Source organism: Rhodamnia argentea, chromosome 9 (assembly GCF_020921035.1).
Source record: "Rhodamnia argentea isolate NSW1041297 chromosome 9, ASM2092103v1, whole genome shotgun sequence".
Taxonomy (NCBI): domain Eukaryota; kingdom Viridiplantae; phylum Streptophyta; class Magnoliopsida; order Myrtales; family Myrtaceae; genus Rhodamnia; species Rhodamnia argentea.
In genome coordinates this window covers 2573449-2642003 of record NC_063158.1, presented here as the reverse complement: position 1 = coordinate 2642003, position 68555 = coordinate 2573449, and the positions used below count along the sequence as shown (strand labels likewise).

General features: G+C 40.4%; 10 protein-coding genes across 12 annotated transcripts; 6 read left to right on the top strand and 4 right to left on the bottom strand.

The window, feature by feature from the left end:
- Positions 1-15382: 15382 nt before the first annotated feature.
- Positions 15383-19805, top strand: LOC115756114 (probable copper-transporting ATPase HMA5). Its single transcript, XM_030695797.2, has 6 exons — positions 15383-15568; positions 16100-17443; positions 17672-17926; positions 18247-18369; positions 18498-18977; positions 19105-19805. Exons 1-6 carry the CDS (start codon positions 15467-15469, stop codon positions 19510-19512), a joined length of 2712 nt encoding a protein of 903 aa, XP_030551657.1. The 5' UTR covers positions 15383-15466; the 3' UTR covers positions 19513-19805.
- Positions 19806-20967: 1162 nt separating this feature from the next.
- Positions 20968-25254, bottom strand: LOC115756112 (glutathione S-transferase T1). 2 transcript variants are annotated; one of them, XM_030695794.2, is made up of 7 exons: positions 25092-25253; positions 24885-24958; positions 23916-23976; positions 23064-23117; positions 22608-22687; positions 21897-22102; positions 20968-21333 (listed from the first exon to the last, which is right to left on the bottom strand). In XM_030695794.2, exons 1-7 carry the CDS (start codon positions 25154-25156, stop codon positions 21127-21129), a joined length of 747 nt encoding a protein of 248 aa, XP_030551654.2. In that variant the 5' UTR covers positions 25157-25253; the 3' UTR covers positions 20968-21126. The 2 variants fall into 2 exon arrangements, with proteins under 2 accessions (XP_030551654.2, XP_048141586.1); XM_048285629.1 differs by lacking the exon at positions 23064-23117 and having other exon boundaries at positions 25092-25254.
- A 5746-nt stretch (positions 25255-31000) lies between these two features.
- On the top strand, positions 31001-36072 carry LOC115756092 (FT-interacting protein 7). 2 transcript variants are annotated; one of them, XM_030695772.2, is made up of 3 exons: positions 31001-31053; positions 32078-32194; positions 32878-36072. In XM_030695772.2, the coding sequence occupies exon 3, from the start codon at positions 32896-32898 to the stop codon at positions 35917-35919; it is 3024 nt and encodes a 1007-aa protein (XP_030551632.1). In that variant the 5' UTR covers positions 31001-31053; positions 32078-32194; positions 32878-32895; the 3' UTR covers positions 35920-36072. The 2 variants fall into 2 exon arrangements, with proteins under 2 accessions (XP_030551632.1, XP_030551631.1); XM_030695771.2 differs by lacking the exon at positions 31001-31053 and adding an exon at positions 31064-31358.
- Positions 36073-37216: 1144 nt separating this feature from the next.
- LOC115756093 (probable xyloglucan galactosyltransferase GT20) lies at positions 37217-38974 on the top strand. The gene has a single exon (XM_030695773.2). It carries the CDS (start codon positions 37325-37327, stop codon positions 38957-38959), a length of 1635 nt encoding a protein of 544 aa, XP_030551633.2. The 5' UTR covers positions 37217-37324; the 3' UTR covers positions 38960-38974.
- Positions 38975-41754: 2780 nt separating this feature from the next.
- LOC115756095 (probable phospholipid hydroperoxide glutathione peroxidase) lies at positions 41755-44068 on the top strand. Its single transcript, XM_030695775.2, has 6 exons — positions 41755-42021; positions 42283-42359; positions 42613-42674; positions 43172-43290; positions 43563-43730; positions 43827-44068. The coding sequence occupies exons 1-6, from the start codon at positions 41974-41976 to the stop codon at positions 43857-43859; spliced, it is 507 nt and encodes a 168-aa protein (XP_030551635.2). The 5' UTR covers positions 41755-41973; the 3' UTR covers positions 43860-44068.
- A 1669-nt stretch (positions 44069-45737) lies between these two features.
- LOC115732494 (probable glutathione peroxidase 8) lies at positions 45738-48712 on the top strand. The gene is made up of 6 exons (XM_048285773.1): positions 45738-45879; positions 46443-46519; positions 46783-46844; positions 47717-47835; positions 48122-48289; positions 48447-48712. The coding sequence occupies exons 1-6, from the start codon at positions 45826-45828 to the stop codon at positions 48477-48479; spliced, it is 513 nt and encodes a 170-aa protein (XP_048141730.1). The 5' UTR covers positions 45738-45825; the 3' UTR covers positions 48480-48712.
- A 1476-nt stretch (positions 48713-50188) lies between these two features.
- On the bottom strand, positions 50189-50703 carry LOC115732493 (kiwellin-1-like). The gene is made up of 2 exons (XM_048285456.1): positions 50533-50703; positions 50189-50440 (listed from the first exon to the last, which is right to left on the bottom strand). The coding sequence occupies exons 1-2, from the start codon at positions 50701-50703 to the stop codon at positions 50189-50191; spliced, it is 423 nt and encodes a 140-aa protein (XP_048141413.1).
- Positions 50704-52212: 1509 nt separating this feature from the next.
- LOC115732686 (probable glutathione peroxidase 8) lies at positions 52213-55318 on the top strand. The gene is made up of 6 exons (XM_048285774.1): positions 52213-52374; positions 52944-53020; positions 53464-53525; positions 54362-54480; positions 54746-54913; positions 55074-55318. Exons 1-6 carry the CDS (start codon positions 52321-52323, stop codon positions 55104-55106), a joined length of 513 nt encoding a protein of 170 aa, XP_048141731.1. The 5' UTR covers positions 52213-52320; the 3' UTR covers positions 55107-55318.
- A 4586-nt stretch (positions 55319-59904) lies between these two features.
- LOC115732464 (kiwellin-1-like) lies at positions 59905-60765 on the bottom strand. The gene has a single exon (XM_030663106.2). It carries the CDS (start codon positions 60702-60704, stop codon positions 60141-60143), a length of 564 nt encoding a protein of 187 aa, XP_030518966.2. The 5' UTR covers positions 60705-60765; the 3' UTR covers positions 59905-60140.
- An 873-nt stretch (positions 60766-61638) lies between these two features.
- LOC115756094 (AT-hook motif nuclear-localized protein 5) lies at positions 61639-67707 on the bottom strand. Its single transcript, XM_030695774.2, has 5 exons — positions 66455-67707; positions 65782-65849; positions 64716-64847; positions 63228-63386; positions 61639-62109 (listed from the first exon to the last, which is right to left on the bottom strand). Exons 1-5 carry the CDS (start codon positions 66891-66893, stop codon positions 61882-61884), a joined length of 1026 nt encoding a protein of 341 aa, XP_030551634.2. The 5' UTR covers positions 66894-67707; the 3' UTR covers positions 61639-61881.
- Between the last annotated feature and the right edge of the window lie 848 nt (positions 67708-68555).

Sequence of the window (68555 nt, the reverse complement as noted above, 5' to 3'; positions counted from 1 at the left end):
CCAAACATACCGAGGACAACTGCTCAAGCATTTGCAGGACAATGAACACCCTATGATGAGCTGTGTGAAACTTTTAGCATTGAGAAAATGGAAAAGCTTTTATGCGACAATGAGATTTATCCATTGTGATCTGGAGGCGTCAAAATCTTACTACCAACTCTTTGATGTAGCGATCAGGTGTGTGGTTGAGAGTGTGTTATTTGGATGCCTATCGAGTCACATTTTCATCATCGATCAGCCAAGCTCCCATATAAGATATACATCAGTCTGATGCAAGAGAAACACTTGGTATCTTTCACCTTTCTAGACGCTGTCGTGCAGAAATAATATGCACGAAAATACCCTATACACAAGTTGGCAAAATGGCAAAATGTATCAAATTTTTGTTGGCTTCTCAAATGGGCCGCGAAGTTTGGCGAAAATGTAGACCTTTTGATAGCACTACTACTATTACATTTGCAAAGGAAGAATTGTATCCGCCATCTCTGATTTGATATCAATAAAACCCCCAAAATATTAGAAGTCAAGAGTGTAACAAACTAAAATTAGGAATTTCAGGTTAATGGATTATTAGGCTAATCAAATTAACTAACCTAACTCGGACTCTCTCAAGTCCTATCAAATCATAACTTTGGGCTTAAGAACACCACAAGTGCCATAAGTTGTGTACGGCGCTCACTTTAGTGCCAAAACTTTCAAATCGATCACTTTAGTGCTAAGTTTTTGTAACTTCAATCACTTAAGTGCCAACTTCTTTTAAAAACGATCACTTTAGTGCCAAAGCTGACGTGGCGGGCTGCAAAATCGACACGTGTTATTTTTTTATTAATATTCGAGATGACGTGGCGTGAATTTGACACCAAAGTGATCGTTTTAAAAATTGGCACTTAAGTGATCAGGTTACAAAAACTAAACGAAGTTACAAAAACTTAGCACTAAAGTGATCGATTTGAAAGTTTTGGCACTAAAATGAGCGCCGTACACAACTTATGGCACTTGGCGTGTACTTAAGCCCATAACTTTGGGTTCAATTATCATGCAAAGATTTTGTAACATGAAGAACTCTCAATTAACATGATCTTTCTGTAATGGCCTCTGCTAGATACCTAGTTATTTTTATACTTTTTGAGTCTGGTATATAGGATTTTGCTGCTCAGCATCACCCCACTATTGAAGCTGCTGTGAATTGAAATGGGGGCCAAAATTGAAATCGAAGTCGTTTTCCTTTTTCACTTGTTGGTCCTTTACTCCAACTTTTCATGAACCTTGGGGGAAATGTGTCTCTTGAACCCATGGGATGGAAAATAGCGGCATCTTTGTCCGTTAGACTATGTATACATCCATAGTCATTTCTTATCTATTGAGCTATGTTGTATGTATTATCTTTATAACATGGTGTGGAATCCTTGCGGAAGGGATTATTTTAAATGTTAGTCATTCTCCAACACTTGGTCCATGCTCTCCATATTGAGATACTGGGTGTTGAAGAATTCTTGTTGTTTTGTGCTTTATCTAGAAGTTACATTGCACTTTTGCTTACCTTAAAATTAACATCTAACATCAGGAATTTAGCTTGGGAAATTGCAAAAGAATATGCAAATTGACAGGTAATGTTGGCTAGTTCATCACTCTTTTCTTCTCATCATGTGTGAAGACAGGTTCTTAAACTCTTTCTCAAAGTGCTCGTCCATGGCATGCTCATATATACATTAATTTACAGTCTAGTGCTACATGCTGTGTAAAATCTGGCTTGCACTAATTAATGTACTCTGGTTGAACTTCTTTTGTAATGCCCGGAGCCCTTGTGATGTTAAATCGAGGCTTCATTAGAGTTTATTTTATTTACTTAGCCTTAAGGTTAATTTTTTGTTTGAAATATATTTTTTTTAAATGCCCTTAAATCAGCTAATTCTCCAAGCAAATTTTTTTTACTTGAATTTTGTTTAATTGGAGTTTATGTTACTGAAGAACAGGTCAACTCTCTCTCTCTCTCTCTCTCTCTATACCCATCTTAAAGGTTAAGGTTAAATGTCGTTATTCCAAACATCTTTCGAGAGAGAGAGAGGGGGAGGGAACTAATTCGAGAAGAAGACTGCTCTGGGGCTCTTACTCTCTTAGAGACCTTAATCTCTGTAAATCCTGATTAACCATTTAAGATTATACTATGTGGAGCCCAAATATCAAATTAAATATTCAACAAGCAAAGAAATTGACATACTTAAATTCAGAAAAAAAAAAAAAAAAAAGAACATGCAAACCATTATCACAACTAAAGTTTGTTCATCTCCTATGGTGTCTTTTTTTTTTAACCCGATCTCATTCCTCACGGTATACACTGAGCGGAGGGGAAACCATCTAAAATAGGAAACTTCTCTTTACCGTGGAAACAAAATAGGAAGTCTCTCTAATGTCTCTAATGTGCTAAATAGGAAGCTTGAATTAAGACAAGTCTACCGTGTAAGTATGTGTATATACATACTTACAGTGCATATTTTTGGTCCTCGTCGAGTCTTCTTGTGATAGTTTTGGTCCTCGTCGAGGTCAGCTGCTCTAGAGGTGAAGGCTAGAAGGGAAGGCGGAAAGTTGGCCAGGTATGTGTTGCTTGCTGTTGTATTATGTGTAGTTAATGCGAAACTTTTCATATATAAATAATGCATACTAAGCAAGTCTCCATGTGAGGAAGCTGTGAAACTAAGTAAGATGCGATTGCGTTGGTTCTTTTTCTCAATAGATAGCTTATTAAGATAATTAAGCGCATCCCTTCGGAGGTTTCAATAGGAGGTTTACCAATTTTGGATGGTGGAAAGAGGAGTAAATCAAATTTTGCCGACTTTGATCAATAACTTTGAGATTATTACTCCCTTCTAGGATGGTTGCTCAATTGCTGCATCGTTGTTGTCCAAGTGTGGATGAGTTTAGCCTCATGAGCAGGTCCGGCGGCTTGTGCCTTGTATACCCGATCGGGGTGATTCATCGTGATCCGGTGAGCTTAGTTGTGCACGTAAAAGTTATGGCTTTGATTTATGGCTTTGATTGTAGGAATCAAGAGATACTACAATAAGAATCATCGGCCGCGAAAAACCACAAGTACAGCTTGTTTGCATTGTGCATTCTATTCTTTTATTCTTTGATATTGTTTCCAAAAATCCATTGCGAGGTAAAAGATCCGAGTTTTCCCTAATTGATTTTTTTTCATCTAAAAAAAAATCACCAATTAACTATAGTCCTAAATCCTAGCTTCCATCCTCCAAAAATCATTGTTTATCAAAGAATGTAATCGTTTGGAGTCAATTTTGTGGCTACTCTCTATTGAAGATCAAGGAAAAGGATTGGAAAGAATCACTGCAAATAAGAAAATAAAAAAAGACAAAATAAAAACTTTTTGTTAAAAGAAAAGGACCAAGGCTATGAAACAAAAGAAGAACGTTTTAGGAGGAGGGATAGGTGGCATGAGTTGGGCTTGGCCAAGTTGGGTTTTCACGTGAAAGTCAAATCTGGTCTTGATTGGATTTTAGGCTTCCGTCGATCCAATCTTTAGTTGTCCAGAAAAAAATAAAGGTTAATACCACAAAGAAAAACTCTAAATATTACACATGTAGTAAATTTACCCCATCAAAAACCCAAACTCCACAAACTCTAAAATATTTACAAAACCCGTGATTGTGTTTATGAGTGAGTATGAATAAGAGAGAAGACCCATATTTATACAAAAACCCCTCCGATTACAACCATTGATCCATTTAACGGTTAAGATTGATGATAAGTGTCTAGAATAAAAGCATATTTTCTGTTTTACCCAACGAATCTTCTAGAGTGCCCTTGTATACGTTTCCTATATTGCCCTCAAAAAGGTTTTAGAGTACTCAAGAAAGGTCTTTAGAAGCTTCAAGGCTCACTCCATTATATTCGAAAGCATTTTGCCTTAAAACTTACGGTTTGTTATATATGTATGGCAAGCTTGGAAAGAAAATTCCTAGCTTATGTTATAAATTATTTGTCCTTACGTTGGACTTGCGTTTTGACTTAGTTCGGTGTCATATTATTAAAATTAGGACCTGGAGATCCTATTGAAAGATTTGAACCATGTCCCCGAGTTCAGGTTCGAGAAAGATGTGTTCTACATTGAATTCCTGAATAAAGCACGAGTTGAAGAGCAGGAGCTCCGAGGGCAGGGGCTTTGGAACGTTCCTCATCCGTGGCTCAACCTATTTGTGCCCAAATCCCGCATCGCCAATGTCAACACAGGTGTCTTCAAGAACATTGCTCCAAGGGCAGGGGCTTTGGAACGTTCCTCATCCGTGGCTAACATGAGTAGATCGGAGGGGGTTATCAATCGAAGCTTGATAAGCCAAGAAAATCATTTCGAGGGTGGAGTTGAAGTGTGGAAGAGGAGGTTTTCTCTAGAACATGACAGGTCGGCAATCCACCAGAGCAGGACAGATTAGACAAGGAAGATGTGTGATGAATTTAGGTAGCAGTAGTTCAGATAACGTTTGAGGAAAAGTCAAGCCGCTTTGTCCTCCTATGGGCGCCGCTTCCTAGTATGAAGTAGTTACAGACACCGGAGTTCCCTCTGCCCACCTATTTGATGCACTCTTATGTGGGAATGTCTTTAGGTTTACATATAAAAAGAACAAATCATAATCGGACTTTGGAAATATTTAGGATTGATCCCGTCTAAGAGACCTTACGAGGACTATCACAATCAATAGCCACCGCCCATCGGTTGTGGGTGGCACTCATTGTCCGATAATCGAAGTATACTATTTCTAAAATTATACGTGGAGGAAGTTCATATATATATGGAAAAAGTCTTGCCTGATGATCACACTATCATTTAATAGTGGACGGTCACGCTAGCATCATCCTATTTATATAAAGAAAATATAGACTCTATTGTCAAGTGATGACTGGGTATTTCAACAGGTTTCGAACACCGCCATCAAGCGACCACTCAAATTCAGGAGAAGCACTCTAGATTTCTCCGATGGCAGTATTCTTTAGAAGCATCGAAACCTGGCGCGTACCTTGTGCACTAGTTCCAACTCTCACCTTTGTCATTCAAGAGAAGTACCAGGGCAAGCCACAGTCCCCCTTTGACACCCATCCCAGCCATAACTCCATTGCCATCCTTAAAAGCCTTCTATGGTATTTGCTTCTTGGCACTTCTTAATCACCTATCTCTGTCACCCATCGCTCCTGGTCGACATCCTCATGCTCGTGTCTTAATTTCAAAGCCTCACGACCTTCGCCGCCTCGCTCTCGGCGGCTTCCCTCGTGTCGTTGCTGTTCCAAGGCTCTTTCTTTCACTTTCTTCCCCCATTTTCGTGCCATTCGCATTGCTCTTTGGGCTTCACTTTGCATATGGTCTCCTTCGAAAACTGACGATCGCGTTGGCCACAGTCAAAACCCCCATAAAGACGAATCGAGAAAGATCAGATCTTTTTGCCAACCCACTAAGCAAAATCAATCTATTCAGCATCAAGCGCGTCTTTTGAGATCACGTTAAGTGATGAGAAAGATGCCGCCACAGGGTAAGCCAACTGAATCAGGAATGGATAAAAACCGCGAGCTTATGAAGCTCTACGAACTCTCTGTCCGTCCATGGTTTGAGCCCAGACCGGACAAATAGATTCAGGAAGTTAGAAAGAAATTCAAGAGGAGGGTGGTTTCCAGGAACTTACGCCGTTGAAAAGGAAGAGAAGAGCAGCTAGCTCATCAGCCTCCTCGAAGAGGAATGGGTAGCAGCAGAGTTTTCAGAATTGGAAATCTGGAAGCGCTGAGGAGAAGATGACAAACAAAAACCACGGCGGACAGATTATCCAATAACCAATACCTATTATTACCTTTGCATTTTCGGTGAAAACAGGACCGGTGAAAAGAGGACATTGGCAAGTTCAAAAACTCTTACATCTAAAGCCCATTCGCACCTCGAAATCCTTAGATGTAAAACAAATAAAGGGTACTTCTCGACGTCACTAAAAAAAAAAAAAGATATGAATGACAATTAGAGAGTGGTAGTTGGGAGTGTAGACTCCACGTCAACCAATTTTGATTGGCTTTTATTGGGTAGGCTCGTATAATAACGACCCGCGCTTTGGATGAGTCATCGGAGCTTCGGCTTCTACGATGTCAAGCTGTGCTTGGCACAATGCTTGTAACCATTCTGCTGGCAATGTATCTGGTACAAAAGTGAAAAAAGAAGGTTAATAATAACCAGAATCAGGCGAGGCAAATTAGACCAGAAACATGTGGGGGGATTCATTTTGTGAATTTTGTAATGATGGTCAAAGAAAGTTGAGGAGAAGTCATGCCGCTTTTGTCCCCCTATGGGCGCCAATTCCAGACACTGGAGTTGTTTCTGCCCACCCTTTTGGTGTCGTCTTCCATGGGAAAGTGTTTAGGTTTTACAATATGAGAAAGATTTAGTTTAATTCGATCCTCCGACCTGTCTGAATCCTTCGGAAGTTCGGATTTTTTATTTTTATAAATTTATTGGATTTGTACCAATTCAGCCACAAAATTTTTAATTTGATCAATTTAGTCGTACACCTTTGGACGATTTGCAATTTTTCATTCCGGTTAATTTTGGCTGAAAGTCGCTCACATGGACAAATTTTGCAATATTTTAAATTTTTTATTAATTTTTTTTCTTTTTTTTCCTTTTTTCCCTCCATTGGCCGTCGTCAGGCCTCATCCATGGCTAGTGACTTGGGCAACGGCCGCCCACGCAATGTCGGGCGAGGGCCACTATTGCCAAATCTGGCGAGGGGGAACCCCCGACACGGGAGGGTTGCCCTCATCTAAGGCTAGCTAGCACTATGTGAGGGCTGCCCTCTCTTAAGACCATGAGGGCTGCTGTCACCTAAGACAGGGGATGGCTAGTGAAGGGGGAAAATTAGAAAAAAGGAAAAAGCGAAGACGAATTAGGAAATTTTTTAGAAAATTGAAAAAGAAATTGCAAAAATTGTCAATATCAATATTGGTTGTGCCACGTAGGATAGTTAGTACTAATTAGACTGTTATGTTAGCGATTTTCAGTTAAAATTAAACAGAAGGACTACATTGGCAGATCGTGTAAAGGTTTAAGACTAAATTCACAAATATGCAAAATTTTTGGAATAAAATTGGCAAATCGTCAAAAGATTTATGACAAAATTGGTTGAATTGAACGGTTTAGGATTGAACTGGCATGAGTGCAATAAATTTAGGATTTTTTTGCTAATTTCCTAGTTTAGTAAATACAACCATACTAGCAACTTATGATTGAGTAGAATCATCATGTCAGATGTGAACCAGATCGAAGGACTAAATCGATTAGCTTCAAGAGAGTACAAAAATCGAATCCCAAGTGGAATACCAAATGCAACAGTTGATAGTGTCATGATTATAGATTATACCAATCAGCTTAAGACCTTCAGGGACTTGAGCAGAGGAGTAGGCTAACGAAAGAAGACAGAGGTTGTGCTCGACTTCACTCACACCCTAGCGAACTTATCAGGTGAACAAAACTGCCAAAAAGAAAAACTGTCGGTCCTAAGGTAGCGAAATTCCTTGAAGAGTAACGATATAGCACTATCTCAGAGAGAAACTTCGGCAAAATAAACATGTTTGTGAATATGCAGACTATCTACACCTAGACAGAAGGACCCTATGAAACTTTACTATTCCCTGGGATTAGCTTTTGGCATTTCCTGCGCAGCTTGTGGAAGGCGAAGAAGGCCTCCTTCCGCAAGGGGGGAGGAGGGGGGAGTCACCAGTGTGATACCACTCTGGAAGCCTCTTGTGTCTTGATCTAAGGGCAAGGGACTGTCTGATATTCTACATTAGGTAAAATCCTTAACCCTTTCCCATCTTAACCCTAAGTTGGCATATACGGAACAATACTGCGTTCACATTCTGTATTTCACGTGTGAACTCCAACTTATATAAAACATACATAACATGTATTACAAGTACGTTTCCGCACACAGTTTGAGCTACGGAGAGAAGAGAATTGGCCGGGCTACCCTTTGATATATAAACCCCCTTCTTGGCTCCCTCATTGATTAATCTACTCTCTCCTCTTCTTTCAACGTGTATAATCTTTAACGAATGGATTATGATTGTTTGGGTTTCTTCCCAACTTACATTAAAATCCCAATCGGCCTTCATCATTGGAGAACCATTGAAACTTGGCCTGCCTTGTTCACTAGTTCCCACCACAATGGCGCTCTCAACTTCGTCATTCCAGTCATAGTGAATCTCATTCAAGTGAAATACCAGGGCAAGCCAGAGTCCCCCTTTGACACCCATTCCATCACCACCTCCATTGCCATGTATAGCCTTCTACTGTATTGCTTCTTGGCACTTGTAGATCAACCGCCTCTGTCGCTCATCGCCGCTGGTCAACGGCGTCCTTGTGCTCGTGTCTTGACTCGAAGCCTCATGACCCTCGCCGCCTCGCTCTCGGCAGCTTCCCTCGTGTCGCTGTTGTTCCGAGGCTCTTTCTCTCGCTTTCTTCCCTATTTGGCACCGCTTGTATTGGTCTTTGGGCTTCACTTGCATGGTCTCCTACAAAAACTCCACGGGTGGGTTCAGCACCAAATCGTGGTCATTTTCATGGACATGCTACGTTCATGTCGACTGCATAACAGAAGATTGGTACCGCCACTTTTGCCACGTACAGTTACTGATATGCGGATCGTTCTGGTGTGAACAAATGTGGTATGTGAATGATATGACGTGAGGGGAACCAATCCCAATATAAACCGATGCCGGTCGAGTTCCTTCTAATTGGGAGATTCCTTGGCCATGTGTTGAGTGAATTTACAACATTTATTATTATGGGAATTATTATGAGATTGAAGTTGTTAAATTGATAGTGTACTGTCATTTACTTCTGACTACACGATCTCATAATCAATGAATGATTTATGCAAAACACGCAATGATAATATGTGAATTTACGGTTGAAATTATATTGTTTCTGACAGTACTATCAGAAAAGTATTTTTCTTATGATATATTCAGATATCCGCATCATTCATGGGCTTTTACGTCGAAAGGGTCTACCTACGACCTAGTATTCATTGTCATTGCGCCTTTTTGGGGTTTTAATCTCCTTTTCTTTGTCCCCTTGGGTTTGCAGTACTCATTCGGGTGTTTGGCAGGCACACTCGTGGGTCCACAATATCACGGTCGTGATTACACTCAGGTCCAGAAATCCAGGTCTAGGCAAGAAATTCCTGGATTTTGGGATTGTCATAAGATGATGCTCTGAGAACAAGAATACAATGTTATACATTTTGTTAATCCAGGTTTCTTGGGAGATAAAATTCTGAGAACAGGAATATTCTCGCATATTCTGATATCCAGGTTTAGGCAGGAAATTCTTCTATGATAAAATTCTGACAACAAAAAATATTAATAAATATTCTAGTTTGTAGACGAATCCCCACGTATGCTTGTTAAATGTATGCCCTAAAGTAATCATGTAATAATTATATATGAATGATTTCATAAGATCAGTTATGACTGAACCAATATTGAATTCTTAAGGAATGACGAGTCACAAGTCATTGTGTATTGTGATACCCGAGTTAGAACACAGGTATTTGTACCAAACAAGTTCACCGAACTTGACATACATAGAACGATTAGCAACACGGAAGCTTTTACTGTGGTCAATGTCCAATCATTCATGCTCTAATCTTGTGTAAATAATCCTTAGACCCGATATACGGTGTTAACTTGTGTGTTGGATTTTGACAAAAAAAAAACGTGTATGTTGGATGGTTATGGTTCATAGTTGTGCATATTGCCAATTCATTGATCCGTCTCTGCACTTGATGGTTTTAATTTATTCACATACGAAGTTACGTGGGTGCGCAAAATGAAATTTGTCTCCTTGTTAAATGTAAGGTACAATAGTGATATTCTATGCGATATAATCATGACATTGCATTGAAATCCTCGGTCAGGTTGTAATTGAGAAAGGAATGTTTATATCTTGTAAAAAATGCACACCGATTAGGTTTAGCATATGGTCGAATTGTTGGCTTGACAATATTCCATGGTCTTTGCTCGATCGAAACATAGTAAGACAGAGAAATTGAATTACACTATAATCAAATCTGGCAAGTTCATTATGTTTTTAAAGTATTCACACCGTTTGGATAGCCATGGCATATTTGCTAGATGTTAATCACAGCTTGTAGGATCTGAAATTGATTAGAACAATCAATTCTCTTGGGAGTACTAATGTGTTAGTGCGAGCCTTATTACCGATTCGGTGATGAATCTAGGTATATAACACTCCTTAATCAATACACGATGACGTTGAATAGAAATGATAATATTGCACATATATATATGCAATCATGGCAATTGAATTGAGTCATAATGAAATTAGATTAAATGGGATTTAATTTAATTTAATTTTTTGGTTATGCACACATGCTGATTGTGCACTCTTATGCTATAATAATAATAATAATAATAATAATAATAATAGCTTTAGCCTAGGAAAACTCTCCCTGGTTTTTAAAAAATCATTCCCACTCGATCTATTAGAAGAGAGATTTCAAAAAAATGACAGATCGAAGTAGTGCTATTCTATCCTCTGCCGTTGAATAATAATAATTTTAAAGAAAATAGTGCACTCGCTGCACACTATCAGCAATCGTAGCCGTTGGGTACTATAAGCAACTATGCAGCAACAGATTCTGAACGCCGAGCATGCGAGATAAAAAGTTTTCTCTCATTTTTTTGTTGTTTTTGCGATCGAAATTTCAAAAGTGTGGAGAATTGTCTCCACGAGATTGCTAGCATAGTTAAAGTGATGACCACCCACGAGTTCTTTCTTCCATTAAACGTGCAATTCATGGTGTGTTTGAATTAGAGATCTGATATTTGTGTGGCTCGAACTAAAGAGCATCTAAAGCAAGTAAGTTTGGGCATGCTACGAGAGGTGGTTTAGGCTACATATGGTAACACTCCAGAAACGTGTGTGATAAAAAAATGTTCCCAAAGTATTATGAGAACACTTTTGAGAAACAGAAACACTTTTAGAGCATAAACAAGAAAAAAAAAATTTGCTCATGTGTTCCTGAAACACTTTTTAGAAACACATTTGAAACACTTTTTAGAAACAATTGGGACTAATTTTGTTTTTGAACACACTCTCTTCTTTTTTGTTCTTGCACGATGTTGACACCTGATTTTTTATCATGTTATTTTTAAAAATTAATTCAAAATACCAAAAAAATTCCTAAAAATGTTGCCATTGCTTAGAAAGAATGTACTGAGTTGCTTACTCAAGGTCTTATAGAACCCTCTAATTTCCAATGGGCTTGTGAAGCCTTTCACATTAACAAGCGAGCAGAATAGAATCGCGGCAAGTTTCGGTTGGTAATCAATTATCAGCCTTTGAACCAGTTTCTCCAAGATGATAAGTTCCCCCTGCTCACAAAAATTCCCTTTACCTCAGCCTTGCCCAAGCTAAGATCTACTCGAAGTTTGATCTTAAAGAAAGATTTTGGCAATTAGGCATACATCTTGAAGATAGCTCGAAAACCGGCTTCTGTATCCCAAACCAACACTTCCAATGGACAGTTGTCCCTTTTGGACTCAAAACTGCTCCTTCTCTTTTTCAGAAAGCCATATGCAGAAGTTTCCAGGCTATTTTAGCAAATGCTCATATCTATATTAATGACTTCCTTCTTTACAACCCTATTGAAGAATCTCACTATAAACTCTTCATCCAGTTCGTTGAGATTGTTCAAAAGCATGGCATCATGCTTCCCCAGAAAAATATGATCATTGCCCAAAGGAAATAGAGTTCCTCGGAATGCATTTGAAAGAAGGAACTTATTGTCCAAGCCACCATATTGCAAAAGAGTTGCAGAAGTTCCCCTCCAAAGACCTAATGGTCAACCAGGTGCAAACGTTTTTTGGGATAATCAATTATCTTCGCGACTTTGTCCCGAAAATTTCCAAAACACTTCATCCACTTCAAAGGATGTTGAAAAATAATGCACCTCCTTAGGGTCCAAAGCAAACCAAAGCCATTGCTTATTTGAAAGAGACATTGCAACACCTCCCTCCATTGCAGATTTCATCCACTGGTAAAAACATTCTCCGGATGGATGCTAGTGACAAGTATTGGGCAGCTATCCACATTGAAGAAATCAATGGTAAGCGTCGCATTTGTGCCTACAAAAGTGGACGTTTCACTCCCGTAGAAATCCATTATCATTCCACTTTCAAGGAAATCCTTGCTGTCAAGTATGGAATCAAGAAGTTCGAATTCCATCTCATTGGACATCATTTTCTCGTGGAAATGGATATGTCCTCTTTTCCCCAGATGTGGAGACAGCTTGTCACTCCTTTTGAGATACTGAAAAGCCAACCAAAGGACGTAAACATTGCAGCACTAAAGCATGCAATTATGAGGATAATAATTAGTATCATCGTAGTCCGAGCTGTCTGGACCATCCCTTTCTCTCTTGTAGGCATACAAAAGGTGTTCTTCCTCATACTTGTCTATTTTCGCATCCAATTCTAGATCCGGTTGGATACCCCAATAATTGGAGGTAAACGGGATATCCTAAGAGCTGGATGGAATATCATGGATGTTTGATGAAATATCCTCGGAGCTGAAGGCATATGGGTCTTAGGAGAGTGGTCCTCCCCATGGATCTTGAGAATCCATATCCATTGAAGAGCTTGGCTGATTTTAGTGAAAAATTTGCAAAGCTTCTCGAGTGTGGTTTAGCATGTGAACCTGGTCCCATGAAACATACGTTACATCGTATGGCCATAACATTGGGGGAATAGTGCGATTTTCTTGGCACAAGATCCTCTAGAGATTTCGATATTCCCGAAGGTTTGATGAGATGGAACTTGGCAAGGTTCTATGGACTCGAGCAAATTACCGGCCGAGCCGAGGTTTGTACGTGGTTGTACCAACATCCGCCGCATTATATCGCACACTCAGCCTTGGAAGGTTTGGCCTTGCCATAGGAACCAATTTTGAACAAAAAATATTTTTGTAAATTTTGACGTTTTTGGATTTATTTTAATTATAAAATAGCCAAAAATCAGAAAAATAGTATTTGTGGTCAGAAAAATGCTCAAAAATAGTCTATATTTTTATTTTAATTCCCTTTTTCATTTTGGCCTCTTAAAGTTTTAAAAATTCAGTTTGGGACCACATGCCTCTTCATTGAACACAATCCTAAATTGACTAAAAATTTTCATTTTAAATCATTTTAGCCAAAATGTTTTACTTTTAGAGTCATGACATGAGACTTTGATACACTACATCTCATTTCAGTCCTCATATTTGAAAATTTGCACAATTGGACTAAAAGGACCTAAATGCACAAATATTTTTCATTTAGTCATCGGTTTCACTCAAAGTGCAATTAATGTTTTTCTAAGGATCCCCGTTTAAAGATAATCATATTTTTAACTACTTAGGAACATTGATGTGTGACTCATAATTGTAACTTTTCCTATCCATAGAAAACATACTTGATGTTCTCGTTATCTAATTCCAATTCGTCTTCTCTTTCATTTTTTTTTTTTTTTTGTAGTTGATCTCGTCCATATTATAATTTGATAAATCGTGCATAAATTACTTATACATATATTGGTGTAATTTGATTTAGTAAATTGAAAAAATGAGATTTAATTTGATTTAGTAAGTTAAAAAGATAAAGATATTTAATTTTAATATATATATAGTCACCTTAATTAAATGAAAAAATTAGGAACAATTCTTTTGCCGTTACCAAATGCGTTTCTTTTCTTTTCTTTTCTTTTTTTGTTCCAGAAACAGAAACTTTATCCAATTACCAAATGTGTTTCTATTCTTTTTTGTTTCGGGAATAGAATTTTTTTGCAGTTACCAAAAGCGTTTCTGTTTCCAAAAATCGTTACCGGGAACAAAAACAAAAAAAAAAATATTTCTGTTCTAAAAGTTGTTCCGGAAACAGAAACGTTACCATACGCAACCTTAACCTCCTTTGTTCTTGTTGAAGTTGTTGCCCCCACATCATTTGACGATGGGTCCTATATGTTATTTATATTCATGTGATCTTCCTATACATATTAACTTAAGCTTTTTGGATGGACTTTCTAATATAGTATCAAAGTTAGTGTTGTTCGCATATGTATGCCCATCACCCATTAGTCAATTTCCACTCGTAATCCAACTTGCACCCCCCATTAGTCAAATTCCGTTGTCCCACATCGCTCGACGATGGGTCTTATACTCTCTTTATATTCATGTAGTCTCCCTCCACTTATTAGCTTAAGCTTTTGGGTTGGACTTTCTAACATTCTTATGATTCTTGATTAAAACGCACGAACAACGTCTCTGGATATACATGTATAGATTTACATGTATAGATTTTTGTTTCCGCTGCGTTTAATTTTATTTTAGACGCCGCATGTACTAAGAGTTGGACACCTTATATGCAACTTAAGCGGACATACTGCTGCACGTTAATGCAACATAAGTGGACATCCATGCTGCATGTTGCCGTGGTCTACGGTTGGCTTGTCAATCAAATGGATTTGTAGCTTCTGGTCCAAGAACCTTCACAATGAAGACATACACAAGTCTATAGAAAACCACTTATGGAGATGGCCATGCGTAATTTTTCATGACTTCCTTCTAACCATTTCCTGTTAAGACTTTTCTAGATATTATTTGCTTTGATTCAACTATAGACTATTTTGAACTTCTTGTGCTTTTGGAAAAGAAGTCACGCTCTTTTCAGAATTTGTGGCTCACAACATATAGTTATTCTCACAATCGCCCCAAAAGACTGTTATATGCTAGCAAAGCCCATCGCCATCGCCAACATGGCAACACCTACGTTTGCTTGTTCAAACCATTTTTCAGAGTTCAGTGTCAGAAATACATGGCAACAGAAGATCATGGGACTTTTGCTTAATGTAGGGACAGAAAGACATCGTCCCAGAAACACGAATTCCTTTTCTTTATGGGCCAAAACAGAGCAAATCGATCACGGTGGGACCCTTAGTGACAAACATCGCCACTACAAACTTTAAAAAAAGTTATGCCACTTGTAAACTCTTCATGGTTTGCCTATTCATTACTTAACATATTAAAGCGGCAATAATGCGTGTCCTTCAAATCATGAGCCAAAGTTGCTCGCTTTGCAATAAGAAAAGCTCAGAGGCAATGCGGAAAAGCAGATGCCCTTTTCTTCGGTCCATGCCAAAGACTGAGACTGAGCAAAAATCATCTCATGGTCTTTGCTTTTCATCTCTGTTTTTAGTGCTACAGTCTGTTCGTTCCCTTTAGTGGGCCGAAGTGGCCATTATTGATGAGGGTGGAAGAGCAATGTTTTTGTATATAAGAGGCAGATAAAGACAGGGTTCGAATTTGAAGTGGCATTGACTCCTGAAACACATTAGCATCTCCACGGCAGGATTAGAGGCGAGTGCGATGTCTTTGGCGACCGGAATGAGGAGCTCTGCGAGCGCCGGATCAGTGGCAACGGCGGTTGAGCGACTTCCAGGAGTCCAAGAAGCCATTGTGGATGTCGAAGTAAGTTGGCCTGAGTCCATGCCGCCTTTTGGTGCAGTTGCAAGGATGTGATGCATTGCAAAAAATTCGCAGCCGATGTTTATAAACCGTTGTAGCGATTCGGATATAGCATTTGGGGATGCTGTTTAGTGAACACAAAATTTCCACTTGGAGTGAAGTACTCATCAACCAATCTTGTGTTTTGAGATCATCAACGTAGGAAGAATCGTTACATCAAAGGTGTTGGTTTCAGAGGATGGAATGTCTAATGTTTTTATGAATGACAGAATTCTTTGCCCGCAGCTCTGTCCACTAACAGATAACTAACAACAAAAGCTGCAGATGTTTTATTCGATTTATCGGAAAACAAATTTTAACTAGTTCAATCCTGATTCTTCTACGGTTCTACTCTAACACGTTCTCAAATCTTTTAGTAGAATACCGCAACGTTTTCATAAGTACATGACAACTAGAGAAGAGCCCGTAGCATTCTGGCTTTTACTGCTTCGCCGGTCTTTCCATCTAAATTAACTTTTGTAAACATTTTAACAGGAGATGAGTGAGAGATCAGTCCAGGTATGTCGGATCCGTGTAAATGGGATGACTTGCACCTCTTGTTCCTCCACAGTTGAATCAGCTTTACGAGAGGTCGGGGGCGTGCAGAAGGCCCATGTGGCTTTAGTGACAGAAGAAGCAGAAGTATACTACGACTCAAGCATCTCAAGCTACAACAACTTGCTCAAAGCCATTGAGGATGCTGGATTTGAGGCCACTCTTGTGAGTTCAGGGACAGATATTAGCAAGTTACAGCTCAAAGTTGAGGGCATCCAAACAGATAACCCTTCTCGTACAATGGAAATCATCCGAAGTTCTCTCCAGGCACTTCCTGGGGTTCAATCTGTGGATGCAGATCATGCAATGAGTAAGATCTCCATATCCTATAAAGAAGATTTGACAGGACCCAGGAGCTTCGTCAAAGTGATTGAGTCGACGGGGTCTGGCCATCTCAAGGCGAGTATAATTCCTGAAGGAGTACGAGAAAGAGAAGCTCGTAAGCAAGAAGAAACCGAGCAATACCGCAGATCTTTTCTCTGGAGTTTAGTGTTCACCGTTCCTGTCTTTCTGACCTCTATGGTTTTCATGTATATTCCTAGGATTAACTGTGTATTAGATGTCAAAGTTGTGAACGCGCTGACTTTTGGAGAAACTTTGAGATGGGTCCTGTCCACTCCAGTACAATTCATCATTGGACGGCGATTTTATATTGGGGCTTTTAAAGCTTCGCGCCACGGTTCTGCTAACATGGATGTTCTGATTGCTTTAGGGACGAATGCTGCGTACTTATACTCTGTCTACTCATTGTTGAGATCCGCAACTTCTCAAACTTTCAAGAGCATGGATTTCTTTGAGACAAGTTGCATGCTCATCACGGTCATACTCTTAGGGAAGTACTTGGAGGTTTTGGCCAAGGGAAAGACTTCTGAAGCCATTGCCAAGCTTTTGGACTTGGCACCTGAAACAGGAGTTCTCTTAACAATGGATGAGGAGGGCAACATGACTGATGAGCACGAAATCGATACCCGGCTGATAGAGAAGAACGATGTGATAAAGATCATGCCAGGCGCAAAAGTAGCCTCGGATGGTTTGGTCATCTGGGGGCAAAGCCATGTCAATGAGAGCATGATAACAGGAGAACCCAAACCTGTGATGAAGACCAAGGGAGATGTGGTGATTGGAGGCACGGTGAATCAGAACGGAGTCCTGCATATTATGGTAACACAAGTTGGATCCGCCACTGCCCTTTCGAAGATTGTTCGACTGGTCGAGTCGGCCCAAATGGGCAAGGCTCCTATCCAGAATTTCGCAGATCGCATCTCCAAGTACTTCGTGCCTTTGGTAAGCAAGTTTTCTCTGTCTTCAGCACTCCCACGACTTTTCTTGCAAACATAGCCAAACCAACGTGCTCTTATGAATCTGTATAAATAAATGAATTGAGTAGTGCACGGATCCAACAGCATCAAACCATCACAACAACTTGAACCCTAGGAAGTAGTAACAGCACCTTCACTTACAGCAACCATTGGAAGGAAAAGTATCTCGCTGAGCAAATGGTCTTTCGCGCAGGTCATAATCTTTTCAGTATCTACATGGGCTGCCTGGCTTTTGGTGGGGAAGTATCATGGCTATCCGCAATCTTGGCTTCCAGCTTCCATGAATAGCTTCGAACTTGCTCTGCAGTTCGGAATAGCCGTGATGGTCATAGCCTGCCCATGTGCCCTCGGCCTAGCAACGCCAACTGCAGTGATGGTCGGCACCGGACTTGGGGCATCTCATGGTGTCCTGATCAAAGGAGGCCAAGCATTGGAAAGTACACATAAGGTTAGTATACAAGATATTTACGTAGCCATGGATGACAGGACAAATACCCTGTCTAAACAGCTTAACCTCTATCAGGTTGAACTCAATTTAGCCTTATATTGGGGAGTTTCCCTAGTTTTTTCTTAGTTTCTCTCTAGTTTCTCTTTGTAAGCTAGTTTCCCGTCGAAGCTGTGACGAAAATATCTGTGTATTTCTCATTCAAGTAGGCCAACGAAGAGGTGGCAGAGATGGACTGTTTTGCATCTTCCGTCCTTCCATACTATCACACTTGCCTGAACTCTTCTTTCATCATCATAATCTTGTGTTCTGCTCAATCCTAGGTGAACTGTGTCGTGTTTGACAAGACAGGAACACTCACAATGGGGAAGCCAGTGGTGGTCTACACAAAACTCTTGAAGACCATGGAACCACAACATTTTTACGAGCTCGTCGCTGCAACTGAGGTAGCCTTTCCATTGCCAAACACCTTTTACATCTTTGTTCTTGACATATTGCACCCAAAAAGTAATTTTGTTGATTATCTGATTTCTTCGGAACTGATTATCTGGTCAGTATAATGAATGTGTGTCAGGTCAACAGCGAGCACCCCTTGGCCAAGGCCATTGTTGAACATGCCAAAACATTTTGGGAAGAAGGGGACAAATCCATCTGGCCAGAAGCAAGAGACTTTGTCTCTGTCCCTGGCCATGGAGTCAAGGCCATGGTTAGGCACAGAGAAATATTAATAGGAAACAAAAGCTTGATGCTGCAACACGACATGATCATTCCCGAGGATGCCGAGAGCATACTAGCACAGGCCGAAAAACTGGCTCAGACTGGGATTCTAGTGTCCTTTGACCAAGAGGTGACGGGAGTGTTTGCCATATCGGATCCATTAAAACCAGGTGTACGCGAAGTTATCTCCATTCTCAAGTCCATGGAAGTGATGAGCATCATGGTTACAGGTGACAACTTGGGCACTGCCGAATCCGTCGCCAAGGAGGTCGGCATCGAAACAGTTATTGCAGAAGCCAATCCGGAGCAGAAAGCCGAGAAAGTCAAGGACTTACAGGTACTTAAACCACCTCCATCCATTCAACCATCAGCCATGCCCAAGCCTCTACTTCCTATCTGCTAACTCAAAGAAAGCTTTTTGCTAGTTTACACTACTAATACAACTTCACCTGTGACAATGACAGGCTTCAGGTTATACAGTGGCAATGGTAGGAGATGGGATCAACGACTCACCGGCACTCGTGGTAGCCGACGTAGGAATGGCGATCGGTGCTGGCACAGAAATAGCAATCGAGGCTGCCGACATCGTCCTCATGAAGAGCAATCTGGAAGATGTGATAACCGCCATCGATCTCTCCAGGAAAACGTTCCGCCGGATCCGTTGGAACTACATCTGGGCCTTTGGTTACAACGTCGTAGGAATACCGATAGCAGCCGGGATCCTCTCCCCGTTTACAGGATTCAGGCTACCACCTTGGATTGCTGGAGTGGCAATGGCAGCCTCCTCTGTCAGTGTTGTTTGTTCTTCTCTCCTGTTGAAGAATTACAAGAGGCCGAAAGAACTGGACACTTCTCACCAACGCATGGGATAGCGACGGGATCATTTATCGCTAGGACCATTCCCATCCGGTGAAAGCGCACTAGGGAGTGGTGTAAATCAACCTGGCAGATCTGTAGAAGTAAGCAAATGAAGTGGGCATCATGTACCTGTGAGCATATTAGTCCTTCAATGGAAAGGAAATATTCTTCCTTGAAAATCCATTCAATGATACGTTCTTAGTATCAGCAAGTGTAGGATGATGGGATGAAATCTCAATCGACGCAAATTTTAAATAATGCAATTAAGTCCTAAAACTTGACAAATTTGTACAATCAAGTATTTTTTCGTTAAGTCCGTCCAACTAGAGTAACGGCAAATGCAACTATGCCGGTTTTTTATTATTGTTCGAAGAGAGACGTTAACGTGGCATCTGCAACTCTAGCATGTTCTTCTTCCTTGGTCCACCGTCGCTTAAATCCGTCCACCACCATCGTCACCTGACTCTAGGACTGCTTCAACCACCGCATCACCCAACTCTGATCCACCCATTACTATGTCCTTATCGCGATCTTCAAGGTTGACCTCCACAAAACCATGTTCAGAAGCTCAAGCGGCCATGGCCAAGCTTCACAAAAGTTGACAAAAAGTTGAGCAGCCACGGCCGCAAGCTTGACGAAGATTGAGCAGTCATCACCGCGAGCTTGAAGAAGCCTGGAAGTTGGAGCTACGATGGCAGACTCGAGGGTTGGCCAACCTCAACGAAGCTCGTGGTCAGAAGCCTGGGAAGCTAAAACGGTCATGGTTGAGCCTGCAGAATCTTCAAAGCCAACATGATTGGGACAAGGCCGGATCTTGGCGGCTGGTGGTGATGTCGCCGATCAGTGGTGGTGGTGGCATCATTGCGGAAGCGGCGGTGGCAGGGTGGCTAAGCCTCGTCATGTGGGTTTTGTATATTTGTTTCAATTTTTTTTTTTTCAAGAAGTAGTGCCCACCAAGCACCACATCAGCGCTATATGTATTTTAGGAAAAGTAATTAAAATTTTCACGTTAAATTTTTCTGATTAGCCAAATCGAACGGAGTTAACGGAGACTTCATTGCAATAATTTGCCTAGTCTATGGAAATGAAAAGAGGGTTATATCCCACCAGGTGACTGTCCACGAATGACACTATTCATTGCCCAGCACCTCCCTCCGCTAACAAATCAGCAATTGCCATTAGGCTCTCGTCTTCTAATACGGCAACAATTAAATTCCGAATTCTCCTCTCGCTTGCACCAACCCTTACTCTAAATAGCTTCTAGCTTGAGAAGCCAGAGGTTTGACTCAACCACATGCTTATATGCCAGCAGACTTCCCCTCATAGTTCACAAGTTTAAGTTCTAGTCTTTTAATACCCCGTGTACTATTTGAAAGTTTTAGTGCTCGATGGCAATTTCACAACAAATTCTAGTACTGCAATTATCCCTATTTCAAAACACAAATTGTTTCCGAGATGGAATCAGCCAGTAACCAGAAAGCTGAGCTTCGACTGTGCAGATTTATTCAATCACAGCATAGTACTGCATACGATCATTAAAAGCAAACACCACCCGATCTTGGGCTAGATGCCTTACAGGAGAACCAAGCATCGTCACAATAAGTTCAAAAGCACGCCCTTACGAGTGTTCACATCTTCGAAGTCAATTTTCTTGTCGAATCAGCCTCGGTGTTTGCTCCTGCTGAACGCTGCATTTGTAATCTTGTCTTTACTTTCGATAGGACTTGATGTACTTCGTCAAAGTGTGGTTGCGTCGCTTTTCTTGTGCTCTCCACCCACTTTTGAACTTTCTCATAGGGACCGAGAATGCGATTACGGTCCTTGTCATCAAGTACCTGGAGTAGAAAAACAGCATTATCAGCTTCCTTATCAAACTTGTGTCCTTTGGGCAACTGCACCTACCAAAGCCTCACGCAACCAGTATGATGCCTGCTTGAATTTTTTTTCTCAAGGAAATATTCTCTTGAAAGGATAGCACAAAACTAGTTTTGCTAAGCTCTGATTGATATCTTTAATCTTTCTTAACTTACATATAAGTGTATCCATGTTCCACATGAAGTGATTACATGTCTATGTCAAAAAGAAAGGTGATTTACAAGTTGGGCCCTAGCCCCATCCCAGTTTCCTTTGATTCACAATGTGACAATATCCCTACTCAATCAAATGGGATATTTCCCCAAAACAGAATATTAAAAAAGAGATTAAGGATCTCCATATTCAATGTGTGCACTTGGGAAGACATATGTCATCGGTCATATGGCTAAACCAAACTAATACATAAGTTTGGAGATAGAATAAAATGCATTGAAGGCAAACAGCTGCCCTCTTGTCAATAATTTAAAATTTTCAGTAAAGTGCGATGAATTTTGTCACTGATAACATATGAGGCAGAACATACCTCTAATTGCATAATTTCACATACTAAGCTGAGGTCAGCGATGGATGGCTGAAAGCCACCTAGCAGAAATGGACCATTGCCTTTGAGCCAGATAGACTCTATCTTCAACAAAGATGAGGACAGAAGTTTCTCGCCCTCAGCAGCAGATACTGGGTTCAATGGTAGTCCAAGCGCAGGAGCCAGAGTAGTATTCAGCACATAGGCAGCTGAAACAAAGACAAGTCATGTAATGTTCAATTATGGTGACTGAAGCAAGATTATGTGAAAACTATAGGGAATTTCTCAAAGGTTACACAATATGCAAAGAGCCTTAACACAGGCAAAACAAAGTTAGAAATATCATATGTCAAATGTTCTATGTTCAGATGGCTCTGCAAGATCACAAAATTTGAAGGCATCATCACATTTTAAATCAGGGCAATCTAAAACTAGCTCAACTCCTATTTCACTGGAAAGGTTATTTCTTAGGTGAATACTCCGCCACCCTTTGTGTTCTGGCAAAATTCTAGGGACACTGCCTGTCTTTTGAAAAATTAATCTCATCCCCGTCAAGATTGTTTGATGAACTAAATTGATGAATATGTGTACGTTTCTTGCAATTCAAATAGAGTGAAAAACTGACCTAGAAGGCATCAATCTGCATGATCCAGATTGAAGTTTAAAAGGGCCAATCAGGTGCTACATTATCTAAAAATGTGAAGTATTTTTCACCTGCTCCCCGTCGTAAATTGGAATGGTGCCAATCCAATGCTGAGTGTATCTTAGCTCTCCGGGAAAGATCAGCAGGGTACCTGTCAGAGATTACAAATTATCAAACAACAGAATGCACAGATTAAATTAAATGCGAGAAGTATTGGAACATGATAATCATCCATACAGTGAAAGAACACACGATCCTATGGCAAAGGAAGTGATATAAATGCAAATTGAATCTCCATATTGAACTGAATGCATCAGCCTACTGCCAGCTATCAAAACCAAGCTATACATTTTCACTGTGAAACTATAATCATTAATACCAGAATAATAGCACAGAAGGAACTTCAATTGCTTAAGATTGCTCTGCAGGAACCTAGTGGTAGAACATCAATTTGAATCCACTTCCGAACATGCATTTCCTACAGTTTAAAATGGTTTGAGTAGATTAACAAGGATTACTGTGCTTACCAATGATCTGCAACCCCAGGAAATGCGCAGCTAAGATAGATGAGAATAGCATGACTGCAAACATGAAAGTGAAAGAAAACATTGTAAATCTGGAATATCTGTGATGAAATATAATGGCAAATAAAAACATTTTCTAACGCTGAAGAAGATGAAAACTGGCCAAGGATCTGTTCAATAGCATTCCCCACAAATGTATAAAATGGCTTAAAAACACTGCTGCTAATTTCACCAATGCATCAGGAATGACCTTTCATTTCCATTCACAATACGAGATATTCTGACGCATTGATAAGATTACAGGAAAATCTAGATGTGTGTGCATGTACCATGAAGTACATAGCACCTTCCCCACAAAGCCATATAATCATACTCAAATAGTGATGTGGAGGAGTTCACAGCAAAGAAAACTTCAGGAGGAAATAGAGATAAAGATGCACACTTGACTGCAATTAGTGATCATTGCGAAACACACATATATACGCCACCTACACTCCAATATAAATATGGACTACTAAAGTCTTAAAGGGAACTAGTGCTGCTTAATTTCGGGTTAGAATAAGATATGCTGAAGTAGTAAAAAAATGAAAAACTTCCTTACCCAAAAAAAAAAAAAATGAAAAGCTTATGATGAATCCAGGGTCTCCAGCGCATCTTTTCCAGGAAGCTGTTTAGGAGATGTATTAATCTTCTAATGAACTGCTTAAGATGCTGTAACTCAGACACTGTATTTTCTTTTTCATTTTAGGAAATTTTTTTAAACTTTGGAAAAAAGGTTCTTTGTCTTCTTCGCATATTGCTACTCTTGCACTTCAACCTTGACAAAGCAAACAGAAAGATAAACAGCTCCAGTACCTTTCAAAAAGCTTAAGTCTCCCATCAACAATAGCTGGAACTTGTCCCATTGGGTTTACATCTGCAAATTTGAACCACAAATAAGTGTATGAACTCAGCACACAAGCTTTCCTCAGCAGTAACAACTATGCCAATTGTAGCCACGAAATAAAAATGATGTACAGAAAAGCGATCTACCCTTAAACAGATATGAGATGAAAACCAGGTAGAGTGTCATCTAATAACTCATGACAACCAGAAAGTACAAGGCCAAACGTCTGACCTGAGGCAGAACATATGGGTTATTCACGTATAATACAAACAGCTTGCAGATCCATTAGGAAGTATGGAGCACAACCTTGACTTCAATGGTTCCAAAGCACCTTTCCTTCGCATCTATGACTCGTTTCAACATCTGAACGATTTCGATCGAGGGAAAAAGGTTTTAGCCGTTAAGCATCTTATTTGATTATCACTTATCAGTCATATTCTCCCAGCTATTCAACAAAAACATCTCATTTTTCCTTGCGCCCTAGATTTCTTCCTTCATTGTGTATATCTGCTCAATCAGCAGACGGGTACAACACAAAACTGAGAAAGGTGTTTATCATCTTCTTTAGAAGGCGTGGAGGCTCTCCAACCGACAGTGGGCGTCGAACAAAATTTGCACTTTCCTTAACAAAAAATAATGAAAGCGAGAACTTTTCCCAATAGAAATTTATTGAGAATTCAATGAATTTCCCAGCTTCATTTCCACTTTAAGATAACAATCAAAGATCTTCTTCCACCTACCCCAATCAGAAGCGCAAGTAGAGACATTAGATGCCACTAAGCTTTCCACATGTCAAAACATGAACGGACATACCGTCGCGTCTGATCGACATCCAATGATTATCAAAAGATTGCATCTTTGAATTGTCAATTTCATGGGAATCTACAAAACGCGCTCAAACGCGACAAGACTACCCAATCATGGTACTATGAGTGCACCTCTGAATTCGGGGGACCGATGCTGGCGCTTAGAGAGGTCTATCCTCACCTCCTCGAAGTCGATCCCATTGACCCTGAATCACGTGAGTGCAAGACCCAATTCAAAATTCGGTAAAAGAAGAAGAAGAAGAAGAAGTAGAAGAAGCAGAGTATCGAATAATGGCGAGCACAAGACGGAACTGAAGAAAGAAATCGGGAAAATCGTACTTGCAGAAGATGATGATAGCACGAGACGGCTGCGACATGCGATCTACGTAGACTTTGAGCTTCATTTTCGCTGCTCTTTCCTCAACCGTCTGCTAATCTGCTTGTGCTAGTATGCCAGAGCGAGGGGGAGAGAGAGGCAAAATAGGATTTTGTGGATTTGACAGGAACTGTTTGTCTTTTGCTAAGTGGGGTTTGCCCATCTCTGCTGTAATAGAATATTTAAATAAATTTCGTTTGTTTCGAAAATAAATAAATAAATAAATTGATTATATATCATTTTAAATAATTAATTAATAATTAATATTTACATTATCGAAAATAAGTTATGTCTAAATATTTATGTAAATGAGGACAATATTTGTCAGTCATTTACTTTTATACACGATCTTAGTTTGAAAAATATTTTCCAAATCATTTATTTTTGACCAAACAAATCAAACATTAATTATGCATTCATCTAACAGTTTAAGCTTTTTTAACAAGTGACAGTGATCTCGTGAAATTTAACATAATGTCAAAGCAAGAGGTGGGTTCAAATCTTTTCGGGCCCATTTGCCTCATCTAAGTATTTGTGTATTAAATCACGTCTTTATGTAACGTCTTAAGTTTTTAAATATAGTTGCCATGATAATGTAAGCTCTGTTCTTTATTAACTTGTATATATATTGGTAAAGAAACTACAGCGAGATATTGATCTCTCAAGGGACTATTAAAAGGCCAGAGCACCAGTGTTTCTCGAATAATAATTAGGGGTGTGCAATCGGATCGGGTTTACCCGAAACCCGGATCGGACCACCTAAAAAACAGGATCGAGAATCGGTTCCTACTCTAACTAGTTTGGGAACCGATTCCAATTTTTGGGAACCGGTTGAAACCGATCATATTCCCGATTTTAGGTGAAGACCCACCCGGATCGGTTTTGGCTACTGTTTAAATATATATCGCTTCTTTTGCCAACCTTGCAAGTTTCAAAGTGGGCTTCAAGTCTTTTGACATGCAAGACATAAATGAGAAATTATTAGCGGATTTTGGTGTAGTGCGATAGGAAGAATTGCATTTGTTAAATCAGCGTTTTGTAGGATCATTATTGTATTTGGTGGATTGTAACTTCTATTATTATATTTTGAATTGTTGCTTTTGATGGATTGTCATTTTTATTGCTCATATTAGGGATTGTTGCTTTTAGTGGCTAATGAGTTTTATTATTCACATTTTACTTTAGATTATTTCATCGATACTCACATTATTTTGATAGAAAAAATGAAATCAGAAAAAGAAATAAAAGAAAAACAGGTTCTCGGGTAGACCTTAGAACCGGATAAAAAAATAGGGTCGGTTCCAAAATAGGTTTTGGAATAAACGTGGTCGGTTCTTGGTTCCAAAAATTGGAAACTTGTTATAACATGGTCGGTTTCAAGATCTAGTCTGGATCCTATCCACCCGGCCCATGCTCACCCGTAATAATAACAATGAGAAAATTCATGGATGGAATGAATGTAATTACTAAGGCTTTGTTTATTTCGAAAAAATTAAAATTATTTAAAATATATTCTCTTAAATTCAAACACTTATATTGCTTAAAATAATTAATCAATGAACAATATTATTATTATCGATAATAATTTAGGTCTAAAACTTTTCGTGGCAATATAAATATTTTTCATTCATTAGTTTTTATAAACTAATCACATTTTAAATTAACTTATGTCAAACTAGTTTGGGATTAGTCTGCACATATTTAGCATGCGGCACTTTGGAATTCGATGTCCACGTCAGACTGCATTTTGAAATTAATCTTCATCTTACTAAGATATTTCATCAAGTAAAGTGGAAGGGTGCGTTTAATCAGGGAAAAACTCCATAAAAAGGAAAATGCTTTTCGGGAAATTATTCTTCAAGAAATGTTAGTTTTCCTATGTATGGTATTTAGATCTCATTTGGAAAATGATTTCAATATCATAACGTTATCTCATGCTAAAAAAAAATAATTTTAATTTATATATATTTTAGTATTTTGTTTCTTTTTATTATATTTCCTTTCTTTTTCTTTCTCCCTTCATCGCGACCAGCCGGCGCGGCCACGCCTGAGCTCGAGCTCACGAACCCACGTTTGTAGACGGTCGCCAAGGCTCGGCAGCTGGTGGAGGAAGAAAAAAAGAAAAACACTTCAAAAATTAACAAAAAAATAAATATATAAATAAAATAAAATATTTAAAAATTTGATATGAGTAATTTCAAAAAATGTTTTCATCAAATTAGATTTAGGAATTCACTTTATTAACTTTATGCATGAATTTTTTATTGACCGAAAAGTGTTTTCCGTTAATTATGTCATTTTCAAAAAAGCACACGTGTGAAAATCTAGAAAATCAATTCTCAAAAAACACTTCTATTGAAACAAACGCATCCTAAATTTCATTTTGATGATTTTAACTAGTGTAATATTCGACCCAAAAGAAAAAAAAAACTTGTGTAATAGTTCTTCCCCCTTAATTTTTGTGAGGTTTCTCGTATCATCATTTAAGGCGATTCCTGAGGACCTCTCTTAAAAGGTGGATAGGCAGACTAACTTTAGAATTACAAACACCATATTAGCAGCCACGCCCAGATAAATAAAGTCTATTAATCACTAAAACTTCATATGTTTTGCAAAAAAATATAATAATTTTATAAAATGATCATATTTTTTGGTGTTTAGCTAAGACTTAATAATGAATTGGAAAACGATTTCCATCGTTTGGCAAGGAATTGATTTTTCTAGAAAAATTATGAATTTTTAATTATTTTTTATCTTTCGAATAAAAACTTAAAATTTAATTATTTTATTTTTTAATTACATCCTTTAATTGTTTTTTCTTCTTTTTTCTTCAATTTCTTTGTCAATCGATCGTCAGCTCGGGCGAGGCGAGCCTCGGCGTCACCGGCCTCAAGCGAGGCTAAGCCTCGCTCTCCGGGCTCGCCTGGCGGATCCGGCGAGGCTCGGCTTGAGCTCGCCAACCTTTAATGAGGCCGGTGATAAAGAAAAAAAAAGAAGATGAAAAAATTAAAGAAATTAATTCAAAACTAATTAAAAGTTAAAGCTAATTTTATTAGATTTTTTTTTTAAATTTTGAAATAAAAAATGAAAAAAATAATTAAAAAGAAAGAAAATGTGAAATAGTGGAGAAAGGAAAGATGAGGAAAATGTTTTCCTCTTATAAAGAGGAAAATATTTTTCTCACTTTTGAAGGAGATTTTTCCAAAAAGGGAAAATATTTTCCAAGCAACCAAAGGGCTTGCCTGCACAAACTAAAGATCCAAGGACTCAATACATCAAAGGGCACAAGTCAAAGAATCAAAAGCAAAGATTGGCCCCATGACAAGATATAAACCTATCTTTCCTTCGAAATAAGAGAAATGGATTGAGCGGGTTTGGTACCTACCTTTTTCTTTGCGCCGGGTGAGATAGTAACCAAACCTTCACATTTGGTCAACTAATCCTAAGCATTTTGACTATTTAACAATGTAATTTTTTTTTATCAATTTCGATCGAAAGTTTCTAATGTGGATGCTGATTGTCATACGTGACATGATCGATCTTGATTTGAACAACTTTTACAAATTTTTAAACAATTTTCTAAAATTTGTATGCATGATTTTTATTATTTTATTTATTTTTATCTTCATTATGGTCGGCGAGGGTCACTAGCCACTAGGCGAGGGTTATAGTCCTCACCCGACCATCACGACCCTCCTCGTCGGCCACAATGAAGAATTAAAAAAAATAAAAATAAAAAAGTAGAAAAATTGCAAAAATTTTACGTCAATGCCGGCCATACCATGCAAGACGGCCAGCGATTTCAAATCAAAATTGATAAAAAAAAAATTACATCGGTAAATCGTCAAAAAGTTTATGACTAAATTGGCTAAATTGAAAAGTACAAGGATGAATTGACGTCCGCATGATATGTTTAGGATTTCTTTTGATAAGCCAATTTGAAATATATATGGCTGAATTGTCATCCACACGATATGTTTAGCATTTCTTTTGATAATTTTCCTAGCAAGCTTAGGGGCTAGTAGACGACCAAAATTGGCGATACACCTAAGTCCAAGCCCGCCCTTCACACGCATATTAGACGGGATTTCATGAGATGGAGGATAAATTGGTGGAGTCAAGCTTATGATCTTCAACTTGAAAATTCAACTCTTGGATCATTGGATAGACCAAGTTGACCAACCACCCGGCGGGTGGGCATAGCCAGAACTCAGAAGCCCTTTGCGTTTCCTCTCTGCTCGTTCTTCAGGCTGGGGCGAGGGGCAATAACTCTCCATCCACGTGCGGTACGTACCGCGTATTAATTACTTAGTCCAATCCATGCTCCATAATCTGCCGCAGACTCCCATGATGCCTCTTGCCATAATGGTCGCATTCATTCCTCATCTACTACCCACCATTTACTCCTGTTCACCAGTTCGGCAGCAGAGAAGATGGAGGTTTCGTGCGGGGCAGTCTCATTCGCGTCGTCTCGCGTAATTTTCAATGCGTGTGATGTTTCAATCAAGCCGTGAAATGGAGTTCGTCGTGCTCGTCTCGTAGCCTGGATTCCCATTTTGGTTTGGTTGCAGTCATGCCCTATAGTTCATTCGGTCACGTCGCGATGTATCGTATCTTTGTACATTCGCGGGTTAAAGAGTTGTTAAGCCAGTGCCAAACATCTTTATTCTTTTTTGTTTATTACTATATTCCCGCACGATATACTTTTCATCAAAAAGTGTCTGTAACTCGCTTTAGGCTCGGGAATATTAACGAATCCGATTATTACAATTGCTAAGGATGAAGTAAGTGTTGCCCACGAGACCTTTTTTCAATTTTGCAGAACCCTGGTGAGACGGTTTCTGGAAATTGATATCCAGGGTGTTGCAATTGATAGTACTGCAACCGTGAGGCGTTTATCAATTACCTTAAAAAAAATCAAACCATTTTTTCTAAAAAATTAATTGTTATTAGGTGGCCATATTAATCAGCTATTATGTCACATACCCATGCCAACAACCCCATGAAGCTAACCTCACTATTGAACTAGTTTAAAATCAGTAAAAAAGAAAACTTATTTATAACCTAGATTCACATTAGCCTTCCAAATATGTGCAAATGTTGGCCTTCATACAAGTCACATCCATCCTCGAAAAATGCACGCACATATATGTATATATAAAAGAAAATTTTGTATGAATTTTGCTAAAAATATGCCCGGTAAATAGTTGTTAAACAATCAAATAGGAAAATTTTATGATTTTCATACATATTTTTTCTTGAATTACATGGAATCAGTATCTTGAAAAATCGTAGAGCATGTTCGATAAAATTTTACACTGGTTAGTTAACAAGATCATCTTTCATAAAAATTTTGAAATTGGTTTTGCTACTACTATTATTCCTAAGTACAGAAGGGTGTAAGTGCAGGGTAATGGGGTGAGGCAGACCGCAGGCGAACCCATTGAGACTTCTCGCCTCGTGAAGCGAAGCAGGAGAAACTGGTGGAGGAGACCAGACCAGTCAGTCTCGGACCGACCTTGAATGACTCTCTCTCTCTCTCTCTCTCCTATGGGGGACCATGCCATCATTGTTATGGCTGCCTTGCTGTAAATTTATCTCTCTTCTTCGTTCCAAGTACCCATCCCCCATAACTCCTCTCGTTCTCTCTTTCTCTGCTTCTGAAGTTCCCATCTTTGGCTGATGAACTGAACGGTATAGTCGCCCTCTCCTTCCTGTATTCCATTACTACTGCTTCAACACCCTGTCGACAATGCGCGCCTCAGTGCCCTGTTCTTAGAGTAGCTCCAAAATGAGTGCGCATGACACAGCTTGTTCAGCTCAAAGTTTGGTTTCTTTCGTTGTTGTCCGAGTGTGTGTTCTTGATTTTCACGTTTGAGGGTCTATTTGACTCGGAAAGATCTCGGCAATGGCGTTTGCATTTTGGTGAGTCACGAGTCTTTCGAAAGTTCTTTATGAGCGCTCCATTAACGATAATGCATTTCAGCCTTTTGACCCTTTCTCTCTCTCTCTCCCCTGCAATAAACGACAAATAAGCGTTTCAACGTATTTATGTGGGTGTATACACCCTTCGTTTTTCTCTTTCAAATCTTGCCCCCACCAAACAACATCTGGTCATTTTCCCAGAAAAAAGAGAGCACCAGAGGCGCAAGCGGCGATGGGAAAGTCGAGAATGCTTCGTCTCTGCGAAGGGTCGTCTGGGAAGAGATCGTGAGACGATCCCAAGCTTCGTGGGTTGTTTCCTTTCTCCGTTCTTTCCCCTTCTGTGAATCTGTCAGACATTTTCCCATAGCGCAGTTCGATGCATGTTTTATCGGATCCAAGTGGACTATTTGCCAGTATAATGCTTGCATTAGTCGCCTTAAGTCATGTGTCTTAACCGCTCTTTCAGGATCTTTGAACTCGTCGTGTAATGCACTCGATTCGATTTTTTTTTTTTCAATTATTTTAGCATTTTCTTTTGGCGTTGTTAAAGGCTCCTGATCATTTTACGAGGGAGACATCACATGCACCTAACCAACTGTTGAATCTGCTTGCTTTATTATTCTAATTGGCTCACTTTTCCATAACTTCAAGTTACAATCTCTCTTTATTTCCGCGATGACCAGTATAATTTGCAGTACAAGACAAAAGAGAAGAGATCTTGTGGGCTTTGTCATGGTGCTAGTTATCATTCTGCCTTTGATTCTGCTGATTTGAGAAGGCAGGGTCCTAACTTCTAGCTTGTTTTATAATTAGTTGTTATGCTTGCTCTTGTTTTATTAAGAGTTTCTCCTTTGTCTCTGTCCAATGCTTCAAATTGCAGTGCCAGTCAGTAGTTATTTATTGGTGTCCATGGAAAAAGTAAGAAAGTTGATGAGCTATATGTTCTGTGCATATATGGCGAGGTTATTGATGTGTTGTTGAGTTGAGATTTGATCTCGGGTTTCTCTGTCTTTCATGGTTTCAGAGATTGGAGCTACTGCTAGAGTGGGTTGCGTTGCACTAGTGTTTTGCCATTCAAGAGCTCGCTTCTTCAACGAAAAGACTTCTTGGATTCTATCACTGCTTGGCTTGAGCTTTAGAGGTAACACTCGATCGGAATCTTAGTAATCACCGATTCCTAGCTGATTCTCAGAGTCAGAAGGCTTTGATTTGTTCAGCGTGCCTGATCTTGGTGTCCTGCCAGATCCAGATTGTTACAGCTTATTCAGTAGTTGCGCGTGTAGCTACTTAATCATGTACATGCTGAAGAATATTACTCTCTTGAGTATTGATTCTTCACTGAGTTTGCAAACTATTGAAAGTTAGCTGAAATCAATATGGACTTTGTCAAGAGACAGCCATTACCCTGCCCGGCATCCCTCTGTCTCTTGCCTTCACCGCATTGTAGGGTTGTTCTTGCCTAAGTGCCCCCAGACTAGGACAGATGAAAAAACCTAGCTTACCAACCATATAGCGGAAGCTGGGTTCCAGCTCAATGCTTATTTGCAGATTCATTTGTTTCTGCTTAGGATTATCTCTTTGGTCTCTTTGAAAGCACTTGTTGATCTCAAACTTTTTCTTAATCGAACACTGTTAAGTCCAACTTGATTTCCTCTATCTACTTGCATTACTCAGAACCAAGATCACTGTTTTATCTATTCTTCTCACTGTTTCTATATACTTTCGTTTTAAAAGTGTATAGGTTGAATGCCTTTGGTCCTTCTATCATAAGTATGCTGTTGTTAAACCAAAAGGTGATTGCTTGAAACTTTTTTTGTTTTGCAGGCAGCCGTTGTCTCGATAATGGGCAACCTCAAACTAGGAGTAGATGTTGTCGGTGCTCACAATCTTTTGCCAAAAGATGGGCAAGGTTCGTCCAATGCATTTGTGGAGCTCTTTTTTGATGGGCAGAAGTTTCGGACCACCATCAAAGAAAAGGATCTCAACCCCGTTTGGAATGAGAGCTTCTACTTCAACATCGCCGATCCTTCCAATCTCCATTACCTCACTCTGGATGCTTACATCTATAACACCATCAAGGCCACCAACTCCAGAAACTTCCTCGGGAAGGTTTCCCTTACCGGCACTTCCTTCGTTCCCTACTCTGATGCTGTCGTGCTTCACTACCCACTGGAAAAGCGTGGCATTTTTTCACGTGTGAGGGGAGAGCTCGGCCTGAAAGTGTACATCACCGACAACCCAAACATAAAGTCTTCCAACCCACTGCTGGCGACCGATGTCCCTGAAGTGGATCCAGGTGCAAATGCCCTGAACATGGTTTCTAACAGCCATGCTGAGAAAGGTGGGGTGAGACACACATTTCACCACCTCCCGAACACGAATCATCAACAGAAACAGCAGGTTCCTGAGCCAGAAATTCCTCACAGGGAACATGTGCCTCAACATGATCACGGGCCAAAGTATGGCATCGACCATATGAAAGCAGAACCGCATCCTACGAAGCTGGTGCGGATGTACTCTGCAGCGTCATCCCAACCAGTTGAATATGCCTTGAAAGAGACGAGCCCATTCCTGGGAGGGGGAAGAGTTGTCGCGGGCCGTGTTATTCGCGGTGACAAGACAGCAAGTACTTATGATCTCGTTGAGCAAATGCATTTTCTCTACGTGAGAGTCGTTAAGGCTCGTGAGCTTCCGGCCATGGACGTTTCTGGTAGTCTCGATCCGTATGTCGAGGTGAAAGTGGGGAACTATAAGGGAATTACTAAGCACTTCGAGAAAAAGCAAAACCCGGAGTGGAACCAGGTGTTCGCCTTCTCGAGGGAGCGGATGCAAGCATCCGTGCTAGATGTTGTTGTCAAGGACAAGGATCTGGTCAAGGACGACTTTGTGGGCATTGTGCGGTTCGACGTGAATGAGGTCCCTCTTAGGGTCCCGCCGGATAGCCCCCTAGCACCGGAGTGGTACCGGCTTGAAAATAAAAAGGGAGAGAAGATAAAGGGGGAGCTAATGTTAGCAGTTTGGATCGGCACCCAGGCTGACGAGGCCTTTCCCGATGCTTGGCACTCCGATGCTGCGATGCCTGTCGATGCTACACCCATGGTCTCGGCCCTGATACGGTCGAAGGTCTATCATGCGCCGCGGTTGTGGTATGTGAGGGTTAATGTCGTGGAGGCTCAAGACTTAGTTCCGACCGAGAAAAATCGTTTCCCAGATGTTTATGTTAAGGTGCAGATAGGGAACCAGATAATGAAGACAAAGACAGTTCAGGCTCGAGGCTTCAATTCCTTGTGGAATGAGGATCTTTTGTTCGTTGCTGCCGAACCTTTCGAAGACCATCTGATCCTTTCAGTTGAGGACCGTGTAGCCCCTGGCAAAGATGAGATCCTAGGGAGGGTCATCATTCCTTTGGGGTCGGTGGAAAAGCGTGCGGATGATCGGATTATCCACTCCCGCTGGTTCAATCTAGAGAAGCCTATAGCCGTGGATGTGGATCAGATAAAGAAAGAGAAATTTTCAAGCAAGATCCATCTCCGAGTTTGTCTCGATGGAGGATATCATGTTCTTGATGAGTCAACTCATTATAGCAGCGATCTACGGCCCACAGCTAAGCAGTTATGGAAGCCATCAATTGGTGTATTAGAACTAGGAATTCTGAATGCCGTGGGCCTCCACCCGATGAAAACACGAGATGGCAGGGGCACGTCTGATACATATTGTGTTGCCAAGTACGGTCACAAATGGGTCCGCACACGCACCATTGTCGACAATCTGTGTCCGAAATATAACGAGCAGTACACTTGGGAGGTTTTTGATCCGGCCACAGTTCTAACGATAGGTGTATTTGATAACAGCCAGCTCGGTGAAAAGGGTGCAAACGGCAACAAGGACCTGAAAATTGGTAAGGTGAGGATCCGAATTTCGACCTTGGAGACAGGACGTGTCTACACGCACACATATCCACTCCTAGTGCTCCATCCTACAGGAGTAAAGAAGATGGGAGAATTACATCTGGCAATACGGTTCTCGTGCACATCTTTAGTGAACATGCTTTTCACTTATTCGCGTCCGCTATTACCTAAGATGCATTATGTGAGGCCCTTCAATGTGATGCAGCTTGACATGCTCCGCCACCAAGCTGTCACAATAGTGGCAGCGAGACTTGGCCGGGCCGAGCCTCCGCTTCGGAAGGAGGTGGTGGAGTACATGTCCGATGTGGACTCGCACCTCTGGAGTATGCGCAAGAGCAAAGCGAACTTTTTCCGTCTGATGTCAGTTTTCTCCGGATTGTTTGCTGTCGGAAAATGGTTTGGGGATATCTGCATGTGGAGGAATCCCATTACGACCGTGCTGGTGCACGTGCTCTTCGCAATGCTCGTCTGCTTCCCAGAGCTGATTCTGCCCACTATATTTCTGTACATGTTTCTGATCGGAGTATGGAATTTCAGGTATCGCCCCAGGTACCCTCCCCACATGAACACCAAAATCTCGCAAGCTGAAGCGGTATATCCTGACGAGCTGGATGAAGAATTCGACACCTTCCCAACCACACGCAGCCCGGATGTGATCAGGATGAGGTATGATCGGCTTAGAAGTGTCGCTGGTAGGATTCAGACCGTGGTTGGCGATGTGGCGACCCAAGGAGAGCGGTTTCAGGCTTTGCTGAGCTGGCGGGATCCACGTGCTACGGCCATCTTTGTCACTTTCTGCCTCGTCGCCGCACTTGTATTGTATGTGATCCCCTTCCAGGTGGTGGCAGGATTGGCCGGATTTTACATGATGAGACATCCTAGGTTCCGCCACAGGCTACCTTCGGCACCGCTCAACTTCTTCAGACGCCTGCCAGCCAGAACTGATAGCATGCTGTAAGACTGTAAGACCGATGTCCTGGCCTGTCTAAATCTAAGTTTATCCTAGTTTTCTTTCTAGTGTGGATCTTGTACCGTGGCCTTGGGGTCCTGAATGCTGTTATTAGAGTAATTAACTCGAGACTTATTACTGGATTCAGCTGTTTTAGGCAAACCAGTGTTGGACATATAGTAGTCGGAAAACTATATTATCCACGTCTACGTGTTCTTATCAATCATACATGCATCAATGACTCCACAACGAGGAGAGCAAAGTCCACCACGACAAAAATGTAAGGCAATTCTTACCATTTGAGTTCTAAAACTTGTTAAATTTGTTCATTTAAGTTGACAAATTTTAGGTCTTATTTGAACTCTTCCACCTGATCTCCCCCTAACAAAGTCAGAGATTGGACAAATGACCATGCCTACGTTCCAAACTCTGGCACCCGATCCTTATGTTTATGGTGAATTAGCCAGTGTTGGGATACCACTAGTCGCGTCTAAAGACAACAGAAACCAAATAGAGAATTGAACAAGAACGCATCACAAGAATTATATTCTAGAGTTTCCCAATTGGATGATACCGATGCTTGTGTATGGTTGGGAGCTATCCAAATTCAAGGACACACTCTAAATAAGGGTGTGAAGTAGATCTTGTTTCAACTAAAGGCCCAAAGTGGGCATAGCTATTTCAAATAAGGGCATGATCTCACCGGCCGGTCAAGAGCATTTTATTCCAAAGATAATTTGAACCTAAATTTTAGTTAAATTAGATTAAGATTTTAAAAAACTATTTTAAAAAAGAAACAATACAGGAGAGGCGGGCCTGGTTTTCTTTTTCTTTTTCTTTTTTGTGTGTTTTCTTTTTTGAGTTTATAAAAAGAAAAAAAGTAAAAGACGAAAATGCACTAACCAACCGGTGATGTCAGGCCCTTTTTGAGACCGACATGGCTACTTCGGGCCTCTTATTTGAAATAAAATCCATTTCGATTCATTATATAAGAAAATGAAGGCAATTTAAGCTCTTATTTCAAACAAGGTTCACTTAAAGTATTTATTTGAGAAAATGTTTTTTCCCCAAAAATTCAATGTATTAGCTAGTACTTTCAAACCAAAATTTTTGCAAATAATGCTGGAATTAATTGTTTAGCTAAACGGCAGAATTGACCTGTTCAATATTCTCCTCAGCAACCACTAATGGTGCTTCCGACAACCCATTCATGGAACATTTTTTTTCATTTTGTTCAACGACGACATTCTTTTGAAAACGTGCATGCAGCTTCAAATCCCTCAAACCAGGACGTGCACACCATGTTTCAGGATCACTGGCTAGAGACAGAGCAGCCTCGATTCACTAGAAAACCGAAAGCCAGAGATAGCCCCAGGAAAGCTATGCAACACCATCTTGTCCCCTCGAGGAAATAATGGCAATCTCAGTGTCCAAGAAGAAAACCAGAGCAATCAAGAAGGCGGAAGAGAGACCAGATTCTTGCTGTTGCTTCTTCAACGCCCTCTTGTGCAGAGTCATTTTCAGAGTCCCTGCTGTGATTCTCCTCTTCATCCTCATCTGTCTGTGGTCCTCCTCGACCACCATCATATCGGGAAACATGGTCCACGTCTGCGTTTCGTCGCGCAAGCTCAACAAGCTCTACTGCCTCTCGGCAGGTGCGCAGCCCAATCTCAGAATTTCCCCTCCCAGGATCAGGAATTCCTCTGCTTCCAGCAAGGCTATGCCTAGCACCGGCAATGGAGATACGAAAGGAATCGTGGAGCCTGTTTCGGTCATCAAGAACGCCTTTGATGATGTTCGAGATGATGAGGTTGCAAATGCCATGAAGTCGGTTGAGGAGCAGCTAGAAATGCAACGGTCCTGGATCTCGCACTCGAACAATCAGAACTGCAAGGATAGGGGGATATTCGTGTACGACTTGCCTCCAAAGTTCAACAAGGACCTTGTATCTCAGTGCAAGGACATGACTCCTTGGACTGATTTCTGCAGATACTTCACGAACGACGCGATGGGCGAGCCGATACCGAAGCTCGGCAGGAAGTGGTACCAGACCCATCAGTACTCTCTGGAGCCAATTTTTCACTCCAGAGTTCTGAAACACCCTTGCAGGGTCTACAATGAGAATGAGGCAAAGCTGTTTTATGTGCCATTCTATGGTGGCTTGGACATACTGAGATGGCACTTCAAGAATGTGACAAATGACGTGAAGGACACATTGGCATTGGAGCTCATGAAGTGGCTTCAGCAACAGCGGTCATGGCTCCAAAACTCAGGCAAAGATCATGTTTTTGTGCTTGGCAAGATCTCATGGGACTTCAGGAGAAATAGAGGCTCCAAATGGGGGAATCAGTTCCTAGAGCATGATCAAATGCAGAACCCAATCAAGATCCTGATCGAACGGCAACCTTGGCACGCCAACGACATTGGCGTCCCCCACCCCACCAGCTTCCATCCGCACTCGGATGACGACATCATCACCTGGCAGCAGAGGATCATCGGTTCTCGCCGCAAGAACCTCGTGAGCTTCGCTGGGGCCACGAGGCCTGAATTGCCCGACAACATAAGGACGTTGCTGATCGACCAATGCAATTCAGCCGACGAAGGGAAGTGCCACTTCCTGGACTGCCGCTCTGGCCAGTGCGCCGGGCCCGAGACCATCATCGAGCTCTTCACGGAGTCCGAATTCTGCCTGCAGCCCCCTGGGGACAGCCCGACAAGGAAGTCACTGTTCGACTCCCTCGTGGCGGGCTGCATACCAGTGCTCTTCGACCCTTTCACAGCGTATTACCAGTACGCGTGGCATTTGCCAGAGGACCGCAGCAAGTTCTCGGTGTTCGTGGGTCAGGAGGAACTGAGGCAGAGGAAGGTGAATGTGGTGGAGAGGTTGATGAAGGTCCCGGTGCAGGAGAGGGAGGACATGAGGAGCTACATTGTGTACGAACTCGTGCCAGGTTTGGTATATGGTGATTCAGATTCAAGGTTTGGTAAGTTTCAGGATGCTTTTACCATAACAATGAACAATTTGCTTGAGAGGATGAGAAGACTATAGTTGATTCCTTTGACATGTTACCTATTGTTTTTTTTTTTTTTGGTCGAAGTTACCCATTGTTAAGTGTCTGTTTTTTTTTTTCCTTCCTTTTTTGGCCTATTCATAAAGCTTTTGTTTACTTGTTTGTACGAGATAAGATCCTGGAAATTGCAAAGGAAAATGAGAATATTTACAAGTGGGTGTTTGGGAAGCTGCGGGCCATGAGTCGAAAATGGGTTGAAAATAGATTTGTAAAGCCCCAAATAAAACCCATTTTGCTTAGGTTTTTCTTTTTTAAATCCATACATAACACATATTTTAATTTGAATATGACCCACATTCGAACCATTTTCATAAATGTAGGTTAAAATATATGCCTTTGACTCATATTGACAGCCCTAGGTGTAACCGACTAATAATCTTCTTTGATACATGGCAACTTGATGTGTCTTTGTGAATCGGGTAAAACTGTTGAAATTTGTTTATAAAAAAAAAACAAAAGTGTCCCTTTTCCAATTCCAGATAGGATGGAAGGAAAAGCGCAAGTTACTTTATTAGTTATAAGATTACTATAGTTTTTCAAAATAGAGAAATGGGCAAGTGGGCTATAACCCACTATACCTGCATGCGGGTGTGCAATTTTTAGGCGCACTTTGCATGCTTGAGCGGTCGCAATTAATTATTGGCACTATTTAACAATCATTTTGTTTTTTATTTTTCGAAATTATAATGAAAATAAATTGGTGAGTCCTAATGAGAAACGGTGAGATTGTTCATGTAGGAGTTACAGTTATTTCTTTATTAAATTTATTTTCAAATTTTAATTAGTTAATTATGTCCAATAGCAGCAATTTTTCAAACATAACAGTTTTCTATGAAAAAAAACATAGCAGTTCTTTTGGACAACGAAGAGGTGTGTCCAAATTAACCATTCTTTGGACACGAAGAGGTATGCTCAAATTAACCATTTTTTGGACACAAAGAGTTGTGTCGATATTACGGTTTTTAAGACATGAAAAGTTGTCTTCTTTCGACTATTATATATTAAGCAATTTTGTTCATTTTCACAACTTCAATTTTTCAAAAATTTCAATTTCGTTTTTCTCAAAGAAACACAACCATCTTCTCCTATTGTTTCTCGAGATTCCGGATAATTATCAGAATTGTTATGTGCTATTTTCATTGAGACTTTGTTGTATTTGGATGATATTTGCTGAAAACTATTAGCTACGTTATGGAGCAAATAAATTCTTAAAGAGAGTGTTATTACGCTTCAAAGTTTGATTCCATTTTATCCCACTCCAATCGATATTTTCCAATAAAAACTCCACCCACAATGTGAAAGGCATGATCCATAAGATGGCTAATAAGAGACAATTAAGATTTCAGCTCAATATTTCTCACGTCAGAACCAAACACCAATGGAACATATAGACCCTGTTTGATTCAGCATTTGACTAAGGGACTTTGAGAAAATGCAAATACATTTGAGCTAAAGGCCTTTTTCAAAATCCAAGTAGTGTTTGGTAAATGGTATTTTAAAAACACATTTGAAAAGTAATTTTGACGTAAATGTTGTTCGATAAAAAATGAATTTTGTAAAATGTTTTTTCTTTTTGAAAAAAGGGCGGTGGTGGCGGCTGGCGGGCGATCGGCGACCGACGGCAACCGGCGGCCAATGGGCGATGGTGGTGGGCAAAGGCGGCAAGCGAAGGTGACAAAATTAAAATAATAAAAAAATTAGTTGCATTTCGTAAAAGAGATACTTTGAGTTAAAGAATTTTAGAGAGCATTTGAGATGCAATTGCATTTTTCCAAAGTGAGCCAAAAAATGAACCAAATATCATTTGCATTTATTCTAGAGACTTTAGAGGCCCAATGCTCATTTATAATGCTGAACCAAACAGGGCTATAGAGTTTGATTTACCATGAAAAGTTAATTTCCAAGTGCATTTGATCAAAAGCTTTGGCCATAATTTACTCTTCAGCTTGGCGTGAAGATTCCACGAAAATGACATTCTCTTTCCAATCGAATCAATTTCAAGATTCAAACAAGTGGTCCATGAATCGATATCAAGATTTAGGAGGCGTCCGTCGTCCATTGGTAATGACTCCAAGCCCCAATAATGTGAACTGACTATTTTGAGGCGGCAACCAAAACTTAAGACCCCCTGACAGACAGACAGCGAGGAAAATGATAAGACTGTTCACATCATAATATCTCTCGTAGCGCAATTAAATATTTTTCCATTATAGGCCAAAAATAGGAAATTCTTAATGAGACAATTTCAGATCATTCTTAAAAGTATTATGCAGTACTTGTTAAATAATTAAATGAATAATTAATACAACATCGGTTATATCATCTCGTCTAAGTATTTTGAAATTTGAACATTTTCTTAACATGGTCATAGATAAGAATGCGACCGCGATCACGTTCCGATGATAAGGTGGAATAGTACATCGACAATTAAAAAAATTATCAAAAAAATGACGCTGAATTAGATGTTTCAACGCGGAAAGAGTTCTCTCGAATCATATTATACGATTACTTTCCCAAAAATGGAAATCGGCAGCAAAATTCGATTCAAATTGCGAATCAAAATCAAATCGGCTTACGTAAGCGTTGACGTAGAGAGCATGCATTCCCCAATTTCTAGATTGCCTAAGGCAAGGTGGGGGCTTGGTCGAGACCAAATCTACGTGGAACCGTGGGCGCGAGCCACGTGGCGCAGCCACATACACCGTCCTCTATTGCGGCGCGAAGCCCCACGCGAAGGAAACCGAAAATGTACATAAGATGACCGCGCTCGTCCCCGTTTTCGTCGTCGAACGCTCTGTTCTTCTTCCGGTCGTCTTCTCCGCAGGATCAAGTTCCGCCATTAAAGCTTTCTTCGTCGCATTTGGAAGCCGATTGTTCCCGGTCCCTCCTCGATACGCGTCCGTCTCCGCCGACCCAAAAGAAGGATTTCCTTTGACCCCGTTATCGCAGTTGCAAGGTATCTGCGTTCGGTGCTCTGGGATCGAATCGCACGATGACGAGCCAACCGCAGAAAGCCTCAGTTCACGACTTCACTGTCAAGGTTTGGTTTTTTCTCCGATTTTTCTTAATCACTCGTAAAGGTTTCGTCTTTGTCGTGTGAGAGGGCTTGGGTCGGCGACGTTCTGATATCGACTCATCTTTTCGCTTGCCTAGTGCAAACTGCAATAGCTTTTTGGTTTGAGTCATGTCGCACTTAAATTTGTGATTGTTAATTAAGTTCGTTCCATGTAACCTCAAGTTGGTTTTTCCGTGGTCCTGTTAGCGCGACCTTCTGTTGATTCCATGTTTGCTTTTGTTGTAGGATGCTAGGGGGAATGATGTCGATCTCAGCCAGTACAAGGGGAAGGTCCTGCTGATCGTCAACGTTGCGTCACAATGGTAATTGTTCGATTGGATGCTCGATCTTCATTTTTGGTCTTAAGACTGGTGGGAACATATCTCACCATATTGATGTTCCTGTCCTCGTGGACTAGATTCAGTGCAAGTTCCAATTTTGTGTTTCTGTGCTTTTATCCCTGGTGCTTCGAAAATCAGTGTAATCTTTCATAAGCAAGCCGTGGGCTTCCAAAAGATCTCCTTTGATGTAGGATTCTGAATAGATTCTCACCGCTGCGCGCTTGTTGTCATGCAGTGGCTTGACAAACTCAAACTACACAGAGCTGAGTAAGCTTTATGAGAAGTACAGAAATCAAGGTATACTAGTTCTGTTTCTCCCTCTTCGCACAATTTGAATTAGCTCTGTTGCACTAGAAAGCAATGACTCAGACCAAGCTATTTCATCGGTTCCGGCGTAGCTGTTATTGTGCCAGCAAGTGAGAGACTCGTTGTTGTCTTTTTTTCCTTATGGTTCCTTCATGGAGCGATTTCGTGAAACATAGTGATTGTAGTGAGATTAGGGCTTCTGCTGTGAATGAGCCCCATTTGGTATTCCTCGTTGTAAATTGTGGAGCAGGGGAAGTAGCCCAAGGGAGTAAAGGATTTGCTGTCACTTATGTTCCCCAAGAGATCTTCCATTAGTACTTTGATATGGAGTAATGCTATATCAATCTGTGGAACGTCCTGCATCAGACCGAACAATGTCTTACTTTTGTCTAGCAATTCATTGCCCTGGAGTATCAATGGTTTGTACGAACATAATTTGGGTGGGAGAAGACGTAAGGAGATGACCCTATCCCCTTATTGGAATGCAGGTCTGGAGATTCTGGCTTTTCCATGCAACCAATTCGGATCTCAGGAACCAGGGACCAACGAGCAGATCCAAGAATTTGCCTGTACTCGATTCAAGGCCGAATACCCTGTCTTTTCTAAGGTCATTTTTTTTTTCTTTTTGGTTCTCTTGATAGCTTCTGTGAGGATGAGGATCCAACGAATTGAATATTACCTTGTGACCTATCGGATCTTCCAATTTGAGCGGGATCCAACTCCGACATGGAAGTGTAGAACTCCTGCTTACGAATAGGATCTCAATCATACAAATGACTATGATAAACATGTGGTTTTTTTTAAACCTTTTTCACTCTCTCATTACTGGTTGGCAAGATAGTATTAGTAACAGCATTATATGGTGTGCACTTTATGCAGGTTGACGTGAATGGTGCGAATGCTGATCCATTGTACAAATTCCTGAAATCCAGCAAAGGCGGTTTCTTTGGCGACAGCATCAAATGGAACTTCTCCAAGTTCCTGGTCGACAAAGAGGGGAATGTGGTCAACCGTTACGCTCCAACAACTTCGCCCCTGAGTTTCGAGGTAAAAGGAACCGAGCGCCTTTTTCACGTGCCATATATTCCGAATCCGTACAGTGCATTTCTGAGTGATGCTGATTGTTTCCCTTGTGATTTGCAGAAGGATGTGAAGAAACTGCTGGGGGTCGAGTGAATTTCAGAAGGTGGACAGTGTCTGATCCTGGTTGATGAATAATAATGGAAGCAGACTTGGGGGAGTAGCTTTGTGAGGAGACTTCTTATGTATGAATGTTGTTCAATTACGCCGCAGTTCTTGAAGCTAGTAACGTTGTAATCCTATGTTTCGAATCGAACACTGTTCTTCCCTGTCTGTTTTGAAAGATGACGTCTTCATCGAGGCGCAAGATATGTTATTGCATGGCCTTGTAAATCCAGCTCTGACCACGACGCATTTGATTCTGATCACATCACAAGCCTCGGAAGAGTTGTCTCAGTTTAAACCTGCGAGTCTCTGTGATTTTTCCTACAAGATAGTCGTTAAAATGCTAGTTGGTGGGCTTAAAGCTTAAACTATGACTACCAATCGTATTTCCTCGGAACGAAGCGCCTTTTCATCGTCCAGGAAGGGCTGCATTAGGTTAGAACTCGGCAATGGCGGCGCAAGCAAAGGGCAAGGTTTTAAAATTGCCATGCGAAAAAGCCTATGATAGAGTGGAATAAGACTTCCTTGAGGCGTCTCTCCAGATTGGGCTTCCATGAAAGATATGTTGGCTGGGTTATGGATTACATTATAATAATATCTCTACATTCTACATCATCATGTTCTCATATTATTTAAAGGGATATGTTTATTAAAAAAATATATATGTGTTCACTAGAAATCCTAAAACTTATCATGAAAATGTAATTGAAGTATTAAAACTAGCAAAAGTATAATGAAGTCCTAAAACTTGTCAAATTGATGCAATCGAGTCATTTCGTTAATTCCGTCCAATATAGTTAACAAGGAATACTAGCATAAATTTTTGGGTCTCGACCACGGGCTGGGTGGCCCTCATCCAGATTTGGGCAAGGGTCGCGACCCTCACCCAAATCGAGAGACTATTGTTGGTCCTCGCTTAGTTCTGGCTAGGTGCCGCCACTAGTAGCCAAAATTGGGCAAGTCTTTTAAATTAATTTAAATAAAATAATATTAAAAATCAGATCCAAATCAAAACGACATCATTTTACCACATTATAGCCATGTAGGAGACAAAAAATATTAAGAAAAAGCCACATGAGCATTTTCCGTTAGTTAAATTGGACGAAGTTAACATAATGACTCAATTGCACTTCTTGCAAGTTATAAGGACCCAATTGCACTTTCATGATAAATTTTAGCACTTCTAGTGAACATATCCTTTTTTAAATGGTGACAATTTTAAAAGATAAACTATTGAAATTTCATAAATTCGGTATAAACAACAAAGGGGAAAATTTTCCAAAAAATAAACTTAGTAAATGGCACCCAATTCGATTGTAAACCTTCTAATTGTGTCAATTTAGTCATAAACCTTTCAATTGTATTAATTAGTCTCAAACATTTTGAAGATTTGCCTTTAGTCCAAATCTTTTGACGATTTTCCAATTAGCGTTGACTTGGATAAAATTTTTTAATGTTTATGAACTTTTCCTTTTATTTATTTTTTTTTCCGTTTCGTTTCCTTTCACCTATGGTCGATCGACTAAAAGTGGCAAACTTAGGGATGGCCATGCCATGTAACCCGATTGGAAGCTACATCAATGATTTTAAGTTAAAATTGACATGAAGGAATCGGCAAATCGTTAAGGTTTATGACGAAATTGATACAATTAAAAGGTTTATGATTAAATTGAAAAAACATCAAAAGATTAATATCAAATTGGCAAAATTACAATGCTTGTAATTAGATTCGCCACCTTACTATATGTTTAGAATTTTTTGGACAATTTTTCCCGCTACAAAGCATACACCCCCGAAATCTTAGAGGGTAAAGTGTAAAGATTTGAAAGAAGAAGGTGCAAAACACATATTAGCAAAGTTTGCTGGTGTTTCTGTAATTCTTCGTTTTTGCCCCTCCGCCCCGCTTTAAATAGGCACAAGTTTTGGGTCCTCCTTGAGCTTGAGACCGGAAGACACAATGACGAGTCAACTGATGCAGGACCCGCGACCAATTTACGAGCTCACTGTCAAGGTTTGTCCATCAGTTCATCACCCATCTGAGAAATTTCTACATTTTCGAGCACTCCGGGGTTGAAAATAACCATCGATCTTTCTTTCTCTGTCTGGCTTTGCGAGTCTCTGAATGTTCTCCGGGCACAAACTCTTTCTTCACAAGCTTCGTGAAGCTTGTTCTTGAACTGAACTATTTCGGTAAAGAACTTAATCATGGTGATGATAATGTTCCCTTTTGGAGGATCGGCTCATTATTGTCGGAAACATTGAAAGATTGCAACTTTGATGTGAATGGGTGATGAAAAGCTAGTTGACTCTGGGTGGCAGTAGTTGTTGAGAGCCAGAAGATACTTGATATATCGAATCATTTTTGTTGTCGCTGGTGAGAAACGATAACGAAGAGATCGATCTGGTGGTCAACTGAATGGCAGGAGGTTCTGCTGTGCTTCTTTTCATTTTCAGATGTGTTTGCTTTCTAGCACCTGACTGAAGATAGTGTTGTTCATTCCCCCATTATATGAGAACTTGATGGAGCTGGTTCGACGATGGCTCTCTAAAGCTTGTACGTCTTTACAAATGCAGGATGAGAAGGGAAATGATGTAAGTCTGGGTGACTATAGAGGGAAGGTGTTGCTCATTGTGAATGTGGCCTCGAAATGGTATGTACCCCATCCACCTTGTTTTTCTTCCCTTTGTTCTGTCTCATATTACCGAGTTTTTACTAAGGAGAGAAGAGAAGGGAGCGTGCGGTGATTGTCGTTATCATGAACCTCTGAATTCGGACATAATATGTTAGCCTTGTTAGGAGATGTGATACATTTAATAGCTTAGTTCTGTTTTACACTTCAACAGCTCACCAAATCGATATTCTCTAGATTTTCCCTGAGTATATATTTAATCAGTTCTTGTTTGGTTTTGGCAGTGGATTGACTAACTCGAACTATACCGAGCTCAACCAGTTGTATGAGAGGTACAAAGATAAAGGTGAGCTCTTCAAACTCTACGTTTGAGTTCCTATCTTCCTTAGGTGACTAATCCACCAAGGCTGCAGAAGTTGGAATGTTAAGAGTAATGGTGGCTGCAGAAGTTGGAATGTTAAGAGTAATGGTTTGTCAATTATAATCCTTTGCATATAACTATATTCTGGAATATGGTGCTGAGGATGGAAAAGAACTGCAGTACTACGTTACTGGTTGAGTGGATCCGAGTTTGTGTCATCAAGCTTCGTGGACTTACCACTCACTCTTTCCATCTTCCATTCTTTGGTTTTGAAACTGGTTGGAAACTTTCACAATGATGTCTTAACTTATAGTGCTCACTCTAGCTATTATCGTCTTAGGGATGATCTTATTGTAAGCGTAATCTTGGTCGCCACTCTCCAACACTTTTCCACATCATTGCTAGTGTTATATTTTTTGCATGGCCTCCACTTCTGGCGCTCTGAGGATGAATTGAAGTTCTTCATCTACTTCTTTTTTCCAGGAGGTATTCTCTTACTTTGTTGAGCTGGCTCTGGGCAAAAAAAACTAACCAGTAGATCTTGGAATATGACATTTAAACTAATATTTATATCAGCCAGGGAAAAAAGAATAGAAAGATCAATACTCATTCCGTAGCCTTTGTATGGTCCTTCATTCTCACTTCATTGACCTAATATATGCTTTCTCTCCGACTTGCAATACTCCATTTGCAAGAGATTTTTTCATGTTAGATCTATTTCCTTTCCAGTTTTACTATGTACATTTCATTTGTGGCAGTACTAGATCAGTGGCAGAGGAATTGATTATCCTGACCCAAAATAGAGAGAAGGTAATGCTGAGTGAGGTTGGGTTTTTCTGATAAATGAAGTGGTGCAGGTTTGGAGATACTGGCCTTTCCATGCAATCAGTTTGGTGATGAGGAACCAGGAACAAACGATCAGATCAAGGAATTTGTTTGCACCCGCTTTAAGTCAGAATTTCCCATTTTCGATAAGGTGTACAAGCAACTTTTTTGTCTCTTACTTTCTGTAAGCCTTGTTTAGACACACTGTTAAGTTACTATGGCTTGACCACTGCTAAGATATAAATGCCTCATTATTCTAGATGCTGCTTGAACATTTAGTTTGCTTTGTTTGCCATAATTATCATCACCAAACTTCTTGAATAGTTTCTTCCTTTCCCAAAATATGTATTTGTGGTCTGAGGAATTAACATGTGACTTTGCCAAGTCCCGGTTCAGCAACGAGGAATTAACATGTGACTTCCCTTTCTTTTTGTTAGATTGAAGTGAATGGGGAAAAGGCAGCACCACTATATGAGTTCCTGAAATCAGGGAAATGGGGAATGTTCAAGGATGACATTCAGTGGAACTTTGCCAAGTTCCTGGTAGATCAGAATGGGGTGATTATAAATCGTTATTACCCAACGACATCTCCTCTTACCATCGAGGTATACCTGCTTAGGAATCATTTTTTTTTTCTGGTTGATGCTTAGGGATCATGTTGTCTATAATAGATCATGAGATGGTCCCCTAGATGTGCTTGAATATTGAAAAGAACATGTCCATTTACTAAACCAGTGAAACAATGTACGTGAAACGCTGCAGGGAGACATAAAGAAGCTGTTGGGAATTTCATGAAGGTCTGAAAAGGCTGGTGTGCACAGTCGATTCTCATGCGCTGTTGAGACTATGAAATGCCTATGCAGATTGTGCTAGCATTTGTATAATATGTGTGATTCTGGCATCAGGGTGAATTCTGTAATCGACTCCAGATCTTGTACTATTAGCTCCACTGGGTGTTGTTTGATCGAATTTTTTGTCGGTTTGAATCAAATATCTAATGCATTGTGAAAGCTGATGCTCTTCTCTAATTTTGTTTTGTTATTGTTAATTCAGTTCTTGTTGCAGAAGTTACGTCGAGTAGTTGCAGAAGGTAAATTTGGGTTCTGCTGCTTTGTTTTGTTTAGAACTAGTTTGCTAGACTTCTCTAATTTCAACTGTCTATGACTGTGCTTGCTTTTGTTTGGTTATGAGGTTCTTTGGTTTTACCGGTCTAAGACGGTAGAAGAAGAACTAAAATTTAGCTAGTGCTTTGGACATTTTGACTAAAATTCGTGGAGTTTAATGGACTACGTTTCCTAAGATTCAAGATGACCTACTTATGATGCATAAAAACCAACCCGGTCCATTTGACCAGGCTTTTCAAAGTACTTGGTTTTATAAGTTTGCTCAAATTCCGCTTGCTGGAGAACGCTTTGTTTTCTTAAGAAGCAACCGTAAGGATAATTGTTCAATGAGGAGAGTAAGCTCAAAATTCTTGGGGTATCATGGTTCCAGGTAGAACCTCTAACTTGGAATCTGGTTGCTAGGGAACTTGTATGGGGTAGGTTTCAAATTTTAAAAATTGGGAAACTTGTTCAAGCGGGTTGTTTTTGGTTCTAAGTAGATGGAACCCGAGAACCGTAACAAGTTTTTGTGTTTTCTTGGTGTATGTTTTCGGGCAATCGCAATCTTGCGGTATTCTATGGCGCCTAATAATGAGTGTGTAACCTATAATCACTAGTCTGAGTTTTTATTTTCGCCGGTATTTATGACTGAGATTTTTACTTTATTTGTGTTTCATATTTATTTATGTATCTAAATATGAGTTTTGGCAGCAAGATGACCATTAAAAAAGGCAATGATTCACTATAATAGTTCAAATAATAATATAAGTGAAACATGGATAGACCATGGAACCTACCTTGGAAGGGGTAGATTTCAAGTTATAGGGTTTATAAGGTAGGTTCAAGGTTCAAAAAATGATGAACTTATTTCGACGGGCAGGTTTCAGGTTTTACTTCTAGATTCCAAGTGAAACATGTACATAACTTGGAACTGATTGCCGTGCAAAATTCAATGACTAAATAAACAGAAAGAAAAGGCAAATCCTGAACCTTGGAATTCTAGCCTGAACTCTTCTCTCACTGTATAGCCCATTTACTTTATAAACTAAAATTTAGACAATGATTCCACTTAATGCCATGTCTCACTGTTGATCTTATATATGTCCTCACTACTAGTGCTACTTGAGTTGCAGAAAAAAACGCAGATAGTTGTTCTTGTACTCAGAAGAGATGGTAGCATAAAGATAAACTTATAAGCCCTTCCATCAAGTCTTCAAACACATCGATTCCTTTTATGTTTCAGCCACAATTAGCCCCACATCATTTTATTCATGACATAATGATGAACAGGCAAATCTTATTCTCTTGAGTTCTATTATGGAAATTTGGAAAGACAGAACTTACTAATTCTTCCTCACAGGCTCTTTGGTATTAGTTCATGGACCAATCTTCAGAAATGCATCAGTCCTCAGACCAGAAGATCTCCATCCAACCCCAATCGCCCTCGGGAATGCCTAAAGCATTCCACACTGCTCTCGATGCGTCAACAATATAGTTTGGGCATGGTGGCCGGAAATCATGAGCCGTGTCGCACCCCATCGTCGAGCTGCACTCATCGGCCACCTTTACCTTCAAGCTCCTCCCATTGCCATGGATAGTTATCTCCTTGCCGCATCTCTTCTCATTGTTGAACCACGCCAGTCGATAACGCCACTACGGGCATGGGGTCAGGATGGTACTGGTTGTTGCACTCAGAAGGCGCGCCCAATTCCTAGCCCTTCTGGAATCTGTTTATGGTCAATTGCCTTGGTGCGTCTCCTCACGGTGGGCGAGCATTTGTAAGCCGTAAATTCGCCTTTCTTGCAGCATGCGGCACTGTCATCGGTGTGGCATTGGCCCCGAGTCCCACGGACCCACAGGCCAGCAACTGACCCAACAGAAGCGACCACCACGCCGCAGTTCTGAAGCAGTAACATGGACACTTTGAATCGAACACTTCCGTCTGTTTGAAAGATGAGCCTTCATCGAGGCGTAAAATGCTTACGGCCTGTAAACCCCTAACACACTTGATTCTGAACACAACACAAGCCTCGGAAGACTTGTCTCAGTTTAAACCTGTAAGTCTACGTGATTTTTGCTACAAGATAGTAGTTAAAATTCTGGCTGGTGGGCTTAAACCATTACTATCCATCTTATTTTCCCGGAACAAAGCGCCTTTTCGTTGTCCAGAAAGTGCCATCAGGTTAGAAGTCGGCAATGGCATAAGCGAAAGGCAAGGTTTTAAACTTGACATGCAGAAAACCTATGACCGAGTAGAATAAGACTCCCTTGAAGCGTTTATCTCCAGATTGGGCTTCCATGAAAGATATGTTTGCTGGGTATTGAATTGCATTACAATAGTATCCCTCGGCCATGGGCTGGCTGGCCCTCAGGGCCCTCACCCAAATCAGGAGAAGGTTGCCAGTCCTCGCCCAGTTCTGGCCGGGTGCCGCCACTAGCAGCCAAAATTGGGCGAGTCTTTTAAATTAATTTAAATAAAAATAATATTAAAAAACATATTCAAATCAAAACGATGTCATTTTACCACATCATCGCCACGTAGGAGAGAGAAAGTACAAAAAAAAACCATATCAGTATTTTCCGTTAGTCCAATTGGACAAAGGTAACGGAATAATTCGATTGTACTTTTTGCAAGTTCTAAGGATTCAATTGCACTTTCGTGATAAGTTTTAGGACTTCTAGTTAATATACCCTTTTATAAACGGTGACAATTTTAAAAGGTAAACTATTGAAACTTCATAAATTCGGGATAAACAACAAAGGGAACAATTTTCCAAAAAATAAACTTATTAAATGGCACCCAATTCAATTTTAAACCTTTTAAATGTGCCAATTTAGTCATAAACCTTTCAATTGTGTTAATTTAGTAATAAACATTTTGAAGATTTGCCTTTAATCCAAATCTTTTGATGATTTTTCAATTTAGTCTTTATAGTCGTTTTTGCCCATAAATAGGCGACATGAATGTCGATCGATTATCGATCATTCTACATGACGTGGTTAGTGCCGACTTGAATAAATTTTTTGAATGTTTATAAACTTTTCCTTTTATTTTTTTTTTTTCCGTTTCATTTCCTTTCACCTATGGTTGGTTGACTAAAAGTGGCAACATCGGGGACGGCCATGCCACGTAAGCCAACTTACATCTACATCAACAATTGCTAGTCAAAATTGGCATGATGGAATCGGCAAATTGTTAAGATTTAGGATAAAATTGATACAATTAAAAAGTTTATGATTAAATTAAAAAAACCTCAAAATATTTAGGATTAAATTGACAAAATTAATGTGTTTGTGATTGGATTTGTCATCTTACAATATATTTAAAATTTTTTGGACAATTTTCTCCCGCTACAAAGCATACACCCCCGAAATCTTAGAGGGAAAAGTGTAAAGATTTGAAAAAAGAAGGTTGCAAAACGCATACTAGCAAAGTTTGCTGGTGGTTTTTGTAATTCTTCTTTTTCCTCTCCGCCCCACTTTAAATAGGCAAAAGTTTTGGGTCCTCCTTGAGCTTGAGACCGGAAGACACAATGACGAGTCAACTGATGCAGGACCCGCGACCAATTTACGAGCTCACTGTCAAGGTTTGTCCATCGGTTCATCACCCATCTGAGAAATTTATACCTTTTCGAGCACTCCTTGTGTTGAAAATCACCATCTTTCTTTCTTTCTTTGTCTGGCTTTTGCGAGTCTCTGAATGTTCTCCGGGCACAAACTCTTTCGCAAGTTCACTGGCTTTGTGAAGCTTCTTCTTGAACTGAACTGTTTCGATGGAGAACTTAATCATGGTGATGATAATGTTCCCTTTTGGAGGATCGGCTGATTATTGTCGGAAACATTGAAAGATTGCAACTTTGATGTGAATGGGTGATGAAAAGCTAGTTGACTCTGGGTGGCAGTAGTTGTTGAGAGCCAGAAGATACTTGATATATTCACATTTTTGTTGTCGCTGGTGAGAAACGATAACGAAGAGATCGATCTGGTGGTCAACTGAATGGCAGGAGGTTATGTCGTGCTTCTTTTCATTTTCAGATGTTTTTGCTTTCTAGCATCTGACTGAAGATAGTGTTGTTCATTCCCCCATTATATGAGAACTTAATGGAGCTGGTTCGACGATGGTTGTCTAAAGCTTGTACGTTCTTTACAAATGCAGGATGAGAAGGGAAATGATGTAAGTGTGGGTGAATATAGAGGGAAGGTGTTGCTCATTGTGAATGTGGCCTCGAAATGGTATGTACCCCATCCACCTTGTTTTTCTTCCCTTTGTTCTGTCTCATATTACCGAGTTTTTACTAAGGAGAGAAGAGAAGGGAGCGCATGGCAATTATTGTTGTCATGAACCTCTGAATTCAGAGATAATGTTAGGACAGTGTGATGCATTTAATTTGTAGAAGCGAGAAGAGACGGGAGCGCATGGTGATTGTTGCTATCATGAACCTCTGAACTCAGAGATTATGTTAGGAGATGTGATGTATTTAATTGGTAGAAGCGAGAAGAGAAGGGAGTGCATAGCGTTTGTTCTTATCATGTACCTCTGAATTCGGAGATAATGTTAGGAGATGTGATGCATTTAATAGCTTAGTTCTGTTTTACACTTAAACAGCTCACCAAATCGATATTCTCTAGATTTTCCCTGCATATATATTTGCTCAGTTCTTGTTTGGTTTTGACAGTGGATTGACTAACTCGAACTATACCGAGCTCAACCAGTTGTATGAGAGGTATAAAGATAAAGGTGAGCTCTTCAAACTCTACGTTTGAGTTCCCATCTTCCTTAGGTGACTAATCCAACAAGGCTGCAGAAGTTGGAATGTTAGAGTAATGGCTTGTCAATTATAATTTTTTGTATATAACTATATTCTGGAGTATTGTGCTGAGGATGAAAAAGAACTGCGGTTCTACGTTACTGGTTGAGTGGATCTGAGTTTGCGTCATCAACCTTTGTGGACTAACCACTCACTCTTTCCATCTTCCATTCTTTGGTTTTGAAACTGGTTGGAGACTTTCACAATGATGTCTTAACTTATAGTGCTCACTCTAGTTGTTATCGTCTTAGGGATGATCTTATTGTAAGCATAGTCTTGGTCGCCACTCTCCAACACTTTTCCACATCACTACTAGTGTTATATTTTTTTGCATGGCCTCCACTTCTGGTGCTCTGAGGATGAATGTTCATCATGTACTTCTTTTTTCCATGAGGTATTGTACTTTGTTGAGCTGGCTCTGGGCAAAAAAAACTAACCAGCAGATCTTGGAATATGAAATTTAAGCTAATATTTATGCCAGCAAGGGAAACAGGAATAGAAAGATCAATACTCATTCTGTAGCCTTTGTTTGGTCCGTCATTCTCACTTCATTGACCTAATATATGCTTTCTCTCCGACTTGCAATACTCCATTTGCAAAATATTTTTTTTGTGTTGGCTCTATTTCCTTTCCAGTTTTACTATGTACATTTCATTTGTGACAGTACTAGATGTTCAGTGGCAGAGGAATTGATTATCCTGGCCCAAAATAGAGAGAAGGTAATGCTGAGTGAGGTTGGGTTTTTCTGATAAGTGAAGTGGTGCAGGTTTGGAGGTACTGGCCTTTCCATGCAATCAGTTTGGTGAGGAGGAACCAGGAACAAACGATCAGATCAAGGAATTTGTTTGCACCCGCTTTAAGTCAGAATTTCCTATTTTCAATAAGGTGTACAAGCAACTTTTTTGTCTCTTAGTTTCTGTAAGCCTTGTTTAGACACACTGTTAAGTTACTATGGCTTGACCACTGCTAAAATGTAAATGCCTCATTATATTCAAGATGCTGCTTGAACATTTAGTTTCCTTTGTTTGCCATAATTATCATCACCAAACTTCTTGAATAGTTTCTTCCTTTTCCAAATTCTGTATTTGTGGTCTGAGGGCTGGTTCAGCAACAAGGAATTAACATGCCACTCCCTTTTCTTTTTGTTTAGATTGAAGTGAATGGGGAAAAGGCAGCACCACTATATGAGTTCCTGAAAACAGGGAAATGGGAAATGTTCAAGGATGACATTCAGTGGAACTTTGCCAAGTTCCTGGTAGATCAGAATGGGGTAATTATAAATCGTTATTACCCAACGACATCTCCTCTTACCATCGAGGTATACCTGCTTAGGAATCATTTTTTTTTTTTTCTGGTTGATGCTTAGGGATCATGTTGTCTATAATGGATCACAAGATGGTCTCCTAGATGTGCTTGAATATTGAAAAGAACATGTGCATTTACTAAACTAATGAAACAATGTCTGTTACACGCTGCAGGGGGACATAAAGAAGCTGTTGGGAATTTCGTGAAGGTCAGAAAAGGCTGGTGTGCACAGTCAATTCTCATGCGCTGTTGAGACTATGAAATGTCTATGCAGATTGTGCTAGCATTTGTATAATATGTGTGATTCTGGCCTGAGGGTGAATTCTGTAATTGACTCCAAATCTTGTACTATTAGCTCCACTGGGTGTTGTTTGATCGAATTTTTTGTCGGTTTGAACCGAATATCTAATGCATTGTGGAAACTGATGCTCTTCTCTAATTTTGTTTTGTGACTGTTAATTCAGTTCTTGTTGCAGAAGTTATGTTGAGTCGTTGCAGAAGGTAAATCTGGGTTCTGCTGCCTTGTTTTGTTTTGAGCTAGTTTGCTAGACTTCCCGAATTTCAACTGTCTCCAACTCTGTTTGCTTCTGTTTTGTTATGAGGTTCTTTGATTTTTCCGGTCTAAGATTGTAGAAGAACTAAAATTTAGCAAGTGCTTTGGACATTTTGACTAAATTTCATGGAGTTTGATGGACTACGTTTCCTAAGATAGATGACCTATTTATGCGGCATAGAAACCAACCGGGTCCATTTGACGCCATCATGCCCAAAGGCATTTCTAAGTACTTGGTTTTATAAGTTTGTTCAAATTCCGCTTGCTCGAGAGCGCTTTGTTTTCTTAAGAAGCTGTCGTAAGAATAATTGTTCAACGAGGACAGTAAGCTCAAAATTCAAGGGGTATCATGCTTCCTGGTAGAACCTCTACCTTGGAATCAAATCGCTAGGGAACCTGTTCGGAATAGGTTTCAGATTTTAAAAATTGAGAAACTTGTTTCAACGGATAGGTTTCAGTTTTTGTTTTTTTTTAATATATGTTTTTGAGCAATCTTGCAATATGCCATGGCGCCCAATAATAAGTGTATAACTTGAAATTATTAGTCTAAGTTTTCATTTTTGCCAATATTTATGATTGAGATTTTTACTTTATTAATGTTTCATATTTATTTGTATGTCTAAATATGAGTTCTGGTCACTAGATTGTAATAGCAAGTAAATAGTGGTCATTAAAAAATGTGATGATTTACTTTAATTGTTCAATTAATAATACAAGTGGAACATGGATGGATCATGAAACCGACCTTGGAAACTATAACGGGATAGGTTTCATGTTCCAAGGTATGCAAGTTAGATTTTTTTTTTTTTTATGCAAGTTAAATTTCAGGTTCCAAAAAATGATGAACCTGTTCCGATGAAATAAGTTTCAGGTTTCACCTCCTAGGTTCTAAGTGAAACTTGTATGTAACCCAGAACCGATGACCTCTACAAAATTCAATGGCGTGAACTCTTCTCTAACCGTATAGCCCATGTACTTTTTAAGCTAAGATTGAGACAATAATTCCACTTAATGCCATGTCTCACTGTTGATCTTATATATGTCCTCACAGGTAGTGCCAATTGAGTTGCAGAAATAATTGCAGACAGTTGTTCTTGAACTCAGAAGAGATGGTAAGATAAAAATGAACTCATAAACCATCCATTCAAGTCTTCAAACACATCGATTCCTTTTGTGTTTCAGCTACAATTAGCCGCACATCATTTTATCCAGTACATAATGATTGATAGGCAAATCTTGCTTCCTTGAGTTCTACATTGGAAATTTGGAAAGAGAACTTTCTAATTCTTCCTCACAAGCTCTTTGGTATTAGTTCAGGGACCAATCTTCAGAAATGTCATCAGTCCTCAGACAGAAGATCTCCATCCACCCCCAGTAGCCCCCAGGGATGCCCAAAGCGTTCCACACTGCTCTCGACGCATCAGCCATATATTTTGGTATGTGGGCACGGTCGCTGGAAATCATGAGCCGTGTCGCACCCCATTGTCGAGTCGCACTCATTGACCACCTTTGCCTTCACGCTCCTCCCGTTGCCATGGATAGTTATCTCCCCGTCTCATCTTTTCTCATTGTTGAACCACCCTGTCGGTAACGCCACTACGGGCGTGTGCTCAGGATGGTACTCGTTGTCACACAAGGCGCGCCCAATTTCCTACCCTCCTCGAAGCTGTTAATGTTGAATATTGCCTTGGTGCGTCTCTTCACGGTGAGCGAGCATCTGTAAGCCGTGTAAAACTCGCCTTTCTAGCAGCATGCAGCACTGTCATCGGTGTAGCATTTGCCCTGAGTCCCTCGGACCTTGCCACTAGGCCGGCATACTTGAGCCTCGGCAATCACTGAAGCGACCACCAAGGCGAGGACGAAGATCAATACATGAGAGAGAGTTGAATGGAGAAGCTTCATTTCTTGATGTATGGAGTTTTCACTACCCTTGGTTTCTTTAAGAGAGAGAATCCAGTTGTTCGTGTAGATAAAATTCACAGACATGTTGACCTCATGGTGGGTTTTATGGGCAATTGGTTGATGATGATGATGAAATCTAGGGAGTCATACCTTGACCTCATCGACCTCTTTCAACGAGCTTGGGAATCTCAAAACGGCCACTGGCCAGCTAAATTGTGAATCTCTTGAATTTCAGCCGTGGATTCTAGGCGGGGGTCACAAAATTCCGGCAGCCGCGATTCGGTTAGTCCATCTGGACTGAGTCCATACAAGTATTTCTCCGCCATATGGACCGACCCAAATGAGTCGTTGATGCCACGATCTCTAGATGATGATACGAGGTTTATGTAGGGGTCATCACATTGATGGTTGAGATTCACCCTATACACAAAGGCTGCCCATTTTCATGCAAATGAATTCGAACAGTTCATTGAGCAAACCGGCAAAGCAATGTTTTGCAAGATCTACCACTCCCAAAACAGCTGATGAGTAGCTGTTTTGGAATGTCTTATGCAAAAAAATCAAAGAAACGTCCATTTAGCCATGCTCTGTCATTTTAAAAGGTTCCTCAGAAAATCAAATCCATTGCACTTTGAACAATTTAGAACATGTTTTCATAAAATGGACCACCGGTCAACTGTGTCAGAGGTAGCTGGTGGCGAAACATAATTCCAACATTAGTAGGTGATTTTGTGAACTTGTGGTGACTGACTATGTGAGTCAAACCACGGTAGAGGCAAGTGGCAATGGTCAGAAGCTAAGTGACTTTCTTGTTGACCAGTGTTTAGGATTCCATAGAACTAAATAGAAGTTTTAAGCTGGTTGGTATGAAAATTTCGCTGCAGACAACTTTGAAATTGTAGAGGAGAGGCATCGAAACGCTTCGAAGCTTGTAATGGAGCCTAGTAGGAGCCAGGCTCTTGTGCATTTATGAAAAGACAAAACCATCAAGGAATTTGTTTGCACCCGCTTTAAGTCGGAAATTTACATCTTCGATAAGGTCTACGAGCAACTCTGGTATCTTACTGTCAGTATAGCCTTGTTTAGACATACTTTCAAGTTACAATGGTTTGACCCCTGCTAAGATGTAAATACCCCATCATATTCCAATGCAGCTTGAACACTTCGTTTCTGTTTGTTCTCATAATCATCATGACCAAACCTCTTGAACAGTTGCTTCCTTTTCCAAATTCTACATTTGTGGTCTGAGGGCTGTTTCACAACGTGGAATTGACATTTGACTTCCTTTTCTCTTTGTTAGATCGAAGTGAATAGGGAAAAGGCAGCGCCACTATATAAGTTCCTGAAATAAGGGAAATGGGCAATCTTCAAGGATGAAATTCAGTGGGACTTTGCCAAGTTCCTGGTAGGAATTCCTCATCCCATTGAGGTAGGAACTTTGCTTTGCTTTCTACCATGAATTCCTGCCAAGTTCCTGGTAGAAAAGAATTCTTAAGGATCATGAATTCCTGCCAAGTTCCTAATTATAGATTGTTATTACCCCACACCATCTCCTCTTACCAATGAGGTATACCTGCTTAGGGATCATGTTCGCTTCCGTTAGATGCTTAAGGATCACGTTGTTTATAACAATAATTTGCAAGACGGTCTCCTAGATATGCTTGAATCACGAGAAACATTAATGTCCATTTATTGAACTAACGGAACAATGTTCGTGACATGCTGCCAGGGGGCATAAGAAGCTGTTGGGAATTTCATGAAGGTGACACAAAAGGCCAGAAAGCAGAGTCAATTCTCAGTCTCTGTCGAGATTAACAAAATACTTATGCAGATGGTGATAACATGAGTATAAATGTGTGATTCTGGCCTCTGGGTGGCTTCTGTAATTGACCAGATCTTGTACTTTTAGCCCCACTTGGCACTGTTCACTCAAACTTTTGTTGGTTTGAACTGAATATGGAATGCATTGTGAAAGTTGATGCTCCTCTAATGTCGTCCATTATGAACAATTCACTTCATTTTGCAGAAGATAAACCGAGTCATTCTTTCAACAAAGGACCGCACTCAATTTGGGTTTCTGCTGCTTGATTTTGTTTGCTCCCCTGTTTGTCTTCCCTCTATTTTCACCAGGATTAGTTTGCCAGACGTCCCAAATTCAACTGTCTATGGCTGTGTTTTGCCTTTATCTGGTCCATGACCTTTTTGGCTATTACACTCAGATTATAGAAAAAGATCTAAAATGTAGCAATTGCTTTATACATTTGACTGAATTTCATAGAGTTTGACGTGTTACGTGTCCTGCGATCTGAGATGACCTACCTATGCAGCTTAAAACCCGACCTGTCCATTTGACACTGTCATCGTGCCCAAAGGCTTCAAAGTACTTGGCTGTATGAGTTTGTTCACAGTCCACTTGCTCGAAAACTCTGTTTTCTTAAGAAGCTACAGGAAAAATGATTTTTCAGTGAGGAGGGTGAGCTCAAAGTTCAGGGAAGAAGACAGAGAAGAAAGAAAAAGCAAATCCTGAACCTTGAATTTCTAGTTTGATCTCTTATCCAACCGTTCAGCTCATCTTGCTTTATAAGCTGAAATTGACATAACAATTCCACTTAATGCCACGTCTCCCACTTCAAACGCATCGATTATTATGCTTGTTTCAACTACATGATGATAGATGGGCAAGTCTTATTTCTTTGATCTTCATTGAGGAAATTTGGAAAGAACTTGCTAGTCCTTCTTAGAAACTCTTTGGTATCAGTTCATGGACCAGCCGTCAGAAATGCCATCAGTCCTCAGACCAGAAGATCTCCATCTCCCCCCAATCGCTCTCGGGAACGCCTAAAGCCTTCCACACCACTTTCGAAGCATCGACAATGTTGTTCGGGCACGGTGGCTGGAAATCATGATCCTTGTCGCACCCCGTCGTTGAGTCACGCTCATCGACCACCTTTGCCTTCACGCTCCTCCTGTTGACATGGATAGTTATCTCCTTGTGGCATCTCTTCCCATCATGATACCACCCGGTCGATAACGCCACAACAGGCGTGCTGTCACAATGGAACTGGTTGTTGCACTCGGAAGGCGCGTCCCCATCCCCGCCCTTCTCGAAGCTGTTTAGGGTCAATGTCGCCTTGGTGCGTCCCGTCATTGGGGGCGAGCATCTGTAAGTTGGGTAAAACTCGCCACTCTTGCAGCAATCGGAGCCGTGAGCAGTGTCGCGCTTGCCCCGAGTCCCTCGGAGCTTACCGCTATGCCTGCATGCTTGAGCCTCCGCAGCAGCTGCCGAAGCTACCACGATGGCAAGGACAGATATCAATACATGAGAGAGAGCTGGATGGAGAAGCTTCATTTCTTGATGTATCGAGTTCTCACTTCCTTCGGTCGCTCGAGGTCGATTTTGAGAGGTACATATATAGGGTATAAGTGCGAGGGATCTTCGTACGGCCCGGAATCTTGTCTGAAACAAAGTGCTCGAGAGGATGAGCAGCTGGAATCTGGGAAAGATCATACCTTGATCTCATTGACCTCTTTCAACGTTGGAACCTCAAATGGCGACTAGCCAGCCAAATGGCGAATATCGTGAATCTCCACCGTGGGTTCTAGTCGTCGTTCACAACATACCGACGTCTTGTGTTTCAAGTAGTCCATGTGGACCGGACTCAGTGTTAACTATGTCAGTCAATCCACGGTAGAGGTGAGTGGCAATAGTCAGAAGCTAGGTGACTCTCCTTCAATATCGGTGCTCAGCTCCATTAGAACTTACGAAAGTTTGACGCCCGGCCAGCTAAAAATCTCGCTGCGGACAACTTCGAATTTAGAGGATAAGGCATCGAACGCCACAAAGTTTCGCCATGAAGGACAGGTCGCAGAGAGTGTATACTTCTGCTACCAAACACGGATTTGGCACAAAGTACTCCCATAAAAGAGGTGATCTAGCCACACCTTCCAGTACGGCTACCTGGTCAGGACTTCACTCTAGTCTGAAATGGAGCCTCCCTCTTATGAAGACAAAACCATCATCCACAAAAAATGAGAATGTGTTCCCTTGCTAGCTTCTCAACTATGCGAATGCACGATTAGAAAAATGCTTCTCCGCAATTGCCAAAAAACACGATAAAGATGCTTATTACGATTCATAATGCAACCGGTCATGATCCACAATGAGCAATCAGATCTTAGCAGGAATTTGCAGACAATCTTCAGCCAAAGTGGGCATAGATCAGACATCTACGCAGATTCAACCATAAAGAGAGAAGCAAAAGGAAGACTCAAGGGAAGAGTTTATCAAAAGAAACGTTGATGCAGATTAGCATTTTAAACAAGAAACTCTACCCTCAAAGACACAACATAGCTCCTTGACATGAAAATGGACCTTGTCACTAGAATAAGTTAGCAATAATCCATCAGCCTCCAACGTAATATCAAGGCAAATTCTACATTCTATGATCTAGATATTTCGGTTCAATATACAACAACACATATATACAAAATCTGATATGTGTCTGTTGCAGCAAGGCGTCAATTCGTCAACCACGGGTCAAGTCAATGCCGGTTTGTAAGCTCTTCAAATCAAGCTGTCGTGAGCCGGGCCAAATGCCTACCGGGGATGGAGTGTAGCTTTGATTAGGAGCATTGCTCAGGACTATAGCTTTATTATCAGCAATCTTAGGTTTAGTGTCCTCATCGACTGCATGAGCAGCCACCTCTTTGTTCTTTGGCTTAGAATTGCCATATACAAAACTGCACACCACAACCTGCACCAAGTAATGTCCATAAGTTTTTGGACCAGTACAAAGTCTAGGGTCTCGTAGAAGCAATTCACGCATGCAAGTATGAACTCCTTCCACTTTTCATATTCAAAACACTGCATTGAAATGGCAAAACATAAGGCCACAAAAAGCTTATGGACAAACATGTATTTGAAGAGGGAGACAGTCACGTGAAGCACTTTGTATGAGTTCTTTAGAAAACAGACTGGTAAACCGTTAGTCCATGCATGAGGTGTGTAAAAGTACCAAAACAGCGTACAACTCTTACATGGATTAGCTGCATTCCAACAATTTTTACACTGGTAACAAACAGAAAGATGACATGTCATTATGGATGGGGGGACCCATAAAAATAGGATTGCCACCACTTGAAAAGGTAATAGACATGAATTAGCTTGCCTGACTTATTGCAATACTCGATTTCAGTGATTGCTGGATAAGCACAACCCACAATCCAGCACAAAGAAAATTCTTTATATCCAAGAGCTAGACTTCTCATCATAGAGGCACAAAAACTAGAAGATTTTTTATTATTTATATTCAAGAGCTAAAGCTTTTCATCATATTGAGGCACAAAATTAGAAGAATTTAATTTCAAGAGCTAGAGCTTCTCATCAGTTGTAAGAAAATTATGGAAGAATTCAACAGCATGAGAAATACTGCCCAGTTATAATAACAAAGAAGTGAATCGTTTGCCTGCTATCCAGAAATTAGAGCAGGGAGACCTTTCAAGCAGACATTAATTGTAAGAAATTGCTTACTGTGCACCAAAGTTGTTAAAAACAGGATCCTAGATAGAATCAAGGGAGGAGTCTGTGGGATCTGAATGTCTGATCCAGATTGGGATTCCATCGAAAAAGCTAGGCGGAAGCTAAAAAATGCAGATATTAACAGATAGTTTCCATGAAAATTCAAGTATCAAATAACCTTACTAAAGACACAGATTTCAGCAGCTGAAGCGCGGCATATATTTTTTTTTTTTTTTTTGGGGGAGGGGAGGGACCATGGGACACCATTTGATGACGAAGGAAACTCTCATTACATAGTTCACAAGTAGAACAAGTATCCTAAGTAGAGGCGAAGCTGTGATATATGTGAATTACCTGAACCAGGCTAGCTGCAACAAGCATCCCAACACTGCCACCGACGACATGCCCATCAGGACTCGAAAGTGAAACGCTTATTCCACCAGTGCGGTTGCGGGGTCCACCGTCTTCAGCAACTAAATAAGATCCCGACAAGCATAATATCTCAAAGCGGCCCTAGACAAGCAAACTTAACCAAGTAAGTCTTTTTGCTCTTCCTTCAAGGATTGTAGAAGGAATGACACCAAGCTTGTAACATGATCTAAAAAGTATGAGAACTCGCATAAATTGGTAAAGATAAGCATTTGCATTCCTAAAATCATAATAAGTATTAGTTATCTCCAGAACAGAGAGATCATTCTCAACCTGAAACCAGCAAGGAACAGTACAGTTTGCAGCCAGTATACCTCACTTGGCAAATGTTCCTCTTAAATTAAACTCATCAAGAAGCAACCACATGACAAGAACTAGACTTCCAACCCAGTGAAATCAACCTCAATTGACATCCGCATATTAGCCACTGTCAATGAACAAGGAAGCTCACAATAACCTCTGTAGGCCCATGTTCCTTCCAGTAAGTGGGTGAAGTCCACCAATATCTAATCAACAATGCCATGATGCAGCCTATTTGGGCGCATGCATCAAAACCTTTGCTGCATCTAGGATCACAAGTGGAACATGAAGCAGAGATATGGAAGGCAGCAAGCTCCGCAACAAAAGCAAAGCGTGACCCTTACTCACCTCTTTCTAGGAACCGTATTAGTGAATGAGCAGTAAAACTACACCATACATTCAACATATATATGCCAAATTGCACCAACAACTACCAAGGAAACCAGTAACACTGCTACTAATAAATAAAAGCCCATTATTCCCCTATTATACTAAGTACCGTCCTCATGATTGCCAACAAGGCTACAGCCTAACAATATCACTTGCAGACCTGAGAAAATTCTACATCACTTTGATTTTTACAACATATCTCTTTGTTCATTGCTTGCTCCCCTTCATCACCAACTGCATATGTAATGGTGTTTGCTTCTATTGCACTAATAACAACCAATCATATGCCATATCGAATTTTACATCTACACCAATCATAAGTCACGACCATACTCATTTTTCCTTCTTAATGGAAATTCCAATCGACTCTTGCCAGCAATTATTTGTCTTTCTTCTGTTAATTTATTCTTTTACCACGCCAACTAGCATCACACCATTAGTTGTATCATAGATTTACTTAAGTCAATAGTTTTGTAGCATATAATTCGATTATATACTTCACCGCATTTCTGTACTGATTGGAAGCACTAGCAAAGCCTGATGAAGAATTAAAGAAACAAATTGATGGAGAAGTGTTTGCATCAAGTTCCAAGACCAAGTGGAGTTATAATTGAGTCTGACTGAGTTTAAGAAGCAACCTTCGGTATTCCCTTACAGCAAAAGTAACTTTACAAATCCCAAAAAAAAAAAAGGACATAGAAAGACTTCAAAGAATGCTTCAACCTCAAATGTGATAGTTTCACCAGTAGACGCAGGCAGCCGTAGAGTTACAGCAGAAACTGTACCACTCCCTGATAATATGCATACAGCTCTTGGCCTTTGCTGGGCGAAAGATAATATCTTGGCAGCAACATCCTGCATTGTCAAATACAACAGTAACCATTATAACAGAAAATTTCAAGCACGATACGCATTAGCCAGCCATGATAAGTGGACTCTGGCCCATCACCAGAAAGCTATGAAAATTATATCTTATTTTAATAGGAAAAAGGAATGAAGTTCCTTTCAGCATATATGAAAAGACACCTAGAAGTAAGACCAAGAGGTGAATTAAGTATCCTTTCCCTACTTATTAGAGAAAAACGAAAACTGCAGACCACACTATACATGGACAAGTACAAGTTTATTGAACCAGTGCATATCGGGTGCATTCAAGTTTCTTCTTGCAAATAGACCACCTAAGCACATGCAATTCTGAGAAAAGCTGAAATGCTCATCCATCAAAGCCAACATCCCAATCGCACAGATCATACAACCATCCATGTCCGAAAACCTCTACTATTTCATCATGGCTGAAACAGATCTAACATCAAGGCTCCATTTGTTTCATGGATAATGACTTATTTAGAAAATATTTTCCTGAAAATGATCACTTTTTTCACTTACAAAATGAACGAATAAAAACTATATTCACCATTCACAAAAATATTTAGAGTTAAATTGTTGTTTATAATGAAAACAACTGTTATTGACTAATTATTTCAAGCAAACCAAGCAATCATTTTTAGGAAAATATCTTCCAAATCATTCATTTTTCATGAAACAAATGGAGCACAAATCACATCCGGCTAATTTCAAACGTCAATTAACTTAGCCATGGGAAAGTGATTCTCATCATTTAGTATGCTATGCTCTTCAATATCTTCTAATTCTAACAGCTTTTGTGAATAACCAAGCGAAAAACATGGCATGCATCTCAAACTCTTTACATTCTTACATAGATAAATGATTTATTCATGTGCTTTTCACTGCAAATTAACTCTCATGAATTAAGAAAAATGGAACATACCTCCCCTGGTCCAACGGTGATCACATGTGGGGCAAAAGCAATTCCAGCTGAACTGTTCATCCATTCACCTAGCAAAGAACAATTTTACCATTTTAATGTGCTTAATGACCCCATAATCCAATCACAATGGGTACACCAGAGAAGAAATATGTAAAAGTTGACCCAGATGTTGTAACAGCAACAAGCCTCACATGTGACAAACAAGTGACGAATCATCAATTGATGGTAGTTATTCTAGCACGTTTTGTAAATTTATTCAGTCATGAATAAGACATAAGTCAAAAGAATCATGAGCTTTAAGTTGATGAAATGTCAAAATGACGAATAAGAATCCACATTAAAATGTTATTTCGTTGGCACTACCAAATTTAGCACACCAACAACGCATTGCTTAGATTAAAACTATCAGGCGCCAGTGACTTCTTTCTACCAAATAACAAGATCAACCTACTTCTTTCTAATTAAGTCAAGCCCACTACATGCATCAACTTACAACATTGAGCCCTAATTAGCCATCATCGTTGCACGTTGAAAATATAAAGTCTCGTTAAAATCAATGAACATTGCATTTTCCTATAACAGCTATATCAACCATACAAAAACCACTCATATGGACAATAAAAACAACAACATACGAAGAACAAGTAACAGAATTGAGTTAAAAAAACCTTACCAGTTGCAGCTAACCGTTGCTTCCGCCCACTTCCAGGTGGCCTTCCCCGGGCCCGTTTCTGAGATTCTGTAATTGACCCAGAAGAAGCATTTGAAGGTGTAGCAGACATAGACAAAAGCCCCAAAGGAACCTTCCCATCAGGCCCATATTTCCGAGGCCTCCCTCTCTTTTTCTTTACCGGCTCACTCGGTGGCATTGCAGAGGACATTGCCACATTGATGCCATGAGAGAAATTGGCATTGGATGGTTCAGCTACATATACCGGTCCGCCTAAGCTGGACCGGACATTGGACTGAGCCTGAACATGAGGATTCGCCAATGCTCTAAAAACTGGCGGGGCATTCAACCCACTGGCTTCTGCTCCACTTAATGCCACCCCTCTGTGTATGAAATATTGAGCTGACCCACCAGACATAGCCATGGCTTCTCTCCCATCCATGCATTTACAATGACTAAAGCTAGTGTCTTTACCTCCTTTGAACTTAATTAATAAAAAAAAATAATAGATAACTTGGACCGACGCAGAATGCTAACAGATCCACACCTAATTTCACTAGCTCAAGTCAAGATCATACGGCCAAGAGTGTTACAAAGACAGTGAATCTCCGACCAGCAAAAGCTAAAAAAGTACAGGAACCCCTCGACGAAAAGAGAAATTGACAACCAGAGACAGAGAAATCCGAGTTCTATCAGGGATCTCCCCAAAACAAACCTAGCAACACAAGGTCTAACGACAGCCCTACCGATGCAATGCGCAATTTTCAGGTCAAAACAAGAATCCAACCTCCACCCACAAAACCTAAAGAACAGATTCAGCTGAAAGGCTCCATCTTTCCGCCGTCAGAGACGCAAAGCAGACCTCGTCGAGACGAAATGCTCCCGCACGCGAGCAACCAGAGAGCACCTAAACTTCTCGGGAGCCCGCAGATACCCTCTAAAACCGAAACCCTAGATTTCTCAAATCTGAAGAGGCAACACAAGGAGGAGGGGAGGGAAAAAAAATGCGGGGAGGTGAGAGGAGAGGAGAGACAAACCAAGAAAAAAAAAGGGTTAAAAGGGAAAAAGGTAAAGGCGAGGACTTTGAAGGCAGATTGAATTGAATATGTGAGCTTAAAGGCGTGCAAAGTGTGGGGGAGCTCAACCCCAAGCAGAAGAGAGAGAGAGAGAGAGAGAGAGATAGTGTGTGAAGTGAAGAGAGAGTGAAGAAGACCCTCTTTCTCTCTTGCCTTTGCCTTGCTTTATTTCTCTCTTTTTTCCCTGATTTCTTTATTTGGTGATTTGGTTTTTGATTAGCAGAGAGAGAGAGAGAGAGAGAGAGCAGGGAGGGGGGTTGGGCTTGGTTGGGGGGAAGAAGTAGAAGTCAGACTCAGAAGAGCGTGCTGTACCGGACTTACCCTTGTATGACAAGAAGAGAAACGAAGCGATCCCCCTCTCTCTCTCTCTCTCTCTCTCTCTCTCTTTCTCTCGTATTACATCCCATGTCCCCACCAAAGTACCCAATGTCCCACTTCACGTGTCCCTATCGCAGTTCGACGTTTTCTTGATAAGAGAAAAAAAATTCATCGACCCCCCCCTCTCTCTCTCTCTCTCTCTCTTGTCTTTCTTCCTAGGGTTTGAATTTGCGTCCATTTTCCACCGGACAAGTGACGGAATTTCAAGAACGCTGACCCACCACCACCTCCTCGGTTTCTCATGAACAGGACGAGGAGGACGAGGAGGAGGTCCGGAGCTCGATTCTGGAGAGGGAACGCTGCCAGTCCAATACGTGTGGACCGTCGGATATTATAAAGATTCACGTGAGGTCACGTTATTTAACGGTTCAGATGGGTTTAGGCATACGCAACCTCAATGGACCTGGATAAATTTTTCGTTTTTAGAGAGTTCGCCCTCGACGTAGAGAATATTAACCAATTTACCTCGATATTAATAAGACTTTCAAAATTTAGCCAAAAAAAAAAGGGGGTAATTGCTCAACACCCCTCTTAGTTTTGGCATAGCACGTAGATTTGGAATTTTCTACATATATATTTTTGGGATTTCACTCTCCTCGGAACAAATTCAATTTCAAATGACATCAAAAGAACTCGTTTATATCAAATTT

Excerpts from the sequence above, each read along its gene's own strand:
- LOC115756114 (XM_030695797.2), top strand. The coding sequence starts at position 15,467 with ATGTCTTTGGCGACCGGAATGAGGAGCTCTGCGAGCGCCGGATCAGTG. Across the intron at positions 18,370-18,497 it reads AGCTCGTCGCTGCAACTGAG|GTCAACAGCGAGCACCCCTT; the intron begins GTAGCCTTTCCA and ends AATGTGTGTCAG. Across the intron at positions 18,978-19,104 it reads AGAAAGTCAAGGACTTACAG|GCTTCAGGTTATACAGTGGC; the intron begins GTACTTAAACCA and ends TGACAATGACAG.
- LOC115756112 (XM_030695794.2), bottom strand. The coding sequence starts at position 25,156 with ATGAAGCTCAAAGTCTACGTAGATCGCATGTCGCAGCCGTCTCGTGCT. Across the intron at positions 22,688-23,063 it reads CCTGGGGTTGCAGATCATTG|GTACCCTGCTGATCTTTCCC; the intron begins GTAAGCACAGTA and ends AATCTCTGACAG. Across the intron at positions 21,334-21,896 it reads GTGAAATTATGCAATTAGAG|GTACTTGATGACAAGGACCG; the intron begins GTATGTTCTGCC and ends TTTCTACTCCAG.
- LOC115756092 (XM_030695772.2), top strand. The coding sequence starts at position 32,896 with ATGGGCAACCTCAAACTAGGAGTAGATGTTGTCGGTGCTCACAATCTT.
- LOC115756093 (XM_030695773.2), top strand. The coding sequence starts at position 37,325 with ATGGCAATCTCAGTGTCCAAGAAGAAAACCAGAGCAATCAAGAAGGCG.
- LOC115756095 (XM_030695775.2), top strand. The coding sequence starts at position 41,974 with ATGACGAGCCAACCGCAGAAAGCCTCAGTTCACGACTTCACTGTCAAG. Across the intron at positions 42,022-42,282 it reads TTCACGACTTCACTGTCAAG|GATGCTAGGGGGAATGATGT; the intron begins GTTTGGTTTTTT and ends CTTTTGTTGTAG. Across the intron at positions 43,731-43,826 it reads CTTCGCCCCTGAGTTTCGAG|AAGGATGTGAAGAAACTGCT; the intron begins GTAAAAGGAACC and ends TGTGATTTGCAG.
- LOC115732494 (XM_048285773.1), top strand. The coding sequence starts at position 45,826 with ATGACGAGTCAACTGATGCAGGACCCGCGACCAATTTACGAGCTCACT. Across the intron at positions 45,880-46,442 it reads TTTACGAGCTCACTGTCAAG|GATGAGAAGGGAAATGATGT; the intron begins GTTTGTCCATCA and ends TTACAAATGCAG. Across the intron at positions 46,845-47,716 it reads TGAGAGGTACAAAGATAAAG|GTTTGGAGATACTGGCCTTT; the intron begins GTGAGCTCTTCA and ends GAAGTGGTGCAG.
- LOC115732493 (XM_048285456.1), bottom strand. The coding sequence starts at position 50,703 with ATGTTACTGCTTCAGAACTGCGGCGTGGTGGTCGCTTCTGTTGGGTCA. Across the intron at positions 50,441-50,532 it reads CCGTGAGGAGACGCACCAAG|TGGCGTTATCGACTGGCGTG; the intron begins GCAATTGACCAT and ends CCATGCCCGTAG.
- LOC115732686 (XM_048285774.1), top strand. The coding sequence starts at position 52,321 with ATGACGAGTCAACTGATGCAGGACCCGCGACCAATTTACGAGCTCACT. Across the intron at positions 52,375-52,943 it reads TTTACGAGCTCACTGTCAAG|GATGAGAAGGGAAATGATGT; the intron begins GTTTGTCCATCG and ends TTACAAATGCAG. Across the intron at positions 54,481-54,745 it reads AATTTCCTATTTTCAATAAG|ATTGAAGTGAATGGGGAAAA; the intron begins GTGTACAAGCAA and ends CTTTTTGTTTAG.
- LOC115732464 (XM_030663106.2), bottom strand. The coding sequence starts at position 60,704 with ATGAAGCTTCTCCATCCAGCTCTCTCTCATGTATTGATATCTGTCCTT.
- LOC115756094 (XM_030695774.2), bottom strand. The coding sequence starts at position 66,893 with ATGGATGGGAGAGAAGCCATGGCTATGTCTGGTGGGTCAGCTCAATAT. Across the intron at positions 64,848-65,781 it reads TCACCGTTGGACCAGGGGAG|GATGTTGCTGCCAAGATATT; the intron begins GTATGTTCCATT and ends TTGACAATGCAG. Across the intron at positions 63,387-64,715 it reads GTGAAACTATCACATTTGAG|GGCCGCTTTGAGATATTATG; the intron begins GTTGAAGCATTC and ends TTGCTTGTCTAG.